Genomic DNA, 71,904 nt, shown 5'->3' on the forward strand with positions numbered 1-71,904 from the left:
GTGAATTTGTATTGGCAGGATTATTCTTGCAGATACATTCAATTTTGCTCAAAGAGCACGTAAACTGCAGGCAGGCAATCCATGTAATATTTTATACATTCCTACTTTGGAAATAGAACCAGTCTGATTCAAGATTGGGATACTGATAGACTCGAACCTCACACCTTTAAAGCATTGTCTGAACTGAGATGTCACCTATTTTTTATAACACCTTAAGTCATCTCGAGAATGTGGTTTAAAAGATTTATATTAATGAACCAAAACCTGCAACCCATTCTAAAAGATGGAAGAGGTAACAGCAATCTAGGCTTGTTCGAATATCTCCTATCAGTTGCATGACACTGTGATCTTTTGCTATGAAATCTGTGCCTCATTACCCTGCTCCACAGCTACCCGATGAAGGAGCTGCACTCCAAAAGTGAGTGCTTCCAAATAAACCTGTTGGACTATAACCTGGTGATGTGAGATCTTTAACTCTATCCACCCCACTCCAATACCGGCTCCTCCATATTGTAACTCGTGAACACAGCCCACACCTCCCGGTGCTGCCATTGCACTTTACAATGTCAATGAAATGACTCAGTCTGCACTCCTGAAAAATTCCCAATTTCTCAAGATACTAGTTACTCATTCACTGCTCCATTTCATACGCAACATTGGAAACTTAGTGCAGCAGGCTGAAAGAAATGAGCAGCTTTAAAACTAAAAACTCTTGGAGCTCAAAGCTTTCGATGAGAATCTGAGACCGGTAGTAAGTTCAGGTAACCTTTATTGTGACCCAGCTTTGTTACACCTTCAGAACCCCGCCCCCAGCAAAAAAGCATAGAAAAAGGAACTGCTTTTTAAACAGTTCAAAGCACACACACTCTCCACCCATCCCACCTCACCTTCTTTACTGTTTGTCACCACCAAGTTGTCCTTTTGTAACTGGATCCTTGGTACAGCGTAACCTGAAGGAAGTATTGCCTCACTCAGCAAAAAAGATTTGTCAATTCAGGGTGTAATGCAGCTTCTTGATGAACAACCTGGTTAACATCCCCAGGAAGGTGGGAGCAAAATGGAACATCAAGACATTAACACCAACACACTTCAGTCAAACATTTCTGCTCCCAGGAAGGGCAAAACATCCTGAAACTCCAGTCTTCACCATCAGATTTCTGCTTTCACAGAAGACGATTAAAGTCATACAGCACGGAAACAGACCCTTCGGTCCAACTTGTCTGTGCCAAACACGTATCCTAAATTAATCTAGTCCAATTTTCCTGCATGTGGCCCATATCCCTCTAAATCCTTTCTATTCATGCACCCAACCAGAAGAATTTTAAAATTCCCCTCTCACTTCAAACATATGCCGCACTAGTTTTGGACTCACCCTATCCATGCCCCTTATGAATGTCGACATGGTCACCCCTCAGCCTCCAATGCTCCAGGGAAAATATCCTCAGTGTATTCAGCTTCTCCCTCCAACTCTGGGGTTACACTAAACGTTACACTATTCGCAGCAGAGAGTAACTGTGCATGTTTCCTGAGTGTGATCACAGTTTCACTTGCTCATCAGAAACAAAGATCCAAAAGGACACCACAACTGCGGAGAAGTCATGGAAATGTGGGGACTGGAGAAAGGGATACCATTTTCTGTTGGCACCGGAGACTCATTAGCTCAGTCGCATTGGGAAGAGGCAGTTCTTCAAAACATTATTACAACATTATTTCCAATTGACAAAAATACATTCACACTGCCTGATTACCTTGAACTTGTACAAGTGCCCTGTCATAACATCTTTAATTATAGTTTTCGACATTTTCCCTATGACATATGTTAAGGTTCAAAGTTTGTGCGAAGATTTGTAGCTCGGGTGCTTGTTGTAGTGGTTCTGTTCGCCGAGCTGGAAGTTTTTGTTGCAAATGTTTCGTCCCCTGGCTAGGAGACATCATCAGTGCTGTGGAGCCTCCTGCGAAGCGCTTCTTTGATGTTTCTTCCGGCATTTATAGTGGTACCACTATAAATGCCGGAAGAAACATCAAAGAAGCGCTTCGCAGGAGGCTCCACAGCACTGATGATGTCTCCTAGCCAGGGGACGAAACGTTTGCAACAAAAACTTCCAGCTCGGCGAACAGAACCACTACAATATGTTAAGGTAAATGGTCTGCAGTTTCCCATTCTCTGTCTCCCTTTTTGAAAAAAAAGAGTTTCCACAATTTAAAGAAATCTTCCCTGAAACTAATGACGTTGTGGAAAATTAAAACCAATGCATTAACTATTTCACTGGTTAGTGTTTCTTTAAGAGTCTTAGATGAAATCCTTCAGGTACCCGGAAGTTGTCAAACCGTAGTTCCAACAGCTTACTCAGTACTACTTCCCTGGTAATTGTAATTTTCTTCAGTTCCTTCCTCCCTTTCAATTCCTGATTTACAGCTAGTTCCAGGGTGTTACTTGTATCCTTTCTAGTGAAAACAGATTCAAGCTCTTTTTTAATTCATCTGCCATCTCTTTATCCTCCATTATTGAATCCCCAGACTCATTTTCTATTGAACCAACACTTATTTTGTTAACTTTTTAAAAGAAAGCTGAAGAAACTTTCCTCCCTGTTTTTGTATTTTTGGCTAACTTTCTAACCCTAATTGCTGTGCTACTGCCTGCATTATTTCAGCTGTTTTGCCCCAGCTCTCAACTTGAGCATCAATCTGTCTGCTTCTTTTATTGAACTGACCTTGATTAGGTGTTGCAAAACACACAAGGACAAGTCTTTCCTCTCCAGAATGTCTTGGTACTTAAAATGATAAAATTCACTTTGAAATATTGTTCATTCAAACTTTACTAAGCACATCCTACAGATTCAAAATTCAACAATGAGATGCAGTTTTGTTACAATCATTCAGTTTGAAGAAAAAAACTATTAACTTTGAAGAGAAGTTGAAAACCCAGTCATTAATTGGAAGAACAGCTCTTTTTTTTTGTTTAAAAATGTGAAAACCTAATCAACAGGAATAACATCGCAGAATAGTGTGTATGGCATTAAATTGTAAATCTAGTTTTCTTTCCTTCCCTGCCATAGTTCCCACAAATCTTTATAGAATCTTGATAGTTCATTCACTTTTTGGGAATAGTCCAAGACATGCAATATCTTTCTAGGATTCACTTGAATTCTTCTCAGGATTCCAAGAATATCTGGTAATTTTATGAGGATGCCTCCATTAGCTTTTGACTAAGTGAACTTCTAGATTTCGTTTGAGACTTCAAGGTTGAGACTGATCAGTTTGAATGTCGGTTGGAAAAACCTCTGGTTCCTCATGGCTGTTTGTACTTTTAATCTCACAGCACCTAGTGTGTGAGTGACTAAGCTGCTGCTGAACACAAACTGCTTTCTGTCAGCAATGCAAACTCCACGGTGTGTTGTTTGAGTGTTCTCACCATCTGGAAAAATGATGGGGTAATCTCAGTCAGGATAGCACAACAACACTCCTTCCTCAGGAGGCTTATGAAATTTGGCATATCAATAATGACCCTCACCAACTTTTACAGATGCACTATAGAAAGTGTTCTATCTGGATGTGTAATGACCTAGTCCAGCTACTGCTTTGCTCAGAATGGTAAGATACTACAGAAGGTTTTATGCACATCGCAGACCATCATGGAAGACAACCTACCATCCATGGTCTCCACCTACACTTCTCTTTGCTGCAGAAATGCTGCCAAAATCATCAAATTCTCCTCCAACCCCCTAATGCTCTCTCACAACCTCTTTGGTCAGGCAGAAGATACAGAATCTGGAAACACATGCACCAACAGGTTCAGAAAGAGTTTCTTCCCTGCCATTGTTAGACCGATGAATGGACTCTCTTTGTACGTATGGAATGATCTGCAGAGAAAGTGGTGGAGACTGCTACAATTACAATATTTAAAAGGCATCTGGATGGGTGAATGAATTAAGAAAGGTTTACAGGGATATAGGCCAAGTTTTGGTAAATGGAACGAGATTTATCCAGATTAACTGGTCAGCATGAACGAGTTAGACTGAGGGGTCTGTTCCCATGCTGGACATCTGTATCACTCTGTCCAATGCTCACTTACCTTCCCCTTCAATAACAGCATAATTGGAAATATATGACATAGCTACAACACATAATTACAACAATTAATTATAATCAAATGTGAGAAAACCACGAAAAGCACGTTGAATATTTAACAATTTAATAACACTGGACAAATCTCTGACCCTTTTCACGTTCCAGTTCTGATAAATGCCATGAGGATCTGAGAGAGCGAATCCGAAACCCCTTCGCTTGCATTCTACACTCTCCGCCGCCAATTGGTATAAGTGTACAGTGCTTTCCCTCTTCTCTCTCCCTCCCAGGATGAGGAATAGAAAGGGGGAGATATTGCTTTGCTCCCAGATGTTGCTCAGAGTTGGGGGTATCAGTCTGAAACTGATCGGGCTACTTCCGCATTGTGACGTCCATATACGGGGCGGGACGTCCGGAAGGAGCCGGCCGATGACAATCTCGTATTCCAAGACGGTTCTCTCCTATTGGCCACATGTCATGACATCACACAGGTCAATTGTGAGCCAATTGGAATGCCTGGGTAGCTGAAAGGCGATTGTTCCGCCGGCCAATCAGAGCCGCCGTATTGACTGACTGCGGAAGTTTGACCATGAGCTTCTGAAGCTGATGCGACTCCTCTCTTCACCCCCCCCTCCCCCCGATTGAAGGTTGAGCTTCACCTCGGACTGCAACTTCCTTTCTCTGTCCACCATCTGTGAGTACGGCACTTCCTTTTTTCACCCCCCCCTTTCCATTCTGGGGTTAAACTGCTCCGTTTCTGACTCTTTATTCCATCCAGTCCATGCTGAACATGATTCTAAACTAACTAGTCTCCACCTGCCTGGAAGTGGTCTCCCATTTCAGGGAGAAATTAGGAATGTATTCCTTTCTTGTTAGTCTGTGGAATGCTCCCTCACAGATAGTAATGGAGACTGGCTCATGGAATATATTCAAGGCTTAATTGAAGAGAATTTTAAATGACAGGGATATGAAAGGTTACGGAGAACAGCAGGAAATGGAGTGAAGGCCAAAGTAGCACAGACCTGATTTTATGGAACAGCAGAGCAAATCCCAGGAGCTGAATGGCTCACTCATAGTTCAATCTGTGACAAGCTGTGTCCAGGGCAGGAAGAGGCGAGCATAGATCCATCAGTCAACATTTTTCAGCATTTATGGAGAATTTGGAACATGGGGCAATAATACCTAGTGAGGATGGAGGGAGACTGTGGTATTTAGATTCAAATTCTGGGGGGAGGGAGAGCAGAAAGAATGTTCCACAGGAACCAAAACTGTCTGTTTGGAGTTTCTATCCTGTGTAGACAGTGATGTCTTCTGTAATCTCCATTTTGCAGGATATGAGAACGGATGGAATTGCAGCCAGTAATCTCAAAACAAGATCTGATCGAGCCAATCGATTCACTGGCACAGGAATGTTATCAGCCTTTTGAATCTCACTGGATATTTTATTTGTCTTCTGTCCTGCCTGCTTTGAAAGGTTTCAAACTTCAGTGAGACCGAAGTACACAGACCTCAGTGAGCGTGTACCAGTGAACTGACTGTAGGAAGAGCTTTAAGCGGGTACAAAGACTGAAATAGCAACACCTCATTCGCAGCAGCAAGACATAGAACACGTTCTATTTGTGAGTGGTCCTTCAACTGGTTGTTGACACTAGAGGGCGGTGGGGATTCCCACGTGATGGAGAAACAGTGGAAATGTGGGGACTGCGGGAAGGAATTCAACTTCCAGAGTTTGCGAAAGCCATCGCCACCATCACACTGGGGAGAGGCCATTCACCTGCTCAGTGTGTGGGAAGGGGTTCACCCATTCATCTGCCCTGGTGACCCCCCAGCGGGTCCAGACGGGAGGACAAGGCCTTTCACATGCAACGTGTGTAGGAAGGCGTTCGTTCAGTTATCCACTCTGCATAGTCACCAGCGGGTCCACTCTAGGGAGAGGCCTTTCACCTGCTGTGTATGTGGGAAAGCATTCAACCGGTCTTCCAACTTCCAGAGTCACCAGTGGGTCCACACAAGGGAGAGGCCGTACACCTGCTCTGTCTGATGGAAGGCGTTCGTTCAGTTATGCACCCTGGTTACCCACCAGCGGGTCCACACCAGGGAGAGGCCGTTCACCTCTGTGTGTGGTAAGCACTTTCAGCGCTTCATCCACCCTGCAGTGTCACCGGGGAGAGACTATTCACCTGCTCCATGTGCGGGGAGGGCTTCAATGATTCATCTTCTCTGCAGAGACACCACGGGTCCACACCGGGGAGAGGCCGTTTACATGCTCCATTGGCGGGAAGGCATTCATTCAGTCCTCCAACCTGCAGAGTCACCAACAGGTCCACACCGGGGAGAGACCATTCGCCTGCTCAGTGTGTGGGAAGGGGTTCATTGATTGGTCTTCCCTGCGGAGACACCAGCCTATCTACAAGTGCGGGAAGGGATTCAGTCAGTCATACCATCTGGTCAGACACCAATCCAGTCACACTGAGTAGCAAACGTTTGGATGCTTTGTGGGTGTTACTTGTATTAATATTCAAGAGGGCATACATTGCCTGGTGAGTTGAGCAACTGTTAAGACACACTTACTGATATGGAACATGGACTGAAGTCAGGAGGTGTATATCTGTCATGTTTGACGCTGAAGAAACCTGCCCTGTGTAAAGATTGGCTCCGGTTTCTCCGACCCCACAAGGCTGGCAGGACGATGACGTGGTGTGAGATATTGTATTGTAGGTCTCTTTACTAACCCACTCTCAAACTCTTTCTATTAAGTCATTCATAAGTCTTTTCTAACTTGCTCACAGGAGCCCTGTATCTAATAATATTGCATTCCCATTTCATTCACCCATAACTCTTTCCTGTAACATAGCTTGCTTCATTCATTCATTCACTCACTCACTCACTCACAGTTTTGTAGTATATTTTACTATTACAAAATAGAATAAGCTAAAACACTCATTACTGCTTTTTCACACCTTCATCCCTTACCAGCTCTTGCTACAAGCAGTGTTTAGGCCTATTTCTGCATCAAATGCTACCTCTCAATAACTGTCAACATGTTTTCAGAACAATACCTCCCTGCCATCTTATCACCATGAAAGAATACGATATTAATCAGCCCTTGCCAACCATCTATCAGGACCTGAATAAATACATCAATACATAAATACATCAGTTTCCCTGACTCGCAGCCACTGTCCCCTTTAAGAAGCTGACTATCGAGACTGCGCTTCCATGAAATTGCAGGAATGAATGAAACTCTCACTGGCAAATACTAAACAAGTCTCCCAACCCAGCTGCAGTAAACAGTTTAATTCCGTTTATTCTTTTATTCAGTGCAGGTACAATGGCTAACTTATTTAGAGCACACAGGCCGAGTAATTTTACTAACATTTGCTGACTTAAAAGACAAAAGGACTGTCACCTCTTAGTTCTGCAAGCAGATCACACAGACAATCTCAATCCCATCGGGAGTAGCAGCCAGCGTTTGTGTACAATAGATAAAACAATGGGACACCATAGTGATGGAGTGTTAATCTCTATAAGAACTGTGTGTAAAGAGGCTGCTGTAAGGATGGTATTTCGGGTTTCCATCACCACCTCAAACTTGTACAACTTGTGGTTGCTGAATAAAGAGGCTGTTTTCACCAGTTGCTGATTTTGGTCGCTATTTGAACACGATCCCACAACGGGAACAGAGAATTCTTGCCCAGTGCTGAAGGATGGATAAAAAGGAAAACTAAAGTTTCTGACGGCGGCTGACAATCCGAGTGGTGTTTGTGAGAAATGCCCAGAGCTATGTGGAAATTGTCAGGGTCTGGGTGACCCAACGATATTCCCAGGCTCTGAGCCTCACAACGAGTGGCAAGGTAGAGGACAGAATGTGGACACGGGTTATGACCCCACTATAGAGCTGGACAGCACAGAAACTGACCTTTCCATCCAACGTGGCCATGATGGCCAGATATCTGAAATTAATCTCATCCCATTTGCGTGCAATTGACCCATATCTCTCTGAACTCACCTCTCCATCCAGATGCCTTTGAAATGTTGTAATTGTACCAGTCCCACCACTCCCTCTGGTAACTCATTCTGTACGTGCACCACCTTCTGTGTGAAAAGGTTGCCACTTAGATCCCCTTCTCTCTCTTTTCCCTCCTTCCCCCCCACCTTAAACCTATGTCCTCTAGTTTTAAACACCAATGAGTCTGATTCCTTGCTGTACAGCTCTATGACTCTTGTGTAAGTGATAATATATTGGTGGTACACACTTGATGGGCCACAGGGCCTTTTCTGTACTGTATGATTCTGTGATCAGAAAACTCCCGTTGGGTTCCACAAAAGCATGTCTCTCTGTGCCTTTCTGAAACAGACACCATTTATAACAGATTAATGCAATAATAACCTTAACATGGAATTTAAGAACAGACATTCCATTTGAGCACGTTCCTTCTGTGCTGAAACCATTCTGTTGTTTGTGGGAGATCAGGCTGAGGAGCTTTAACTATTTAGGTTTAGATGTTACGCATATAAGTCTGGAATAACAGTAGATTAGGAATCGTGTTCAGAGAGAATAGTACTCCAAGCCTTTCTAATCCTGTTGTGTTAACGAGAGAGAGAGGATGTCGCGTCTACAGATCCGACAGAAGAGTTGTGCAGCTTGTTCGGTCAGTTGAGTTGGTTCTGCTCTCAGACAAGACTGGATGTTAATTTTGATGGATTCCTATTAAACACTACATCAGAACACTCCAAATCCAAGGAATGTGTCATGAGCAGATCAAAGATAACATTTGGAGAAATAGGTCCTGACATTTCTATCTTTGTGTGGGCTGGGTGGGGGGAGAAGTCTTCACATCAGGAAACATGCATGGAATGAGAAACAGTTCATGTCCAAAGTCTGATTTCACTCTTGTTCAGAACTGAATGGTGCTGGAAAATGCTCGTTTTTATGTCCTTGCCAGAGGGGAGAGTAAGAGCGAGGGTAACATGGTGAGAGTACCTAGAGCCAAAGGCAGAGATTGGTAATGATGGTGAAGAAGCGATTGAGGTATCATACAGGTGTTAATGGAAGGGAGAAAGCATCCACACTGCTCAGAACAAAGTCAACAAGACCCACCTGTGTGGGCAAATGGAACAAAATTGGAGAAGACTAAGCAGGGCAGATTGATACAGTGAATGTATCAGCTGCTAAACAAATAGTCCCAGGAATGCAGCACATAATTCCTTGAAAGTGGAGTTGGAGGAAGACAGGATTGTGAAGAAAATGCTTGCTTTCGTTGATCACAGCATTGAGGAGAGGCGTTGGGACGTCCTGTTGTGGCTGTACAGGACATTGGGATGATTACTTTTAGGACACGGCATGGCAGTCTGGTCACCATTCATTTGGAACGACCCTGTTAAACTTGAGAGGCTGCAGAAAAGATTTACAGGGATGTTGCCAGGACTGGAGGTTTTGACTTATAGGAAGATGCTGGGGCATTTTTACCCTGAGCATCGGAGTTGGAGGGGTGACCTTATAGAGGTTTATAAAATCATGAGGGGCAAGGATATGGCAAATTGCCAAGGTCCTTTTCCCAGGGATGGGGAGTCCAGAGCTAGAGGGTATAAGTTGAAGGTGAGAGGGGGAAAAATTTACAAAGGTGCAACTTTTTCCTGCACAGGGTGGTGTGTGTGTGAAACAATCTGCCAGAGAAAGTAGTGCAGGTGGGTACAATTACAACATTTAAAACCAAAATATTCCTCCAGTCACCTTTTAAAGGGATATGGACCAAATCCTGGAACTTGGGACTGGCTCAGATTGGGATATCTGGTCAGCATGGATGAGTTGAACCGAAGGGTCTGTTTCCGTGCAGAGTGACTCTATAAGTCTATAACTCTATTACCAAAACCAGACCTTTTTACTGATGATCTTCCTGCTGGGTTTTTAGTGTACCCAATTTCAGGAGATTTGTGGTGGGTAAAAGTGGCACATATCCCTGATCCTGGGAATCCTGGAAAATATTAAGGGGCTGTTAAATGTACTCCAACTTTGGGAACACTGGGTCTTGTGGAAGCTGTGCATTTGTCAAATATTTTCAGAAATTCTCTTCAACTGGCAGACTACAAACAATTTTCCCATGGAATGTTACACAGATATTAAGAATGTTACCTTGTAAAACGTTTTCCTGAAAATGAAGAATTCAACTTGCTGACATGAAACAAATGTTGGAGAGAAAGGAAACTGCCAAGATCAAAAAAGTTGATGAAAGTCAACACTTGGATCTAGAAACACCCAGAAGAGGGGTGTCTCATACCTATTCCTTCAATTAGTTTTGAAATATTGTTTGTGTGACTTAATAATTAAGTCATACCCAGCACATAGAAAGATGGCTATGGGTATTGGAGGTCAGTCATCTCAGCTCCAGGACGTCTCTGCAGGAGTTCAGAGGGTAGTGTCCTTGGCCCAACCATCTTCATCAATGACCTTCCTCCATCATCAGAAGTGAAGATGTTTGCCAATAATTGCACAATGTTCAGCACGATTTACAACTCCTCCCAAATTGAAGGAGTTCAGTTTGAAATGTGACAAGATCTTAATAATATCCAATGGGTTGGTGAGTGGCAAGTAACATGTGCCATGCAAATGCCGAGCAATGACTCATCCACAAAAGAGAGTTTGACCACTGCCCCGTGATATTCAACAGTATTACAGTCACTAAGTACCCCACTATCAACATCCTTGGGGTTTACTATTTACCAGAAACGCAACTCGACTAGCCACATATATATAGTGGCTAGAAGAGCAGGTCAGAGGTCAGGAATACTGCAGTGAGTAAGTCCACTCCTGACTCCCAAAACCTGTTTATCTTCGACAAGGCACAAGTCAGCAGTGTAATGGAATACTCTCCCACCAGTTTGGATGGGTGCAGCTTCAACAACATTCAAAAAACTTGATACCATCCAGGATTACATCAATGCACATTGCTGACTATAAACTGAGAGTTTAAAACAATTCATTTTAACAAGATTACTATAGATGTATGCTGGAGATATGGTGAATTATAAATGGAGTCTCTGCCGAGCAATCTGCCTCTTGTTAATTATTGGTTAGTTGTTTTCTGTGTAAATAGCAATTTCAATTATCCATTGATTTGATTTAAGGGATGAAAACAGCATAGGATTTTATTACTTTTAAAAATAATATCTAATAATTAGAAAGATGTGACGTTGAATTTCTCAATGCTGGATTCTAATGGAAATGGGTCTCACTGAACTGGGAAAAAAAACAACTCTGCAATCCACTTAGAATAAATGAAGATTAGAAACTTCATAGATCAAGTGAAGATTTTTTTGAACTATTTTAGAAAAGTTGAATTAGCAATTTATGAAAGATGTTCCAGAGCTACTAGTAGCAGCTCAAGGCATTGGACATTGAGTTTTAATCTGTAAACCGGACATTCAATTGATGAAATTCAGTTTTGAAACCTGTACTGAGTATCTCACACTTTAATTGCTTACACAGCCCCTAGTGGTCACAATCTATCATTCCATGTTAAGGTTTGAACCCAGCAAAAGCATTTACTTTTGCTTTTATTGGGTGTAAGACTACCCTAGCTCCATGGGAAATCAAACTAAGAATTTGGTTCAAAAATAAGAAAAAGTGCAATTGGGAAGAATTGGGTTGAGACTGAGGGAATGGTGTTGAGTGGAATGCTAAGGCCATTAGATGTTTGTTGCTTCTGATCTTTAAATAACCTAGGAATCAAACCAATTGCAGCTTTTATCAAATTTCCATAAAACTACAATAGACAGCATTACGTACTCTACGTGCTAAAGATATACAGGCAATTTAAATGAGTTATGGGAAAGAAAACGAGTGAAAACTAAAATTTAAACTGAGATTAAAAGTTATTCGCATGAGTCAAATGATAGTACGCTGTTTGTACTGTTTAATAAGAGACATAGTTTTGAAGTATTGAAATATAACCAGAACACTGGGACAAGAGCATTTTTGCCTTGTTTAAATATTGCTGCTTATCTGGGACAGTATGTTCAGTTTAGTTACAATGCCACAAAAATGGATAAATATTTTTTGGGAAATTTGGAAATAAGAGCAGCAAATGTGAAGGGGAAGGATATGCTATGGGGAATTTTGGACAAGTATAACTTTTATAGCAGTAAAAAGGAGCCAGCGATACACCAGTTTAGATTGCTAAGGAAGGTCGATCAGTTGAACTGCAGCTTGCATTTGACAAATAGGAAGCAAATATGCCAATACACAAATCTAGGAAACTGAAGTATGTGTTAGCTGAAGCCAAGTTTTTTAATACTGTTAGGTTGGTTGAACACGTCACTGTTTAGGCCGCTTTTGGAATATTGCGTGCAGTTCTGGTCTCCTTCCTATCGGAAGGATGTTGTGAAACTTGAAAGGGTTCAGAAAAGGTTGACAAGGATATTGCCAGGGTTGGAGGATTTGAGCTATAGGGAGAGGTTGAATAGACTCTGAGTGTATTCCTGGGGCATTTGAGGCTGAGGGGTGAACATTATAGAGCTTGATAAAATCATGAGGGGCATGGATAGGGCGAATAGACAAGATCTTTTCCCTGGGATGGGCAAGTTCAGAATGAGGGCAGAGGTTTACGGTAAGAGGGAAAAGATATAAAAGAGACCTAAAGGGCAACTTTTTCACTCGCAGGGTAATGCGTGGTTGGAATGTGCTACCATTGGAAGTGTTGGAAGCTAGTACAATTGCAACATTTTAAAAGTCATCTGGAAGGGTATATGAATAGGAAAGATTTGGAGGGATTTGGGCTGGTGCAGGCAGGTGGGATGAGATTAGGTTGGGATATCTGGTCAGCATGAACGAGTTGGACCGAAGGGTCTGTTTTCATGCTGTACATCTCTATGACTCCATGAGAAAGTAGCCTGCTTGATTGGCACCATATCCACATACATCCACTCCCTCTGCCCCACTGTTCAGAAGCAATAGTATCCACTATCTACAAGATGCACCACAGAAATTCACCAAAGATCCTTGGAAAATGTCTTCCAAATCAACAACCATCTCTATCTAGAAGTGATTTGGAGATGCCGGTGTTGGACTGAGGTGTACAAAGTTGAAAATCTCACAACACCAGTTTATAGTCCAACAGGTTTATTTGGAAGCACTAGCTTTATGTGTGCTTCTCCTTCATACTCCACAACCACCTGATGAAGGAGCAGCGCTCCAAAAGCTAGTGCTTCAACATATACCTGTTGGACTCTAATCTGGTATTGTGTAATGTTTAACCCCATCTAGAAGGACCAGAACAACACATACTTGGGAACACAACCTTTTGCAAATAACTTCCTAGCCACTCACCATCTTGACTTGGAAACCTATTGCTGTTCCTTCAGTGTTGCTGGGTCCATGTCCTGGAATTTACCTCCCTAAAGGCATTGTGGGTCACTGTACAGTGTGTGGACCACAGCAGTTGAAGAAGGTAGGCCACCACCATCTTTTCAAGGGGAACTAAATGCTGGCTAGCCAGTGATGCCCATGTACCACGAGTAATGTTTAATAAATGATCGAAACAGAGGGTTTGAATCTGCAACCTAAAGAAAACACTAGAAAAGAGAGATAGATGGAGGGCACTGTTTCGGTCCTTACTTGAGGACAGAGAAAGTGATATACTGACACTGAATTGGAAACAGAGTTTAGAATTAAACACTTGTAGTGTTTAACTCAGTGCATAAATCGAAACTCGATTAAAGATTGGCTCTTGACATATACTTCACCAACACATCAATAGGACGTTAAGAAAGCATAAGGAACACTGGATTTCACCACGTTAATGGCGGCTGTAGCTCCCACAATCCTATGCGGTCCAGAAATTACTATCTGCCGGCAGTGCGGATGCATGCAGTAATGGAGGTGCTGGTGCGCATGTGTGAGATCGACATAAGGCCCCGCCTCTCATTGTTTTGATGGACGGGGATTCGACCTTTGGTCAACCCTGGAGGACCGGAAGGAGATTGGTCCTCCTGCCAATCAGAGCCCCGCCCCCCATGCTGCTCTTTTTCTGAATGAAGAATAAGCTTTATCCCAGCCTTCTTCTGTCCAACATCTGTGAGCACAATGCTCTGTTTTCTCACCCTCCCCTTCCTTTTCCATTTTTTTCTCTCCCTGGGGTTTAACTGTTGGTTTGCAGGAGCTGGAGGGAAAGCAAGTCAATCCGGATAAGCGGATAGACGCTGGAAAATGTTGGTCCAGATCTGTGTGACAGGCTGTGTTTCCTCAACTTGACACATTTAATTGTCTCTTGATCTGCCATAAGGACAGATGCAAGTATACTGAATCTATATGAGAAATAAAGTGCTGGCCAGGAGTCAGATTCCCACTGAGGGCTGTTTGTGAGAGCATTTTGATTTGATTTAATTTGATTTATTGCCACGTGTACCACGTTCAGTTGGTAGAGTTGTGGATTGTGTGCAGGGCTGTTGTAGGTTGCAATGAGACATTGACAAGATGCATAACTGGGCTGATAAGTGGCAGATGGAGATCAACCTGGAAAAGTGTGAAGTCATTCACTGTGAAAGGTCAAATTTGAATGCAGAATACAGAGTTAAAGGCAGAATTCTTGGCAGTATGGAGGAACAGAGGGATGTATGGACCCATGTCCACAAATCCCTCAAAATTGCCACCCAAGTTGATAGGGTTGTTAAGAAGGTGTATGTTGTGTTTGCTTTCATTAGCGAGATATTGAGTTTAAGAGGTGCAAGGTTATGTTGCAGCTCCATAGAATCCTGGTGAGACCACACTTGGAATAATGTGTTCCATTCTGGTCGCCTCATTATTGGAAAGATGTGGAAACTCAGAAAAGGTGCAGAGGAGACTGACTTGCATGCTGCCTGGGCTGGAGGGTTGAGGCAGCCAAGGCTTTTCTCACTGGAGTGAAGAAGAATGAGACATGACTTGATAGAGGTGTGCAAGATATTGGGGATGGGGGGTGTGTGGCGGTGCAGTGCCATCAGGTAGAGGGCTACTTCAAGGGCAGCAAGGGCTTATCTGCTGCATGTCATGGGCTTTAGGAAGGGAGGGGACTGGGAGTGATAGATGAATGATACCGCCTACCTGACATAGCAGCTCCCAGTCCAGGATAACAGCAACCAGGGGTAGGCTTTGTGGGCACAGTTAAAATAGGTGCCATTGTAAGTTCGGAGATGGAGTGTCTGGGTCCCTGTCCAGCTGGTGAGGAAGGTGGTATTCTGGGTGATCCTGTCAGTTTAAAATGCTGCCATCTGCAGCAGATCAGCGTGTGTGGGAGTTAGGAGCAGGGAGTCAATGCACTAGCTGCAGCCAGCCTCCCATCTGGGTGGCTGTGTGTGTTTCAAACAGATGGATCCCGCAGGTGGCCCGTGTGGGCTGGTGTCAGCAATGGTCAGGGCTGGGGGCTCATGGGAGGGGTTGTAGGCCGGGTAAAACCACTCTTTCAATTTGTCCAGGTGGTAACCAGCAGACCTCCAGCAGGCTGGGCTCTTGTCTCCATATTTGGTCGTTGCAGTGCTGTTTAGAGTGTGGTAACCTCCAGGGACCTGTCTGATTCCAGCCACCATTCCGCCTTGTCAGAGATGTTGAAAGGGATTGGGGCTAAGGGAATGCCCCCATGAGAGTGGACAGGGACCCTAGTGCAGACCCAACAGTGGGTCTGGTTGAATCTCTGGGCATACTGATGGGCCATTCTCAGGAAGGTGTTAGCCCACAAGTCACGCCGGATTATTAAATATCTCGCGCTTTGTCCCTGTTTACCAGCAAGTCACAGTGTGATGGTCAGGCCGAGGGTGCTGATGCTGAGGCGAGCAGCTGGATCCATCCTCGGTGGGTGGAGTAGTGTCTTCTTCTCTCTCTGGTCCGTGTTCATTGGGTTGTGGAGCCCTCTTGCAGCGGGTGGCATATGTCCATTTGAGCCGTCCTTCCAGTTTCACAGCTGTCCAGGTTGTCAGCAGGATGAGGTACGGGCCTTTCCAACTCGGGAAGAGGGAGTCCTTTTCGAGTGATGTTATCATGATGTAGTCCCTGAGTTGGAACGGATGAATGGGCACTGATTGGGATGTGGGCAATGCAGCCCTGACCTGATCATGCGTAACACTAATGCTCCTGCTAAGGGCCTGGACACACTGCAGGGTCTCTTGTGTCAGTATCTGTGGAGAGTTTAGGAGGCCTGGTATTGGTGGGCATAGGTCACCCCATAAGCATCTCAAAACGGGTGAGCCCAGTCATGTGGTTTGCCTGCACAGGTATAGTATACAGGGCAAGTGGCAAGGCGTCTGGCCTGGTCAGTCCTGTGTCCTGGGTGATCTTGGTCAGTGTGGTTTTAAGGGTGCTATTCATCCGCTCGACCATTCCTGATGACTGAGGTTGGTAGGGGGTGTAGTGTCGCCATGGTATCCCTAGTGCCTCGCTAATGCTAGTCGTGAGCCTAGCAGTGAAGTTAGTCCCCCTGTCAATCTCTATGCTACCAGGAACTCCAAATCTGGGAATGACATCCTTTAGGAGGCATTGTACTACCGTGTGTGCATTGTCCTTTTCTTGTGGGAAATGCTTCCACCCATTAGGAGAACAAGTCTATGATGACCAGGATGTACTTGTAACCCTGTTTTTGGGGCATGTGTGTGAAGTTAACCTGTAAGAGGCTGAACGGTCCTTCAGGAACTGGCAGATGGTCATACTTGGCAACTGGCTTCCTGCATTGTTCTGCAGGCAGATGAGGCACTGTGATAGCAGGGCTTGGGCAGCAGCAGTGAATCCTGGTGCATACCAGGACTGAATCAGTATGCATCATGCCTTCTTGCCAGTGTGGTCAATGCCGTGGGCTGCTAGGGCCAGTGTGTGCTCTTGGACAAATGATGTGGCCATCAGGGTGTATTAGCAGGTTAAGCGAAGGAGATTGTGTGGCCCCACTGTGGGCCCAACTGTCCTTTCCCTGCTGTGGAGAAGTTTCTTGAGTAGCTCGCACTGCCTCCATGGGCTCAGGGAATACTGGGGTCTTCGCTATTCTGGGATCCTGCAGGATGTAGATGGTGGGGTGCAGTGCGACTTCCGGGCTGCTGTGTCAGCTGAGGCATTCCGGAGGGTGACCGGGTCAGTGGCAGAGGTATGGGCACGGCATTTGATAATTACTAGGGCTGAGGGTAACAGGACTGCTACCAGGAGGTTAGATATCAATGCAGAGTGTTGTAGTGGCCTCCCTGCTGAAATGATGAAGTCTGCCTGTTTCCAGAATGTGCCGAAATCGTGAATGACTCCGAAGGCATATCTGGAGTCAGGATCAATGTTTGCTGTGTGTCCTTTAGCAATGACACAAGCCCGAATGAGCACAAACAGCACCACAGCTTGTGCAGATGTGCCCCATCTGGCAGTGCAGCTAACTCTAGGACTGAGAAAGGAGTGCAGATGGCATACCCTGCCGGTGTGCAGTGGTCTGAGGGCCTGAAGGAGGAGCCATCTGTATCGAGTATGAGGTCAGGGTTGTCTAGAGGTGTTTCAGAGCGGTCAAGGTGCGGGGTGACGACCTGCTGGACAAGGTCTAAACAGTCGTGGTCATCCGTAATGGTGGTCAGAGTTAGTGGGAGTAGGGTGGCGGGGTTCGGGGCAGGGGCACATTGTAGGGACAGGTTGGCTTTAGGTAGTAAAGTGACCCCACAGCCAGTTCTCTGTATGGCAATGGAATGTTGCTGCTGGAAATCGAGTAATATGGTTACAATGATGTTAATTGGAAAACAGTTATCAGAGGAATGTCCTAATTCTCTACACAAAGCAACATTCTGACAGTATCGATGGATCATTTCTCTTTGCAGGGAGGTGCTAATGTCTCCTCTGAAGTGGTGAGTTGCTTCCATTATCCTGTCCTGGGAGTAGTGCTCTTGCTGGTGCCTCTCTGTCTGACCTGTCCTTTGTGTGGCTTTGGTGTTGCTGGGTTGTGAAGCTGCCCTCGGGGCTTTGGGATAGCGGTGGTGCTCTGTCATTGTTAGTGGGTGCTTGAAGTGTACAGGTATTCCCTTGTCTGCGAGTCCTGCCTAGTTTCACTTGTCAGCCTGCTTGGTCCCTGCTGAGGCATTCTGGGTGTTTTGGTACAGTTTGGCCAATTGTGGGCCTATTGTGGGTTGCCAGGGTGGCAGAACTTTCCTCACATACAATTACCAGGAATATTTGGAATCCTAGAGAGATGTTGCATGCCTTGGACTATTCCCAGAAAGTGAATGAACTATCAAGATTCATGTAGATATTCGTGGGAACTCTTGCAGGGATGTAAAGAAACATAGATTTACAATTAAGGCTATACATCCCATTCTGCTAACTTAATCCAGTTAATTGGTAATTTTTATTTGTTTCAAAATGTGAAAAATTAACGAAGAGTTCTCTCAGTTAATCACTGGGTATTCAAATGTCTCTTCAGAATTAAAGATCATAACAAAACTGGGTGTCATTGTGGGATGTTGAATCTGTAGTATGTGTTTGGTAAAATTTGGATGAACAATATTTCAAAGTGAATTTTATCATGTTAAGCACTAACACTTTCTGGAGAGGACAGATTTGCCCTTGTGTGTTTTGCAACACTTATCCAAGCTTAGTTCTCTCGACTAAGCAGACAGGTTGATGCTAGAGTTGAGAGCTGTGGCAAAACGTCAGAAATAATGTAGGCAGGAACACAACAATTATGGTTAGAAAGTTAGCCAAAACAATAAAAACAGGTAGGAAAGTTTTGTCAGCTTTTCTTAAAAAACGTTAACAAGTAAGTGTTGGTTCTGCAGAAAATGAGTCTGGGGATTCAGTAACGGAGGATAAAGAGATGGCAGATGAATTGGAAAGAGCTAGAATTTGACTTCACTCGAGAGGATAAAAGTAACACCCTGGAACTAGCTGTAAATCAGGAATTGAAAGGAGGGAGGAACTGAAAAAATTACAATTACTAGGGAAGTAGTACTGAGTAAATTGTTGGAACTACGAGCTGACAAGTCTGATTTCATCCTCGACACTGAAAGACAAACTAGCCAGTGAAATATTTAATGTATTGGTTTTAATTTTCCAAATCTCATTAGTTTCAGGGTCGTTTCTTTAGATTAGAAAAGTCCTTTCGTGAGACCGAGAACAGGAAACTGCAGACCGTTTAACTTAACATATGTCGTAGGGAAAATGTTCAAAGCTATTATTAAAGATATTATGATAGGGCACTTGTATAAGTTCAAGGTAATCAGGCAACGTAAATGTGTTTTTGTCAATGAGAAATAATGTTGTAATAATTTTTTTGAAGAACGGCCTCTCCGCACTGCGACTGAGCTGATGAACCTCCAGTGCCGACAGGGAATGGAATCCCTTCCCTCAGTGTCGACATTTCCACAACTTCTCCGCAGTTCTGGTGACTTTTTGACTCTGTGTTTCAAATGAACAACTGAAAGTGTGATCACACTCAGGAAACGTGTACAGTCACTCCCTCCTGCGAATAGTGTAATGTTTCTTCAGTCTGTGTAACTGGTTAAAGCTCCTTCCCACAGTCAGCTCACGGGGAGACCCTCTCAGTCAGTGTAACTGGTTAAAGCTCTGCCCAGTCAGCTCACGGGGAGACTGTCTCAACAAGGAGAAAAGACATGCAAAAGTTGAGCAGCGAGACAAAATGCAAAAGCAATAAAATGTCGAACCACAGGGGAAAAAATATTGTGACTCTACTCCTTTTCTTCTTTTTGGCATTTGGACACTTAAAATCTGTCAGTAACACCCGCATCTTAAAAGAACATACTGCGCATGTTTTCTGGTGTCAGCAAAACACCGGGTATGCTCATCACAGTCCGCCAAAATAGGCACGCGATCTTCTTTTGATTGACCAATAGGAAGTACTGGAGGACCGGAAGGAGTCTAGTCCTCCCGCCAATCAGAGTCACCCCATTGTCTGAATGCGGAAGTTTGACCATGAGCTTCTGAAGCTGCTGCTGTTTCTCTGAAAGAAGATCGAGCTTCACCCCAGAACCCCACTTCCTTCCTCTGTCCAATATCTGTGAGTACAGGTCACTGTTTTCTCGCCGCCTTTTCCATTTTTTAAAAAATTCAGGGTTTCAATTGACTTGCAGCAACTTAAAGGAAAGGGAATGAATCGGGGTGGGAACAGACTCTGGAAACGTTGCTGCACGTCTGTGTCGCAATTGACGAAATAGACAGGCAGGAGGCTGGAAGAACAGAACAAGCCAGGTAACATCAGGAGGTGGAGAAGTCACGTGTAACCCTTCTTCAGGATTGGGGATGGGTGTAGCGGTGTCCTGGGGGCTGGGTGGTGAAGTGGGGATAGGTGAAGACAGGTGGAGGGTCCGACTTGGTGGGTCAATGGGAGGAATAAATCTGGTTGATGACAGGGAGGAGTAGAAATGAGGGGGAGGGGCTGAGAAGGGATTCGAGGGGGATGGGAAGTGAGATTATTTGAGACTGGAGAACTCAATGTTGAGTCCTCTGGGCTGGAGGCTGCCCAGACGGAGGATGAGGTGTTGTTACTTCAATTTGCTGTTTGGTTCATTGTGGCAATGGAGGAGGCCTAAGATAGTCTTTTCAGAAAGGGAGTGGGAAGGGGAATTAAAATGTGTGGTGACTGGGAGGTCCCGTCAACCTCTGTGAACCTGTCTGCGAAGCTTGGCAAACCGTTCCCAACTTTATGCTCGGTCTCCCCAACATAGAGAAGATCACAATTGGAAAATACGTGAGAAGTAGAATACAACAATGTGAAGTTGTAGCCTTTGCTGTGGTGGGGGGTGGGGGGGGGGGGGGGGGGGGGGGGAAGCAGAAAGGAATTGTATTATTTAAATGGTGATATACTGAGATGTGGAGAAAGTGAGATCTGCAGATGCTGGAGATTAAAGTCAGTAAGTGTGGCGCTGGAAAAGCACAGCAGGCCAGACAGCATCCGAGAGGCAGGATAGTCGATGTTTTGGGCCCAAGGGAATAGGGAATGATATGTGGATGTAGAAAGGGGGCTCAGTGTCTTTCTACACCAGTCACTGCCAGTTGTCAGACAGGTGCAGCAAGCAATCAGCAAAGCAAGTGGTATATTAACAAGAGGAATTGAGTTCAGAAGTGGGGATGTCTTCCTGCAGTTAGGGGGTCATTGAATATATTCAAGGCTGAGTTCATCTGATTTTTTGAGCAACAATGAAGTGGATGTTTATGGGGGAAAGCAAGAAAATGTTTTTAAGACCAGTAGAGAACAGTTACAGTCACACAGCACATGAACAGACCTTTCAGTCCAACTAGTCCATGCTGACTGTATTCACAAACTAATCTAGTCCTACTTGCCAGTGTTTGGCCCATATCCCTCCAAACCTTTCCTATTCATGTACTTAACCAAATGTCTTTTAAAAGTAACTATACCGGCATCCACCTTCCTCTGGACATTCATCCCACACGTGAACCACGTGTTTTTTTTAAAAAGTTGCCCCTCAAGTCTTTTCAAAACCTTTCTCCTCTCACTTTTCACAATTTGCTGCGTAATCCTGAAACTCCCACCTGAGGGAAATGACACCTGCCATTCACCTCATGTATACCTCTCATGATTTTATAAACCTCTGTACGGTCACCTCTCAACTTCCTGTGCTCCAGTGAAGAAAGTCCCAGCTTATCCACCTAGATTTTGGTAGATTCATATCCAGTTATGGTCTGTTCAATGCTGGTCCAGGTTCGAAAGACCAATTGGCCAACTCCTGCTCCCAATTCTCACGCTCTGTGTCCAAAGTTAAAAATCATACAATACAGGGTCATAGTCCGACAGGTTTATTTGGGAGCACTAGCTTTTAGAGCGCTGCTCCTTCATCAAATGGTTGTGAAGAATAAGATTGTAAGACACAGAATTTATAGCAAAGGTTTACAGTGTGATGTAACTGAAATTATATATTAAAAAAGACCTGGATTGTTTGTTAAGTCTCTCATCTTTGAGAACTGAAACCAACATGGTCATTCTTTCATATGTGAATAGCAAAATTTTTTTAAAAAAGTTACATTCCCAATTGGTGTCACATCGTCCCAGATAATGTATTGAAGGTGTGAGTTTCCCTGTGTGAGGCTGTCTGAACCACAATGGTCAGACTGATTCTAATTTTAAAAAATGGATTAACAGAATCTTACCTGGATTCATGCAGTTTTGTGTCCAGGACAGCAAGAGACCATCAGATATAGGAGCAGAAATTAGGCCTTTCGGCCCATTGGGTCTGCTCATACCATTCGATCGTGGCTATTAAGTTTCTTATCTGTGTTCTCCTGCTTTTTCCCCATAAGTCTCGATCCCCTTGATACTCAAGGACCTATCTATCTCGTCTTAAATATCCTCAGTGATCTGGCCTCCACAGCCTTCTGTGGCAGTTAATTCTATAGATTCATTACTCTCTGGCTGAAGACATTTCTCCTTATCTCCAATGTGAAGGGTCTTCCCTTTACTCTAAGACTGTGCCTTGAGCCTTAGTCTCTCCTCCCAATGGAAAGATCTTCCCAACGTCCACTCTGTCCAGGCCGTTCAGTATTCCGTATGTTTCAATTAGATCTCCCCTGAGTATAGGCCTGTTAATCAGCATCACCTAGACCCTTCAGGATGAGATACAACAGGGATTAGGCTCAACAAAGTGAGAAGGGAAGGAGAGTGTGTGGGATGGAGACTTTTAGCTTTGAGGGAATAAGAGAGGAAGCAGAATTGACTATAAATTAGAATTGATTGGATGGACCAGTGGGCTGAGGAGTGGCAGATGGAGTTTAATTTAGAGAAATGTGAGGTTTTGCATTTTGGTCAAACAATCCAAACAGGACTGGTACAGTGAAGGAGAGTGTTGCAGAACAAAGAGACCTAGGAGTGCAGGTTTATAGTTCCTTGAAAGTGGAGTCGCAGGTAGACAGGATAGTGAAGAAGGTGTTTGGTATGCTTTCCTTTATTGGTCAGAGCATTGAGTATAGGCGTTGGGAAGTCATGTTGTGGCTGTACGTTGGTTAGGCCTCTTTTGGAATAGTACGTCCAGTTCTGGTCTCCCTGCTTGAGGAAAGAACTTTCAAACTTTGAGAGGGGTCGGAAAAGATTTACAAGGCTGTTGTGAGGCTTGGAGGGTTTGAACTACAGGGAAAGGCTGATTAGGTATGGGATATTTTTCCCGGAGCATCAGAGGCTGAGGGCAGCCTTATTGAGGTTTATAACAGGCATGGATAGGGTGCATATCCAAGGTCTTTTCCCCAGGGTCAGGGAGGCCAAAACTAGAGGGCATATGTTTGAGGTGAGAGGGGAATGATTTGAATGGGACCTGAGGAGCAATTGTTTTCACGCAGAGGGTGGTGCATGTATGGAATGAACTGCTAGAGGAAGTGGTGAGGCTGATATAATTATATTTAAAATGCACCTAGTTGGATACATGAACAGGAACCATAAGAGCCACATGCTGGCAAATGGGACTAGATTAATTTTGGATATCTGTTTGGCACAGACGAGTTTGACCAAAGGGTCTGTTTCCGTTCTGTATGACTCTAATTGTCTTGGTGAAAGCAGAAGTGTGATTGTGAAGACTGAACTTTCAAAGCAGCTTTCGTGATTAGACTAGATTACTTACAGTGTGGAAACAGGCCCTTTGGCCCAACAAGTCCGCATCGACCCACCGAAGTGCACGCAACCAGACCCGTTCCCTTGCACCTAGCACTATGGGCAATTTAGCATTTTGAATTCACCTAACCTGCACATTTTTGGACTGTGGGAGGAAACCGGAGCACCTGGAGGAAACCCACGCAGACATGGGGAGAATATGCAAACTCCACACAGTCAGTCGCCTGAGGCGAGAATTGAATCTGGGTCTCTGGCGCTGTGAGGCAGCAGTGCTGCCCACTGTGCCACTGTGCTGCCCACTGTGCCACCATGCCACCCATAGATGTTTCATAGATGTTTTGCTCTTCCTAGGAGCAGAAGAAATCTTGCATTTGTGAGAGAGCAACTGAGTGAGTGTGCACATTTGGGATTTTGGTGGAAAGTGGGAATTCATTGCACTGTGGGGATCAAGCCCTCCCTATCCAGTCATTTCAGCTGGTGGATGAGACTCAGCAGTTCATGCAGGCAGTCAATCCAGGTAATATTTTTTAAATTCCTGCTTTGGAAATAGAACCAGTCTGACTCCAGATTGGGATACTGACAAACTCTAGCCTCATCCCTTTAATGCATTGTCTGAGCTGAGATGTCACCTTTTGTTATAAAGCCTTATGTTAGCTTGAGAGGGTGCCTTACAGGAAGTTCTGTGATTTACATATTTATGATACCTGTAATCCATTGTAAAAGATGAAAGACTTAACAATCCAGGTTTGTTCAATATATCATTTCAGTGGCAGGACACAAATGTCTTTCCATAAATTCTGTGCCTTATGGTCTTATTCTCCACAACCACCTGATGAAGGAGCAGTGGGATGATGCTTTCAATTTTGTGAACTAACAAAAGAAAAGGGTGTTCCACAGAAAGTAGAATAGCTTGTTCTGAATTTCTACCCTGCACTGACAGTGATGACTTTTGTAATCTCTTTTTACAGAGTATTTGAAGATCTGAAGATGCAAGTCTCAATGAACAGATGAAGGCCTGATGCCTGAAATGTTGACTCTCCTGCTTCTCATGCTGCCTGACCCACTGTGCTTTTACAGCGCAACACTTTTTGACACTGACTCTCCCGCGTCTACAGTCCTTATTTTCACGTCAATATCTGACAGTCACTCAATTGATCAGGACAGCCACGATTTTTGACTATAATTCTGTGAGAAGGAGCAAACCTTTTTGGTTCCTGTTTGAGTAAGTTTTCATTATCAGTGGGCCTGGATGAGAGACCCAACTGTTGCTGCCCACTGAATGTGGAGCCTGAAACTGTTATACGGCCTGGAAAGAGGAATTCCCAGCAGTGAGGGGAAGTACATGCGTTTGATTGTAGCTGAAGCTTCGGACATGGAGAAACCGTGGAAGTGTGATAACTGTGGGAAAGGCTTCCGTACTCCGTCTGACCTGGAGATTCATCAGCGCGTCCACACGGGGGAGAGGCCGTTCTCCTGTCCTAAGTGCGGGAAGGGCTTTACCCAGGTCTCTGCCCTGCTTAGGCACCAGCGGATCCACACGGGGGAGAGGCCTTTCAGTTGCCCCGAGTGTGGGAAGGCCTTCAGCAATTCCTCCACCTTGCAGACCCACCGACGAGTCCATACGGGAGAAGGGCCCTTCAGCTGTCCCGAGTGTGGGAAGGCCTTCAGCTATTCCTACCACCTGCTGAGGCACCAGCGGGTCCACACGGGGGAGAGGCCTTTCAGCTGCCCCGAGTGTGGGAAGGCCTTCAGCAATTCCTCCACCTTGCTGACCCACCGGCGAATCCATACGGGAGAGAGGCCCTTCAGTTGTCCTGAGTGCGGGAAGGCCTTCAGCAATTCCTCCACCTTGCTGACCCACCGGCGAGTCCATACGGGAGAAGAGCCCTTCAACTGTCCCGAGTGTGGGAAGGCCTTCAGCTATTCCTCCCACCTGCTGAGGCACCAGCGGATCCACACGGGGGAGAGGCCTTTCACTTGCCCCGAGTGTGGGAAGGCCTTCAGCAATTCCTTCACCTTGCTGACCCACCGGCGAGTCCATACGGGAGAGCGGCCCTTCAGTTGTCCTGAGTGCGGGAAGGCCTTCAGTTATTCCTCCGCCCTGCTGAGGCACCAGCGGGTCCACACAGGGGAGAAGCCCTTCAGCTGTCCTGAGTGTGGGAAGGCCTTCACCCGCTCCTCCAACCTCCGGAACCACCAGCGACTTCATATGCCATCGCAGGGAGACTGACAGCGACTGCCGAGTGCCATTATCGACTGGACTATCCACCCAGTTCTGGGATCTGTTGGGTTTGAATCTCATCGCGGCAGATGGTGGAATTGGAATTCGGTCAGAATCTAATGATGAAACCATTTTCTGGTGTTGGGTGGGGGAGAAAACCCCAATCTGATTCACTCACGCCCTTTTTAGGGAAGGAAACTGCTGTTGTGGGAAAGGATTCACTCAGTCGTCCCAGCTGCATCCTTTACCCGGTCTGGCCTACACATGACTCCAGACCCACAGCAGTCTGTTTCACTCCACACTGCCCCCGTTCCCGGCCCCACGGGTTAAGGCTGTACCAAGGATCCAATTACCAGGAATAAAGAGTGCTGACCAAGAGTAAAGAAAATGGGGTGGGGTGGAGGGAGGGGGAGTTTGTGCGCTTTGACCTTGAGTTGTTTAAAAAGCAGCTGCTTTCTCTCCCCCTTTTTGCTGGGGGAGATCTGAAGCTGTAACAAAATTGGGTCACAATAAAGATTACCTGAACTTACTGTCAGGCTCAGACTATCATTGAAAGCTTTGAGCTCCAGATGGTCTTTGATTTAAAGCTGCTCATTTCTTCCAGCCTCCTGCACTAAGTTTCTAATGTCGTGTAGCAGATGGAGCAGTGAATGATTTGCTCATATCGTTAGAACTTGTAAATTTTTAAGGAGTACCGGTACTGCATCGTTTCATCAACATTGTAAAGGTTACTGGCAGCACTGGGCGGTTTGCGCTCTGTTCACTAGTAACTCTTATCTTTAAAATTTGAGAATAGCTAAAATTATATATTCCAAAACATCATTGAAGTCTCAACGCATTTCAATTTTTAAAAAGAGCTGCTGAAATCTTTCTGAAACTTGCACTGGAATATGTGCAGTTAGGCCACAGCTCAGGACAGGCTGGAAGGGGTGAATGACCTATTCCTCATTTTGTGAAATTGGTTTCGACTAAGTAGACGTAGAGTCCTAGAGTTGTAGAGCCGGAAACAAACCCCTCAGTCCATATCTTAAATGAATCTAGTGACCCATTTGCCTGCATTTGGCCTATGTTCATCTGTACCCTTCCTATTCATATCCCCTTCCAGATGCCTTTTAAATGTTGTAATTGTACCAGTCTCCACCACTTCTGCTGGCAGTACATTCCATACACGCACCACCCCCTGCGTGAAAATATTGCCCCTCAGGTCCCTTTCCCCACTCACCTTCAACCTATGCCCCTTCAGTGCTGGACTCCCCTACCTGGGGAAAGACCTTGGACGTTCACCCTATCCATGCCCCTTACAAATGTCTATAATTTTGAGGAGGAGAAAATGAGGACTGCATATACTAGACATCATTTTCCACCCCCCACCCCACTTTATCCAAGTCCCATGCCTTCAACTCAGCACCACCCTCCTGACCTGTCCATCAACTTTTCAATCTATCAGCTCCACCCACTTCTCCAACCTATCCATCGCCAAACCGTTACTACCCGATGCCTGGAGGAGGAACGCCTCATATTCTGCCTTGCGACCCTGCAACCACACAGGATAAATTGTGGATTTCAACAGTTTCCTCACCTCCCCCACTTTATCCCAGTCCCAAGCCTCCAACTCTGCACTGCCCTTCTGACATGTCCATCATTTTTCCTATCTATCTGCACCATAACCCCCTCCGAACTATCATCTTGCCCCCCCTCCTCCCCCCCACCACCATCTCTCACATACACACACCTTCATGTACCTATGGCATTCTCAGCTACCTTCTCCCCCAACCCCACCCACTTCCCATTTATCTCTCAGCACCCCCGCCCACAAACTTCGTTCCTGATGAAGGGCTGATGCCAAAACGTCAATTCGTCTGCTCCATGGCTGCTGCCTGACCTGATATGGTTTTCCAGCACCCCACACTCTCGGCATAATTTTAAGGTAATTGGAGGAAGGTTTCGGGGAGATGTCAGAATAGGTTCTTACTCAGATAGTGGTGGCTATGTGAAATGCACTGTCAACAGTGGTAGTAGAGTCAGATATATTAGGGACATTTAATCGACTCTTGGATAGGTACATGAAAGTTAGTACAATAAGTGGTATGTAGGTCAGTCTGATTTTAGACTAGGATAAAGGGCCGGTACTGTGCTATGTACCTAAGTGGAGTCAAAAGTTTTGTTTTATCAGCAGTACAGTCAGATCCGAGCAAACGAGGACATGCAGGTCATACTGCGCTTAGACAGAGTGAGGCGTACAGGGTTACAGCTGCACAGGAGGTGCACAGAAGCACGGTCAACATTAGATTTCAAATTGGAGAGCTCCATTCAGCAGGCTAATAATGGCAGGGAAGAAGCTATTCTTGAACCTGTTGGTACATGTGTTCAAGCTTCTGTATCTTCTGCCTGACAGAGGATGGTGTGGGAGATCATTCCCAGGGTGGGAGGGGTCTTTGAGGTTGGCAGCCTTTCCACGACAACGAGAAGTGTAGATGGATTCCATGGATGGTAGGTTGGCTTCTGTGATGGACCGTGCTGTGCACACAACCTTCTGTAGTTTCTTCTGGTCCTGGGCAGAGCAGTTGCCGTAGCAGGGCGAGATGCAACCAGATACATGGCTTTCTATGGTGTATCTGTAAATGTTGGTGAGTGTCATCATGGACGTGCCGAATTTCTTAAGCATCTTGAAGAAGAAAAGGCGTTGTTGTGCCTTCTTGACCATTGCATGGGTGGGTTTAGATATTTAGCTGCTCATTTCTCATTCTTACTAATTCCTTTACTTGATGCAGTCACACAGTCAGTTTCATACCTTGTGCTAATCTTTTCTGAAGGTCTTCTTCAGAAGGATAAAATATTACGAGGGGCAAAGGTAGTGTACATACATAATATGAAATCTTTAAACTTGAATTCATTTTTAAGAGCAGAACAATGCATTTATGGTAAAAATGGGTAAATTTAACAGGGTTTTAGGAAGGGTGAGAGTGGGAAGTATGTGGAGGTGCATGTTAAAACAGGACCGAGTCTGCATGGCTTTGACAAGAGAAGGTCATGTCTGACAAATCTATTAGGATTCTTTAAGCAGGTAATGAGTAAGTTAGACAAAGGGAGAGCCAATGGACGTGAGCGATTTGGATTTCCAGAAGGCCTTTGACAAGGTGCCGTGCGGGAGGTTGCTAAGTAAGGTAAGAGTCCCTGGTGTAGGAGCAAGGTGCTGGCACGGATCGAGGATTGACTGACTGGCAGAAGGTAGAGAGTTGGCATAAAGGGGTCTTTGGAGTTCCAAAGGGGTCCATGCTGAGAATGCTTGGACAGGCCAGGAGAATGGTCAGAGAAGGGGCAGATCGAATACAATGTGGTAAAGTCTGAGGTTATGCACTTTGGTGGGAAGACCAGAAACAGAGACTGTTTTCAAAATGGGAAAGGCTTCGGAAATGTGAAACAGAAAGGGATTGGGGAATCCCAGCTCAGGGGGAGAATTGTACCATTCATTCGGGGTGGTGTGGAAAGGATCGTACCATTGAGACTTGGGAGAATTGTACCCTTAATGTCTGTGGGGGAGTAAAGGATTATACCATTCAGAGGGGGACGATTGTATTATTCGAAGGTGGAGGGGCAAAAGGAAAGGGGAGGATTGTACCATTCACATCACGGGGTGTGGATTGTACCATTCACAGGGAGAATTATTTATTTTTATATTTCAGAATTTCCAGGATACAGGACATATGCCAATTTTACCCACCAGAAATCGACTGAAACTGGGTGCACTAAAAAAATCCAGCAGGAACATTATCAGTAAAAAGGTCCAGTTTCGGTCATAGCAGTTATAGCCTTCTAGAGTCACACCGCACAGAAACAGACACTTCAGTTCAACTCATCCATGCCGACCAGATGTTCCAATCTGGCCCAGTCCCAAGTTCCAGCATTTGCTCCTTATTCCTCTAAATCCGAACTATTCATCTAGACACCTTTTAAATGTTGTAATTGTACCCACCTCCACCACTACCTCTGGCTGCACATTCCATACACGCTCTACCTTCTGCGTTAAAACGTTGCCCCTTAGTTCCTTTTTAAATCGTTCCCCCTCTCATCTTAAACTTATGCCTTCTAGTTTTGGACTCCTCCACCTTGGGGGAACATACCTTGGCTATTCGCCCTATCCGTGATTCTCATGATTTTATAAACCCCTCAGGTCACCCCTCAGCCACCTCCACTCCAGAGAGAACAGCCCCAGCCTAGTCAACCTCTCTCTGTAGCTCAAATCCTCCAACCCTGGCAACATCTTTGTAAATCTTTTCTGAAGCCTTTCAAGTTTCACAACATCCTTCCAAGAGGAAGGATGCCGGAATTGTACACTTCTTCCAAAAGTGGCCGAAACATTCTCCTGTACAGCCACAACATGACCTCTCAAATCCTATACTCAATACTCTGACCAATAAAAAAAAGTATATCAAACACCTTCTTCACTATCCTATCTACCTGCAACTCCACTTTCAAAGAGCTGTGAACCTGCACTCCAAGGTCTCTTTTGTTCAACAACACTCCCTGAACCTTACCATTAAGTGTAGATGTGCTGCTCTGATTTGTTTTTCCAAAATGCAGCACCTCGCATTCATCAAAATTAAACTCCATCTACCACTCCTCAGCCCATTGGTACATCTGATCAAGATCCCATTGTAATCTGAGGTAACCTTCCTCATTGTTCACTGCACCTCCAATTTTGGTGTCATCAGCAAACCTACTAACTACACATCCTATGTTCACATCCAAGTCATTTGCATAAAAAATACAAAAAGTAGTGGACCTAGCACCGATCGTTGTGGCACTCCACTGGTCATAAGCCTCCAGTTTCAAAAATAAACCTCCACTACCTTCTTCTAACTTTGAGCCAATTCTGTATCCAAATGTCTAGTTCTCTCTGTATTCCATAAGATCTAACCTTGCTAACATGTCTCCCTCGGGGAACCTTGTCAAACACCTTACTGAAGTCCATATAGATCACGTCCATTGCTGCCCTCATCAATCTTCTTTGTTACTTCTTCAAAGCACTCAATCAAGTTTGTGAGACATGATTTCCCATGCACAAAGCCATGCCGCCTATCCCTAATCAGTCCTTGCCTTTCCGAATATGTGTAAATCCTGTCTCTCAGGTTTCACTCCAACAACCTGCCCACCACCGATGTCAGGTTCCCTGGCTTTTCCTTATCAACGTTCTTAAATAGTGGTACCACGTTAACCAACCTCCAGTTTTCCGTCACCTCTCCTGTGACTATCAATGATGCAAATATTTCAGCAAGGGGCCCAACAATCACTTCCCGTAGCCTCCCACAGAGTTCTCAGGTACATCTGATCAGGTCCTTGAGATTTACCCATCTTCATGTTTCAAGATATCCAGCACCACTTCCTCTGTAATATGGACATTTTTCAAGATGTTATAATCTATTTCCCTACATTTTATATTTTTCATGTCCTTCTTCAGAGTAAACATTGATGCAAAATACTCGCTTTGTATCTCTCCATCTCCTGTAGTTCCACACATTGACTGCCTTGCTCATCTTTGGTGTGCCCTATTCTCTCCCTAGTGGCCCTTTTGTCCTTAATGTATTTGTAAAAACCCTTTGGGTTCTCCTTAACCCTATTTGTCAAAGTTATCTCATATCCAGTTTTTGTCCTCCTGACTTCCCTTTTAAGTATACTCATACTACCTTTATACTCTTCTAAGGATTCACACAATGTATCCTGTCTATACCTGACATATGCTTCCTTCTTTTTCTTCACCAAATACTCAATTTCTCCAGTCATCCAACATTCCCTACACCTACCAGACATTCCTTTCACCCTAACAGGAATATACTGTCTCTGGACTCTCTTTATCTCATTTCTGAAGGCTTCCCATTTTCCAGCCGTCTCTTTACCTGCAAACATCTGCCACCAAACAGCTTTGGAAAATTCTTGCCTATTACGTTAAAACGAGACATTCGCCAATTTAGAATTTCAACTTTTAGATCTGGTCTATCCTTTTCCATCACTATTTTAAAATTAATGTAATTATGGTCGCTGGCCCCAAAGTGCACCCCCACTGACACCTCAGTCAGCTGTCCTGCCTTATTTCCCAAGAGTAGGTCAAGTTTTGCACCTTCTCCATAGGTATATCCACATACTAAATCAGAAATCTTTATTGAACACGCTTAACAAATTCGTCTCCATCTAAACCCTTAAACCTAGGGCAGTCCTGTTGGAAAGTTAAATCCCCTACCATAACCATATAAGGGGAAATGAGTTTAAAACTGGGCACAATCCTCCAGGTGCAGTTTCAGGAATGCTATGTTTGGTTGCAGCAACACTTCCTTCCCTTTATGTTCTATTTCTTTAGCAATAAAAGTGAATGCTGCATTCACTTACTTTCTTATCTACTGTACCTGCATGCTAGTTTTCTGTGACTCATTAATGAGGATACCCAGATCTCTCTGCACCAGATCATCCCAAACCCTCTATTAGAAAAAAGGTTGCTTTGCTGTGTTTTTTTGACCAAAATGCATGACCTCACACTTATCCACCTTAAACTCCATATGCCACATTTTGACCCACTCTCCTAACCTATCTAGATCCATTTGAAAGGTTTGTATTTCCTCATTGCAACTTACCATCCTGTCTATTTATGTGTCATCCACAAATTTGGCAAATGAGCCTTTTATCCCTGTATCCATGTCACTAATGTAGATTGTAAATAGCTGGGGTCCAAGGACCCAACCCTGTGCACCTCACTAGTTACATCTTGCCATCCAGAAAAAAAGTCATCAATTCAGACTGTCTGTCTTCTGCCCATCAGCCAGTCACCTATCCAAGCTGATAAATCGCCCCATGTCCCACATGATCTAACCTTGCAAATTAATGCTTTGAGTGGCACTTTAGCAAATGCCTTCTGAAAAGCCAGATATATTACATCTACATGATCCCTATTATCCACTTGTTACATCTATGAAGAACTTAGTCAAATCTGATTTGCCCATCATAAAACCATGCTGACTCTGATAGATAGAGTTTTGACTTTTCAAACGTCCTGATATTGCTTCCTTGATAATTGACGCTAACACCTTCCCAACAACAGATGTTAAACTAACTGGTCTGCAACTTTTCACATATTGCCTGTCTCCCTTTCTGAATACAGGCATTACATTAGCATTTTTCCAATCCACTGGAACCATAATATCCTAAGATATAGGAGCAGAAATGAAGCCATTCAATCATGGCTGAAACGTTTCTAACTCCATTCTCCCGCTTTCTCCCCGTGTCCTTTGATCACCTTGACAATCAAGAACCTGCCTATCTCTGTATTAAATAAACTTAATGAATCTTTCTCATGTCCAGGGAATTTTGGAATATTGTAACTAATGAATCCACAATCTCCACCGTCACTTCCTTTAGTACCCTAGGAGGGTAGGCCATCAGGCCCAGGGGATTTGTTTGCACTCAATCCTAATAGTGTACCTATCGACGTTGATTGTTTAAGTTCTACCTTTTGTCTAGCCTTTGACTTGCTCATTCCAATACGAACGGTCCTGCTGTCCTCCAACGTGAAAACTGAGGAAAAGTATTGATTTAGCAGCTCTGTCATTTCAGTGTTCCCCTTATTAACTCACCTGGTTCATCTTCCAAGGAACCAACATTTACTTTAGCGACTCTGTTCCCTTTGGCATACCCTTTTGATATTTTATACTAGGCTTCTTTCGTAATTTACCTTACCTATTTCTATTCATTTTTAAAAATCCCTTTGTTTGTGTCTGGAAGTTTCCCGATGTTTCAGCTTTCCAAAGGTCTGGAGTAACATTCCTGAACAGGCTGAAAATTAAAAAGTAACTCACCTTTCAGGAGGCTGGGGGCGGGGAAAACCAACCCCCATTGTCCCCTATTGGTTGGAGGGCTCCCCAACCACGCCCCCTCTGATGGTGATGACGTTGTCTGGACCACGCCCCCTGCGTGTTGGCGCATGTGCAGTGTAGGTCCCGCGGCCGGACCGAGACAGTGTGACTGAGTGTGGGAGAGGAATGGCGCCGGCGGCTGAAGGAACAAGAACAGAAACCGCTGGAAAAGCTGAGCAGGTCCGGCAGCTCGTGTTGAGAGAAATGTGAGGACGTGTTTCGGGTCCGGGGACCCTTCTTCAGAACAGGACCAGGTTTCAGAAACATCCCGGGGAGGTCGCCAGGTCCGAGCGCCAAGACCTGGCTCCTGCCCCCGGGGAGAGGAGACAGTGAGACAGGGTAGGATTGGGAACCGCGGGAGGAGGGAGACTGGGGAGTTTATAAACTCCTAGGGGGAGGCCGCAGGCCGCGAATAAAAGCCCCACAGGCCCAGTGTTTACTTCACCGGGGAAGGAGCTCTCGGGTTGCCCGGGCAACCAGCCGCCATCTTTGTGAGGGTCAGGCACATGTTGTCTTGGGGCGGGGAGCGCGGGCGGCCATCTTGGTGAGGGCACCATCAACTGTCATTTCCGGGAGAGAATTCCAACCTCGTGGCAGCCCCGGCCTTGGCTGAGCTTCATTCCCCACACAGTGTAGTGATGTGCAGGTTAGGGGGGCTCAGCCATGCTAAATTACTGATTAATGCCCATGGTCTGGTTAGTGTATGTTGACCATGCTAATTTACCCGCAGTGTCCAGAGATGTGCAGGTTAGAGTGGACTGGCCGAGGTAAGTGTATCCATAGTGTTCGGGGTTCTGCAGGTTAGGGTGAAGGTCTGGACCCCCGAGATCGGTCAAAAGAATCACTGGGAGCTGAATGAAATAAGGCAGCCTAGCACAGATTTGTCCAGCAACACAGGTTAAAAACTTTATGTTCCGTGGCAAAATTACACAATTACATTTGAAAATTACTCATTATTTTTGAGACAGCACAGCCTTAATGACAAGAAAAGACCAATAAAATGTGATAAGGTGACATGATTGACAGCAGGTTAGTCCAATGATATTTCCTGGGAAACAGATTGTTTTACGTGCAAAATCATCCCATGTTTGCTAGTTCAAGAATAGTTCGAATACCAAATTACTTATGATTCACATTATACAAACTCCATTGTTCTCTTTTATTTCTAAATCCAACCAACTCAGCAAAGCAACAATTCAAGTTCAATGTCAAATCATAACCTGAAGCCATTTTGTTATATTATTTTAAAATATTATTTAAAATTGAAATGCCATTTTGTGGTTAATAAAAACCTACATACACCTGTTGCTCCTAACAACAGCCTAAATTCAAATTTTAAATCCTGATCTCAATAAAGCAGCAGTTGTCTCATTACCCAAAAGGGTGAGACCACAAATGATATAATTACGGTTTTGATGGCTAATAACTCCTGAAAATCCTTCTACAAAAAAAGGTCACTGAGAGCTGCATATTCCAAAGTGTGCTATTCCTGTTTTGTAGAGCTTTTGGATTCTTCCATTCTGTGCAAAACTCAGGGAGGACTATGTTCCTACAGTTACAGCACGAGGAGTACTTACTTTATTCAAAATAATAACCAAGTTTAGTGTAGGTAAGGGAGGGACCTTGCAAATAAGAGGCATGCCTATCTTTGTGACTTCCTTGAGGCTGTTCAATAGATGGGTCTTTCGGTAAGAGATGCGGTTATTGTCCCAGAACAGTTCCACCAATCCCATAATTGGGAAGACATTGGTGCCATGTTGGGTCAAAAAGTCTTTTGCTGAAGTCAGCACATAACAGACCACTTCATCCCTGCCAAATATTCTGTTGTGTCTTTGAAGAAACAAATTGTAACCGAAAGATAACATTTCCCTATTTTCTCTTTTGCAGTGTGACCTATTTGGATAGGGCAAGGCTTACCAGGGTTGCCCACAGCACAACTGGTATCAAACTGGCACACAACACCTTTACAGGGTAAAGACCGTTTAGACTTGTTCTGTAAATGAACTGTTCAAGCTCTGACCACTGCAATAGTCATTCTTGGTAATGTTCAATCTCCCAGCATTTGGATGGGTATATGAATAGGAAGGGTTTGGAGGGATATGGGCCGAGTGCTGGCAGGTGGGACTAGATTGGGTTGGGTTATCTGGTCAGCATGGCCGGGTTGGACCGAAGGATCTGTTTCTATGTTGTACATCTCTGTGACTCTATAAATGGGTGATCTAATTGTTCGTTCACAACAGTAAGTAAACATCCTTCAACATCCATCTTTTGAAGACCATTCAGGCTCATAGAAACTTCAATCAAATCACCCCTTGCTATTCCAAACTCTGGTTGAAAGTCAGACCTGCCTGACTAATGATTTCCCATAAGACAGTCTGTTCATTGTGGGTGTCAATCCAGTTTACCTTCTGTGAATTGCCTTTTATGCATTTTCATTCTTCCTTAGGTAAGGATATCAAAACTGAGCACCGTGTTCAAGATGTAGTCCCACCAATGCTCTGTAACTGAGGCATAATCTCCTTACATTTATGTCATTGGCCTTTCTAATCACTTGCTGCGCTTGCATTCTAACTTGTGACTTATTTGCAAGGCCCCTGGATCCCTCTGCATCTCAGAATTATGCGGTTGTTCTCCAAATAGGTAATAAATTGCATTTTACCATATTGTACACCACTTGCAAGAGTTTTGCTTATTTATTTAACCAATCTAACAATCTGCATCCTTGATATGTCATCCCCACAATGTACTTCTCAATCTATTTTTGTGTTTCCTGCAAATGTAACCACATACCTTTGATCCCCTCCTGTAAGTCATCTATATAATTGTAAAAAGTTGAGGAGCCAGCAGAGATGCCTGTTGGAACCCCACCATACTTTCAAATATGCAACCAATTTGACAAAAGAACCATTCTTGCATATCCTGTTTTCTGCCAGTCAGTTGATGTTCTATAATATACTTTACACCATGAGCTCCTCTGTGCAATTTGCTTTTCTTGAAAACATGTCAAACACCTTTAGGATATTCAAGTTCAGTATATCCACAGGCTTCAATTTCCATACTCTTCCAAAGAATTCCTTTAGGACGGCATGGTAGCACAGTGGCTCCCTCTCACGGCCAGAGACACCTGTTTGATTTCAGCCTTGAGTCGACTATCTGTTTGGAGTTTGTATGTTGTGTCTATGTCTTTGTGAGTTTCCACTGGGGGCTCCACAGTCCAAAGATGTGTAGGTTGGGTGAATTAGCCATGCTGGATTGTGTAATGTCCTTGGATGTACAAGCTAGGTGAGTTAGCCATGCTAAATGCAGGGTTACCGGAGTAGGGTGGCAGTCTGGATCTGGGTGGGATGCACTTGAGGGTTGGTGCAGGACTTGATCGACCAAATGGTCTCTTTCCGCACTCTCGGAATTCTATGAATAAATTGGTGAAACAGCATTTTGTTTTCATATTAGCATGCTGATTCTTTTCAATTACCACGAGTTTTTTGACATGGTGGTTATAATCTCCTTAATTGATTCAAAAACAAACGTTTAATTGCCATTGACTCAAGGGATTCATTTTCCATGATGTATCTTTCCCTTCTAGAACAGAAGTATTAAATATGTTACTCTCCAGTCTGAGGAAAATTTGCCTGATCTAATAAATCTTGGAAGATTAACATTAATGCAAATATGAACTCATTAGCCACCTTTTAAAATTCTATGATGAAGTCCACCTGTACCCAGAGATTTGCCAGCCCATAGCACTATCAGTTCGCTCAATAGCATTTATCTAATGATTCTCATTTCACCGAACTCCTTTGTTTGTTCAACCTATGGGGTTAAAGGCAGGATTCTTGACAGTGTGGTGGAACAGAGGGATCTTGGAGTCCAAGTCCATAGATCGCTCAAAGTTGCCACCCAGGTTGATAAGGTTGTTACAGAGGTGTACAGTATGTTGGCTTTCATTAGCAGGGAGATTGAGCTTAAGAGCTGCAAGGTTATGTTGCAGCTGTATGGAGTACTGGTTAGATCACACTTGGAATATTGTGTTCACTTTTAGTCACCTAATTTTAGGGAAGATGTGTAGGGAAAATTTCCAGAGGAAATATCACAGAAGCGCTTCACAGGAGGCTCCCAAGCACTGAGGATGTCACCTAGACAGGGGACGAAACGTCTGCAACACCCATTCCCAGCTCGGCGAACAGAACCACAACAGGAAGATGTGTAAGCTGAGAGAGGGCACAGAGGAGATTTACCTCGATGCTGCCTGGAATGGAGGATATGTCTTAGGTTGAGGGAGCTAGGGCCTTTCTCATTGGAACAAAGAAGGATGAGAGGTGACTTTATAGAGGTATACAAGATGTTGAGAGGCATAGATAGAATGAATAGCTAGAGACTTTTTCCCCAGGTCAGAAATGTCTGTCATGACGGGGCATAATTTTAAGGTAATTGGAAGAAGGTTTAGGGGAGATGTCAGAGGGAGGTTTTTTACTCAGAATGATGAGTGCATGGAATGCACTTCCAGGGTTGGAATGAGAGTCAGATACATTTAAGGACATTTAAGCGACTACTGAACAAGCACATGGACAGCAGTAAATTGAGGGGTGTGCAGGCTCTTCTCATCTTCAAGTTGGATAAAAGGCTGGTACAACAGCGAGGGCTGAAGGGTCTGAACTGTGCTGTATTGTTCTATGTTCTCGCTCCAGAACGATGCAGCAGCAGTATTGGAAGAACAAAATTGCATCAAACCCCTTGACACTTCCAGAGATGGGCACTGTCGATGGAAACTCAGTTAAATTCTGCAGGCAATCAGGTGATAGCCAGGGTGGCGGCGGTGCGGGGGAGCGGGGGAGGCAACAATCGGGGAAAAGGGTTTGAAACATTTTTTTATAAAACGCATGGACAATGAAAGGACGGGTCTCCTTTTTGTTAACCCTGATTTGGTTTGAGTTTTAGCGAGCAGTCTGTCTGAAGCTACTGGGGCAAGAAAGGTTCCCTGATTCAACAAATGTTTCTGGCTGACTGTTTCTCACTTACAATTCCTGAAGAAGGGCTTATGCCCGAAACGTCGAATCTCCTGTTCCTTGGATGCTGCCTGACCTGCTCCGCTTTTCCAGCAACACATTTTCAGCTCTCTCACTAATGTCTCTCCTGTAAGAACCTGTGTTTGAACTGACCGTTCTTTTTTGCTGTAGGGGTGTGTTTATGAGAATGCTTCAGGAAATCTGAACAGCTCCTTTTTAAGTTGCGGGGAGGTTGTGACGGTCGGGTTTATAAATGGATGCTATTCTAAATTCTGTTTTCTTTTGCTTGTGTTTTCATGCAGAGGGTGGTGTATGGATGTAGTGAGCTGCCAAAAGAAGTAGTGGATGCTGGGACAGTGGCAATATGCAAAACCCTTGGGCGGCATGGTGGCTCAGTGGTTAGCACTGCTGCCTCACAGCACTAGGGTTCCCACGTTCGATTCCAGCCTCTGGCAACTGTGTGTGGAGTTTGCACATTCTCCCCATGTCTGCACGGGTTTCCTCCGACAGTCCAAAGATGTGCAGGTTCGGAGAAATTGGCCATGTTAAGTTGCCTGTAGTGTTAGGGTGGGTTACTCTTCGGAGGGTCGGTGAGAACTTGTTGGGCCGCAGGGCCTGTTTCCACGCTGTAGGGAATCTCATCAATAGGCACCTGGATGGGTGTATGAACAGGAAGGGTTTAGAGGGGTACAAGCCAAGTGCTGGCAAACGGGACGCGATTAATTTCGGATATCTGGTCAGCATGAATGAGTTGGACCAAAGGGTCAGTTTCCAGCACTTGGCCTATATCCCCCTCAACCATTCCTATTCATGTCCCCATCCAGATGCCAATTAAAAGCTGTCATTGTACCAGCCTCCACCACTTCTGGCAGCTCATTCCATACATGCATCACCCTCTGTATGAAAAGGTTGCCCTTTAGGTCCCATTTAAATCTTTCCCCTCTCACCATAAACCCTCTGGTTCTGGACTGTGCAACCTCCAGGGAGATTATTTACCCTATCCATACCCCTCATGATTTTATAAGCCCATATAAGGTCACCCCTCAACCTCTGACACTCCAGGGAAAACAGCCCCAGTCTACTCAACCTCTCGGCAACATCCTCGTAAATCATTTCTGGTAGAGAAGTCAATGATTTGGGTTAATACCTGAAACACTGACTTCACTGCTGGTGCTGCCTGGCTTGCTGTGTTCTCCCAGCCTCCTGCTTGCCTACTCTGGATTCCAGCATCTGCAGTTTATTTTTGTCTCTAACGAACGGCAGAGCAGACTCGATGGGCTGAATGGCCTAACTTCTGCTCCAATGGCCTTGCAGGCTTAGGTTTGTGCAGATTGTTTCAGTGGGAACGTGCAGTCCTGGGCTCAACGAGCAGCAGCGCCCAATGGATCAAAGTTCATGGAATCACAGAATCCCTACAGTGTGGACACAGGCCCTTCAGCCCAACAAGTTCAAACTGACACTCTGAAGAGTAACCCACCCAAACCCATTTCCCTACCCTATTACTTGACATTTCCCCTGACTAATACACCACACCTACACATCCCTGAACACTGGGAAAATTTAGCATCGCCAATCCATCCTACCTGCACACCTTTGGACTGTGGGAGGAAACCGGAACACCCAGAGAAAACCCACACAGGCACAGGAGGAGAATGTGCAAACTCCACACAGATAGTTGCCCCAATAGTGGAATCAAAGCTGAGTCCCTGGCACTGGGAGGCAATGCTACTCACCACTGAGCCACTGTGGGAGTGGGTGCAGTCCAACAGAAAACAAAACAAGCCCACCAACTCTCCCACTATCAGACTGGGCAGGAGGTTCAGTCCTGGGGGTGACCCACAGCAGCCTCACTGGCAGAATCCGATTGTTGGGAGCACTGGTGCCCCCGCTGGTGCCTCTGCAAGTTGCAGGACTGGGTGAAGGCCTTCCCACACACAGGGCAGCTGAAGGGCCGCTCGCCGGTGTGAACCCGCTGGTGCTTCAGTAAGTCAGAGGAATTGCTGAAGGCCTTTGCGCACTCAGGACAAGTGAATGGCCTCTCCCCGGAGTGGACCCGCCGGTGGATCACCACGTGGGAGAAATTGCTGAAGGCCTTACCACACTCGGGGCAACTGAAGGGCCTCTCCCTGGTGTGGACCCACCGGTGGGTCAGCAGGTTGGAGGCATGGGTGAAGGCCTTCCCACACTCAGGGCAGCTGAAAGGCCTCTCCCCAGTGTGGACCCGCCGGTGGGTCAGCAGGGCAGAGGAATCGCTGAACCCCTTCCCGCACTCTGGGCAAGTGAATGGCCTCTCCCCTGTGTGGACACTCTGGTGCCTCAGCAGGGAAAAGGCCTGGGTGAAGGCCTTCCCACACTTGGGGCAGCTGAAGGGCTTCTCCCCTGTGTGGACCCTCTGGTGGGTCAGCAAGGCGGAGGAACTGCTGAACCCCTTCCCACACTCTGGGCAGGCGAACGGTCTCTCCCTGGTGTGGACACGCTGGTGCTTCAGTAGGTCAGAGGAATTGCTGAAGGCCTTCCCGCACTCGGAGCAGCTGAAGGGCCTCTCCCCTGTGTGGACCCGTTGGTGCCTCAGCAGGGTGTAGGAACTGCTGAATCCCTTCCCACACTCAGGGCAGGAGAATGGCCTGACCCCAGTGTGACTGCGCCGATGAGCATCCAGGACAGACAGGACATGGAAGCCTTTCCCACAGTCGCCACACTTCCAAGATTTCTCCACGGAGCGGGATTCCTCGGGTTTCTCCATGGCTGAAGCTTCAGCGGTACACAAACACATGTACAGTCCCTCCCCACCGTGAATTCCTCTTTCCAGGCTGGATAACTGTTTTAGGTTCCACACTCAGTGCGCTGTAACAGTAGGATCTCTCATTCCGTCCCACCGATGCTGAAAACGTACTGAAACAGGGACCAAAAAACTTTGCTCCTTCTCACAGAATCTTAGTCAAAACTCGTTACAGGCCCAAAGGACTGAACGACTGTCAGACATTGACGTGAAATTGAGGACAGCAGACGCTGGAGAGTCAGAGTCAAAAAGCGTGGAAAAGCACAGCAGGTCAGGCAGCATCTGAGGAGCAGGAGAGTCGGTGTTTTGGGCATAAGCCCTTCATCTGTTGATTTTTAAACTTCAGTTTTCAGATCAAATACTCTGTAAAAAGAGATTACAAAAGTCATCATTGTCACTGAGACGGTCTATAGCCTTAAAACTTGTCTTTAAACATTTAGACTAAATGTAATGCTGAATTATAGAACACATTTATTGCACTAGAAAATAGACAGACAGCAAGGCTCAGAAAAGGGGGAATCTTAAAGAATGCAAAAGACAGGGACACCTGGACTTACCAAGTGCTGTAAGACAATTAAGAATGTTTGCCTTAGCATTGGTGAATCTGTATGAACAGGACACCAAGTGATAACATTCACAGCCGTCCCCTTGTGAAATTAATGAGAGTGTTTGATTCTGACCCTGAAACGAAACTTGGTACTATCAAAAGCTTTGTAATTAACGGTCAGTTGCTGTCAGTTATAATGGATTCTTATACCCCTTGCAAACAGGGCAGTCACAGAGAAAATAAATCTTTGCTGTTACAAAACCCTGACCTGAGAGTTCAAAAGGACACCAGTTTTGTGCTGAGGCTGTTGAATCCAGTAGAAAATTAACTCTTAGTGCTTAGCTGCTATGGATTGAATTTAATTGCGCTTCGAGACTTTTTGGTGCTTTTGAGTAGCCAATTCTGGTTCTGAAATGCAAACTCTGTAAAAGGAAATATTGATAAAGCTTTAACTTACTTGCTGTTTTTCCAGACCTTACAGACTGCCTCACTGTCAATTCTAACTAATCAGATCTTATGTCTTACTTGAATTTCAATCACAAACTTGAAAAGAAGGCATGTTTCATTCGAAGACGAATGAATCAGTTTAAATGAAACCTCACGGTAACATCTCAGCCTCAGGGACAGAATGATTTAGGGCTTAAAAAGCAGGAGTCTGCTCCCAGCTTAGAAATTTATTCTAGGTTGAATATTGAAGAGATTCTTGCACAATGTGTCGGGAAGCCATTTTATGATTGAACATTTGCCCTCCTTACTAAGAAGCTGTTTTATAAAACAACTGTATCTGACATGTGAGCTGTGCGAGGTTACCTTGTGAACTCTCCAATTAGCTGAGACTGGTACCTCTTCATGAGAGGAGTTTATCTCGCTCGCAGGCGCCTAACTCAGCTGTTTTTCCCACCTGACGAATGGCTTCGGGCCTGTAGGAGTGATTAGTCAAGCTTCACAGATCTGTCAATGAGCTTTTCTTCCTTATGAATTATTGTCTTTCACTGTTATCTGTCTAATTAAGAACATGCAATTCCTTTTTCAAATTTTTGTAGAAAGGAAGCCACTTTGTATCAATACATTGGAGTCGCCTGCTGGGCATCTGGACAGCTGGTAACCTACTCTCTTAGATTATTAGAACCTAGTTAGTGTAGTTTATAGGTATCAATGTTATGTTGTCACAGTGATGCTATTAGTGAATAAAGGGGATAACTAAAATTATACTAAACTGTCCATAACAGGTTTTTATTCCAGACTTCCAAACAGTATGATTTCCGGGACGAACCAAGAGAGAGGCTTTACAGATCTGAGTCCACAAGGGATTCCGTGGGCGGTCTCAAATCTTCACTTTGACATCAGTCCAGGGTAGAAATTCACAACAAGCAATTCTTTTTCTGCAGAACAAATCTTTTCTTTTGTTATTCCACAAAATTGAAAGCACCATCCCACTCTCTTCCCCCCCCCCCCCCCCCCATCCATTCTCACTCCACTCTAATTCTCCTGAAGGGTGCTAATTCAGGATCTTACAGGGCCAAAAAAGTAAAAACATCTCTTTAGAATAACTCTACCTGAAAGTTAACATCTTTCACAACATTGGGATACTGCTCAGTGTGAGCAGATCTGATTTTGGGAAGCAAAGAAAAACTATAAATTCAGGATAAACCTGCAATACAGCGTCTTTAGAAACGACCAGGCACGGGGTCAAGGCATTGACACCAACACCAGAGAGAAACTAAACATACAGACATGGCAAACCATCAGTCTTTAATCTTTCAGAATGGGTTGTAAGTATCATTAATATGTAAATCTCAGAACTTCTTACAAATCACCTTCTCGAGATAACTTAAGGTTTGTAACGAAAGGTGACATCTCAGCTCAGACAATGCATTAAAGGTATGAGGTCACAGTCAGTCTGTATCCCAATTTTGAATCTGACAGGTTCTGTTTCCAAAGTGAAATTTACAAAATATTATATGCATGTACTGCCTGCATTGACTGCCAGCAGATTGCGCATTTTTTGAACAAAATCAAATTTTTGGATCAGAAATTGGCTAGCTGAAAGAAGACAGAGGGTGGTGGTTGATGGGAAATATTCATCCTGGAGTTCAGTTCCTAGTGAGGTACCACAAGGATCTGTTTTGGGTCCACTGCTCTTCGTCACTTTATAAATGACCTGGATGAGGGCATAGAAGGTGGGTTCGTAAATTCGCGGATGATACTAAAGTCAGTAGAGTTGTGGATACTGACTAACGATGTTGCCAGTTACAGAGGGACATAGATAAGCTGCAGAGCTGGGCTGAGAGTTGGAGTTTAATGTGGAAAAGTGTGAGGTGATTCACTTTGGAAAGAGCAACAGGAATGCAGAGTACTGGGCTAATGGTCAGATTCTTGGTAGTGTAGATGAGCAGAGAGATCTCTGTTTCCAAGTACGTAGATCCTTGAAAGTTACCCAGGTTGATAGGGCTGTTAAGAAGGCATACGGTGTGTTAGCTTTTGTTGGTAGAGGGATTGAGTTTAGAAACCATGAGATCATGCTGCAGCTGTCCAAAACTCTGGTGCGGCCAGATTTGGAGTATTGCGTACAGTTCTGGTCACCGCATTATAGAAAGGATGTGGAAGCTTTGGGAAAGGTTCAGAGGAGATTTACTAGGATGTTACCTGGTATGGAGGGAAGGTATTAGGAGGAAAGGCTGAGGGGCGTGCGGCTGTTTTCTTTAGGGAGCAGGTTGAAAGATGACTTAAGTGAGACAGAAGATAATCAGAGAGTTAGATAGGCTGGACAGTGAATGCCTTTTTCCTTGGGTGGCAATGGCTAGCAGGAGGGGATATAACTTTAAATTGAGGGGTGATAGATATCGGACAGATGATCAGAGGTAGTTTCTTTACTCAGAGTAATAGAGGTGTGGAACGTACTGCCTGCAATAGTAGTAGACTCGCCAACTTTAAGGGCATTTAAATGGTCATTGGATAGGCATATGAACGAGAATGGAATAGTGTCGGTTAGATGAGCTTCAGATTGGTCCCACAGGTCGATGCAATATTGAAGGCCAAAGGGTCTGCACTGTGCTGTAATGTTCTATGTATCTCTAAATATAATTCTGCAAATACAAATTCACCCTATACACTTGTATGCATGTGTGCGTGCATGAGAGAAAGCAAATGTCGATGTCTATGCTGTTTGTCTCTGTCTATTTTGATAACAAATGCTTTATTTCTGTAAATGTTGTTATAAATCAGCGTTGGGTACTAATAGTTAGATGTAAGGGAGAGAGAATTCCTCAAGTTAGGTACCATAAGAATCCAATCCATCTGAAACTGCAGATGTTTGGACTGTGGGAGGAAACCGGAGCACCCAGAGGTAACCCGCGCAGACAGAAGGGGGAGAACATACCAAAATTCACACAGACAGTCACGAGAAGATGGAATCAAATCGCTTCTAACAATTCTCCCACACCTGCAAAACCCTGAACACTGTGGGTAATTTAGCAGGGCCAATTCACCCTAACCTGGGCAAAGATAAAAATCACATGACACCAGTCCAACAGGTTTATTTGGAAGCACTAGCTTTTGGAGCGCTGCTCCTTCATCAGGCGGTTGTGGAGTATAAGATCATAAGACACTGAGTTTACAGCAAAACACTACAGAGTCATGCCACTGAAATTATACATTGAAGCACCCTGGATTGTAAAGTCTTTCATCCTTTAGAATGAGTTGCTGGTGTCATTAATATGTAAATCCCAGAACTTCTGATAAGACACCTACTCGAGATAACTTAAGGTTTTATTAGAAAAGATGACAACTCAACTCAGACAATGCATTAAAGGTGTGAGGCCAGAGTCTGTCTGTATCCCAGTTTTTGAGTCAGACTGATTCTATTTCCAAAGTGGAATTTATAAAATATTCTATGTATTGTCTGCCTGCAGATTGTGCATTTTGCTCAAAAAATGCACAATGTATCTGCAAATACAAATTCACCCCATAGACCTGGGTGTGTGTGTGTGTGTGTGTGTGTGTGTGTGTCGCGCACATGAGAGAGAGAAAAAGTCTCGTTCCATACTGTATTGCACAACAGATGCTTTATTTCTGTTGATGTAAATATTGTTATAAATCACAGCTGGGTACAAATACTTAGATGTAAGGGAGAGAGAATTCCTCAATTAGGGCACTATAAGAATCCTGGCAGACCCCTATTTCTAGTTTACTTGCCAATGAACAGACACAAGCACCTATTTAATTCTAATTTTTCGCCTTTTCTGTTATATTTTCTGGTATGATGATATTCTGTGTGTGGATGATCTACAGGCTGGGAGATTGTAGGTTGGACTTTGATTGAGTGAATGATTTATTGTTCCAGAAGGTGTCAAAGGAGGTTAAAGCTTCAGCAGAAATGAAGCACAGCTGAGAACAGACAACTGTGTGGGAACAGGAAGATCAACCAAGGACAAAGAAACCAGGACCTGAAATCCGAGCTGACACAAGACTGCCCTGTGGTCAGTGCTTTGATTAGCAGTGTCACCACTCTACCTTTACCTAGCTTCCCATTCGACTTGAATGCCACATCTCCCCTCAATATTTAGGATCCACTCCTTGTCACCCTGAAGCTATGTCTCTGTAAGGAGTCTCAGATCATAATTATTCTCTTCAATGTGAGTAGTCAATTCATTCATTTTTGTTACGTTGCAGCGCTATTACGACACGGGTAACCCCCTCTGCTAAATTAAACCAGCAGTATAGAGATAATTCACCCCATGCAGTAATATGTTAACGTTCGAGAGGCAAAGAACTATCCCAAAGGTAAATATTTAAAGTGAAAATTTAACAACTTTACTCTTTACGTCCAACAGAGAATTTTAAAACTCACAAAAATGCCCGGTTTTATAGTCCAAACATCGGATCATTTTATTGGTGTTAATATTATCAAAATACTTAATTCAAACTTGATTGGACTTTGGTATTTTGGGGCAAAATTTAAACAGATTGGCCAAATTTAAATTTGTTTGTGCCTCATGGCAACCCAGTTGCTCTATTTGTGTTGACCAAATATTACATTCCCATCTTGTTTAGAACACTTTGTTCTGCTCGATTTGTTAACTCTCTTCAAGGTACAGTACCTCTACCCCTTCATAACAAGCACACAGTCAGATACTGACCTTTTAGTTTTATTGTTTGTAATGTTTTGAATCCAGTTTTAATTGCTGGTACGTTTATTCTCCTTGTTCCTTTCTATTGTTCTCTGATGTCCATTTTCCACATCACTACAATGCTTATCCACCTTGATTTGGATTGGCCTTACTAAATTGCCCATAGTGCCCAGGGATGTACAGGTTAGGTGGCTTAGCCAATGGGAAAGGCAGGGTTATAGTTTTGTCATAATAGAAGCAGGAGTAGGCCATTTGGCCTGTTGAGCTGCTTCACCATTTATTAAAATCGTGGCTGATCTATCCATCATCTCAGCTCTTCTTACTTGCATTATCCCGACTACCCTTGATTCCCTGATGGGTGGGGGCAGGAGCAGGATGCTCTCTGGAGGGGTCAGAATGGACTTGATGGGCTGATTGGCCTGCTTCCACACTGTAGGACTTCTATGATTTACCGCAGTTGTGTTTGCCTCAGATCACAGCTCCCAGAATCTCCCACCTTCTGCAAATCAAAAGACAAGTCCCCCCCGCCCTCTTGTATGTATGTTATCTAAACATACGCTTAATCATTTCTAGTGAACACAGCCCACGCCTCCCGCTGCTGCCAGTAACCTTTACAATGCTGATGTAACAATGCCATTCCTGCAGTACTGTAAACTGTAAGGCTTCTAACAATACCAGTTACTCATTCACCGCTCCTGATGGACAGCATTGGAAACAAAACATCGAAGGCTGACAGAAATGAGCAGTTTAACTCAAAATTCCACCTAGCCCTTCACTGGGCACCCCAATCAGCACACTGTCCTTACTGCTGGTCAGCCTTAAAGCTCTTCACCCCCACAGTGCAATGAATTCCCACATTCCACCAAAATCCTAGAAGTACTCACGTACTCAGTTGCTGTCTCACCAATGAAATATTTCATTGTAACTTCTTCTGCTTCCAGTAAAGGCAAAACATCTTTGAAAGCTGCTCTGAAAGTCCACTCTTCACAACAACACTTCTGCTTTCACGCAAGATGATTAAAGTCATACAGCACAGAAACACAGCCTTCGGTCCAACTCATCCTTGCTGACCAGATATCCTAAACTCATCTAATCCCATTTGCCAGCATTTGGCCTGTATCCCTCTAAATCCTTCTTATTCACATACAACGTTTAAAAGGCATCTGGATGGGTAATTGTAGCAGCCTCCCCACTTCCTCTGGCAGCTCATTCCAAACATGCACTACTCCCTGTGTGAAAAAGTTGCCCCTCAGGTCCGTTTTAGATCTTTCCCCTTTCACGTGAAACCTATGCCCTCTAGGTTTGGAGTCACCTACCATGGGGAAAAGAGTTTGGTTGTCCAATCTATCCATACCCCTTATAAACTTCTTTAAGGCCACCCATCAGCCTCCAATGCTCCAGGGAAATTATCCCTGGCATATTCAGCATCTTCGTATCGCTCAAACCCTCCAACTCTGCCTACATCTTTGTAAAGCTTTTCTGAATCCTTTTAAGTTTCGCAACATTCTTCCAGAGGGCGGCAACTGGAATTGCACACAGTTTTCTAAAAGTGGCCTAACATGACCTCCCAACCCCTGTACTCAATGCTCTGACCAATAAAGGAAAGTGTACCAAATGCCTTCTTCACTATCCTGTCTCCCTGCAATTCCACTTTCAAGGAATTATGAACCTGCAAGGACACTTTGTTTAGCAACACTCCCCTTTAACTATGTAGGTCGTGCCCTGATTTGCCTTACAAAATGAAACACCTCACATTTATCTAAATTAAACTCATTCTGCCACTCCTTGGCCCATCAGCCCATCGATCAATTCTAATTTATATTGAACTTCGTTTCCTCTCTCATCCCCTAAAAGCTGAGAATCTCCATCCCACACACACTTCCTCCATTCTGACTTTGCTGAACCTAATTCCTGCTGTAACTCATCCTGAAGGGTGTGGTTCATCCTGATTAACAGACTCTCACTCGGGGAAGGTGGAGATCAAATTGAAACAGACAGAATTCTGACTGGCCTGGACAGAGTTCAGGGGAAGATGTTCCTATTGGTAGGAGAGTCTAGGACCTGAGGGCACAGCATCCGAGTAAAAGGAATATCTTTTAGAACAAAGATAAGGTGAAACATTTTCAGCCGGTGAGTGTTGAATATGTGGAATTCATTGCGACAGAAGGCTGTGGAGGCCAGGTCACGGAGTAGATTTCAGATGGAGATAGATGGTTCTTGAGTATCAAGGGGATCGAGGGTTACAGAGAGAAAGTGGGAGAATGGGATTGAGAAACTGATCAGCCAGAACCTAATAGTGGAGCAGCCCTGATGGGCTGAGAGGCCTAATTTCTGCTCCTGTGTTTTATGGTCTCTTGCTGTCCTGGACTAGGAGTGTGCAAATTGGGAGCAGGAATAGGCCATTTAGCCTGTCGGGTTTGCACCAGCATTGAACAGATCATAAGTAGATATGATCTAAAGGGTATAAACAAGGACTGCAGATGCTGGAAACCAGAGTCTAGATTAGAGTGGTGCTGGAAAAGCACAGCAGGTCAGGCAGCTCCTTGGATGCTGCCTGACCTGCCATGAATATACCTACATTCAGGTTAATAGGCTGGAATTTTTTCCACTGGAGCAGAGGAGGATTATAAAATCGTGGGGGGTATAGATGAGGTGAATGTCCAAAATCCTTTCTCTAGGCTGGGAGTTCAAGACTACGGAGCTAATTTTGAAAGAAAGAGAGGAGAAAGATTATAAAAGGACATGACGGTCTCCATTTATTCCGCCCCCAAGAGAGTGGTTTGTGTGTGGAATGAATTTCCAGACAAAGGGGTGGATGCAGATACAGTTAGAACATTTAAAAGACATTTGGATTAGTACATGAATGATGAAGTTGATTTTAAATAAATGTGAAGCACTGGATTTTGGAAAAGCAAATCAGAGCAGGACATATACACTTTATGGTAAGGTCCTGGGGCGTGTTGCTGAACAAAGAGACCTTGGAGTGCAGGTTCATAGTTCCTTGAAGGTATGCTTTCCTTTATCGGTTACAGCACTGAGTAAAGGAGTTGGGAGGTAGGTGAACCTCTAAGGGGAGCCTTTTCACACAGTAGTGTATATATGAAATGACCAGCCAGAGGAAGTGGTGGAGACTGGTATAATTACAGAATTTAAAAAGGCATTTGGATTGGTCTATAATAGAAGGGATATGGGCCCGGGGCTGGCAAATAGACTACATTAGAATAACTGGTAGGCATGGACAAATTGAACCAAAGGGTCTGTTTCTGTGCTGTACATCTCTATGATTCCAATATAAAAGATTCAGAGGGATATAGGTTTAACACAGGCAGGTGGGTCCAGTTTAGTTTGAGAACATAGTCAGCGTGGATTAGTTGGACTGAAGGGTCTGTTTCTGTAACTGATTTGTACTGGTCTTGCCTCCCCCATAACCATCACTTCTTTGTTGTTCGAAAATCAGATGAACTCAGCCTTGGATATATTCAGTTACTCCCAAACTGCAGGAAGGCGTCCCCACTTCTCAACTCAATTCCTCTTGCTAATATCCCACTTGCCTTGCTCACTACTTCCTGCACTTGTCTGACAACTTGCACTGACTGGATTAGAAGGACGCAGAGACTCCTTTGTACATCCACACATCATTTCTGATGCAAGGCTCGAGCCTGAAATGTCAATTCTCCTGTATTTTCCATTGAAAAAAGACCTGGACTAACTTTCCCAGAGTCTCTCCCCTCCCTGGATTCACTTCGTTTCCCTTCAGTTCCTGAATGGAAAAGGGGTTGAGAAAAGAGCGTGCTGTACTCACAGATGTTGGAGAGAGGAAGGAAGTTGCAGTCTGGGGTGAAGCTCAATCTTCATTCAGAGAGAGAGGAGCAGCAGCAGCAACTTCAGAAGTTCATGGTCCTACTTCCGCATCCAGACAATGGGTTTGCCGTGATTGGCAGGAGGACCAGTCGCCATCCGGTCCTCCAGAGCTTCTCATTGGTCAATCAAAACAAGATCACGGAGTGTTTCCGCCTTTTGCGTGAGTATGCGTAATGTTTTGCTGACACCGTGGAACATGCGCACTGGGTTGCTGACACCGAGTAGCATGCGCAGTACGGAGATGTTGGCATTACTGACAGATTTTCAAAGTTAAAATTCACACAATGCCAGGTTTTAGTCCAACAGGTTTATTTGGAATCACTAGTTTTCTAAGCGCTGCATCTTCATCGGTTGGTTGTGGAGCAGAATCATAACACACAGACTTTATAGCAACAGGATTGCAGTGTCATGGGATGTAATATTAAACAACTTCAGCTGACCTCTATCATCTTTTAGAATGACCATGTTAGTTTTGATTCCTACGTATGTAAATCCCAGAACTTTTCAAAAGTTACGTTCTCAAGATAGCTTTTAACAATAGGTGTCATCTCAATCAGATAATGCATTGAAGGTGTTAAGTTAAAGTCTGTCTGTGTCCCAATGTTAGGTCAGACGGATTCTATTTCTATCGTAGTATTACAGAATCTTACGTTTATGCGTTTTTGTGCAAAATAAAATGCGATTCTGCAAGTACAAATTCAACCCACAAACTTGTGTGTGTGTGTGTGCAGGAGAAACTGAGTGATCATGTGTGTGTGAGAGAGTATAATGGGGTATAAGTCTGTGAGAGGGTGTGTGTGTGTGAGTGAGAGAGAGAGAGAGTGTAGTGGCGTCACCTGTAGTGTGACATGAACCCACAGTCCTGGTTGAGGCCACCTCCATGGGTATTGAACTTGGCTATCAGTCTCTGCTCAGCCACTTTCCTTTTTTGCCTATCCTGAAGTCTACCTTGAAGGATGGTCACCCGAAGGTCCAAGGTTCAACTGGGAGGGAACACTCCTGGCTGGTGATTGTTGTGCAGTGTCCATTCATTTGTTGCTGTAGCCTCTGCTCGGTCTCACCAATATACCAAGACTCAGTGCATCGTTGCCTGCAACGTATGAGGTAAACAATGCTGGCTGAGTCACATGAGTACCTGCTGCACTCATGGTGGGTGGTGTCCCCATGTGTAATGGTGGTAAGCGTGTCAACACTCTGATACGTCTTTCATCATCTGCCGTGACAGAGTTGTGTCGTGTTGTCCTGAAGGCTAGGTGGTTTTCTGCGAACAATTATCTGTTTAAAGTTTGGTGGTTGTTTGAAGGCGAGAAGTGGAGGCATGGGGAAGGTCTTGGCGAGGTGCTCAACCTCATCAATAATGTGTTGCAGGCTGCGAAGAACGTGGCGTAGTGTTTCGGCTCCTGAGAAGTACAGGACAACAAAGGGTACCATTTTGGTTGCAGCTCACGTCTGTCTCCTAAAGGAAGTCATTACAGTTTCTTGCTGTGACACAATGGAACTGGCAGTTGATGAGTTGAGCATTGTACCCCGTTCTAATGAGAGCACGTTTGTGTAAAGTGTCTGTCACGTTCCTCCTCACCTGAACAGATCCTGTGTATGTGAAGGGCTTGTCCAGAGGGGATGGCTGTTTTAATATGTTTCACTAGAGAAGTGTAGCACTGTCAGGTTATCCGTGGGTTTGCGGTGTAGAGAAGTGCTGAGATATCCATCCTTGATAGAGCTGCACGTGTTCAAAAATGAGACAGATACTAAATAGTGTGACGAGTGTGATGGTGGGATGAAACTTGTTAATACCACAGTATTGTTGTTTCAGTGACTCCTCACCATGGGTCCAGAGGAAGAAATGTCATTCATATATCTAGTGTATAGTGTTGGTTGGAGGTCCTGTGCAGAAAAGAAGCCTTGTTCGAACCTGTGCATGAAAGCGTTGGCATACTGGAGTGCAAATTTGGTCCCCATGGCTGTTCCATGTGTCTGGATGAAGAACTGGTTGTTAAAGGTGAAAATGTTGTGGTTGAGAATGAAGCGGATGAGTTGTAGGACAGTGCTCAGAGATTGGCAGTTGTTGGTATTGAGTACTGAGGCTGTTACCGTGATGCCATGATCGTGAGGAATGCTGGTGTAGAATACTGACATGTTCACGGATTCAACTCGTCTGTGGATGCTGAGCTTCTGGAAGGATTGGATCAGAAGTCTTGATGAATGCTGTCAGTTCACGGTTGTGCTCTTTGGTCAGATCTTCTGGTAGATGCCTGTCGTGTTCCTGTTCAGTTGTTTGTACACTTCCTTGCAGAACTGAAAATGTGTTGCTGGAAAAGCGCAGCAGGTCAGGCAGCATCCAAAGAGCAGGGGAATCGACATTTCTGGCATGAGCCCTTCTTCAGGAATGAGGAAAGTGTGTCCAGCAGGTTAAGATAAAAGGTAGGGAGGAGGGACTTGGGGGAGGGGCATTGGAAATGCGATAGGTGGAAGGAGGTCAAGGTGAGGGTGATAGGCCGGAGAGGGGGTGGGGACGGAGATGTCAGGAAGAAGATTGCAGGTTAGGAAGGCGGTGCCGAGTTTGAGGGATTTGACTGAGACAAGGTGGGGGGAGGGGAATTGAGGAAACTGGAGAAATCTAGGTTCATCCCTTGTGGTTGGAGGGTTCCTAGGCGAAAGATGAGGTGCTCTTCCTCCAGCCGTCGTGTTGCTATGGTCTGACGATGGAGTCCCAGGACCTGCATGTCCTTGGTGGAGTGGGAGGAGGAGTTGAAGTGTTGAGCCACGGGTGGTCGGGTTGGTTAGTCCGGGTGTAGGTTGGTGGGGTGGTAGGTGAGGACCAGTGGGGTTCTGTCCTGGTGGTGATTGGAGGGGCGGGGCTCAAGGGCAGAGGAGCAGGAAGTGGAGGAGATGCAGTGGAGGGCATCATCGATCATGTCTGGGGGGAAATTGCGGTCTTTGAAGAAGGAGGCCATTTGGGTTTTACTGTATTGGAACTGGTCCTCCTGGGAGCAGATGCGGCGGAGACGAAGAAATTAGGAGTATGGGATGGCGTTTTAAAAAGACATGAGGGGCACCTTTTTTATTTTAAGACAGAGAATAGTTCTCATGTGGTACCAATGTCCAGGGGAGGTGGTGGATGCAGGTACAGTTACAGTGTTTAAAAGACATTTGGATAAGTACATAGAGTCATAGAGATGTACAGCATGGAAACAGACCCTTCCGTCCAACCCGTGCCTGCTGAGCAGATATCCCAACCCAATCTAGTCCCACCTGCCAGCACCCGGCCGATATCCCTCCAAACCCTTCCTATTCATATACCCATCCAAATGCCTCTTAAATGTTGCAATTGTAATAGGAAAGGTTCAGAGAGTCTGGGCCAAACACTGGCAGGTGGGACTAGTTTAGTTTCAGAACACAGTCAGCATGGACTAGTTGGACTTAATGGTCTGTTTCTGTGCTGTATGACTCTGTAACTGTTCTATACTGGTCTTAAAACCAGTTTCTTACCTTCCCCAATACCCATCCACTTCTTTGTTCTTCAAAGTCAAATGAACTCAGCGTTGAATACATTCAATGACGGACCTAACTGCAGGAAGACATCGCCACTTGTGAACCCAACTTCTCTTGCTAATATATCACTTGCCTTGCTGATTGCTTGCTGCTCCTGTCTGACAACAGACAGTGACTGGTGTAGAAGGACGCTGAGGCCCCTCTGTCCATCCACACATCATTCCTGATGAAGGGCTCATGCCCAAAACATTGACTCTCCTCCTCCTCAGTTGCTGACTGACCTCCTGTGCTTTTCCAGCGCCACACTTTTCAACTCTGATCTCCATCATCTCACTTTCGCCACATCTCAACAAATCACCATTTAAACAATGCGCCTCTTCTCTGCGTTTTTTAATATCAAAAGCTTTAGATTGTGTCAATTCATTTGCCATGTGTTTGCAAATTGAGACACAGACCTGGATCAACTTTTCCAGAGTCTGTCCCCTCCCCCACGCCTCAATTCACTCTTTCCTTTCAGTTGCTGCATGTAAACAATTGAACCCCAGAATGAAACAAAAAATGGAAAAAGTGGTCATAAACAGACTGTTGTACTTACAAAAGTTAGACAGAGGAAGGAAGTTACAGTCTGGGGTAAAGTTCACAGAGGAAGGAGCAGCAGCAGCTTCAGAGCTCACGGTCCAATCTCCACATTTCGACAATGGCCGGCTCTGATTGGCAGGAGGACCAGTCTCTTTCCGGTCCTCCAAGGTTCTTCATTGGTGAATGGAAAGGAGCTGACGCACAGTTTCTGCAGGCACCAAGGAATATGCGCAGTGTTTTGCTGACACCGGCGGTCATGCGCAGTGCTTGCTGACACCGCGGAGCATGCTCAGTATGCAGGAAGTTGTTACAAATTTTAAAGTTAAAAATCACAAAACACCTGGTTATAGTCCAACAGACTGATTTGGAAGCACTAGCTTTCAGAGCGCTGCCCCTTCACCGGGTGATTGTGGAGTGTAAGATCGTAAGACACAGAATTTATGATCTTATACTCCATCACCGCCTGATGAAGGAGCGGCGCTCCGAAAGCTAGTGCTTCCAAACAAGCCGATTGGACTGTAACTTGCTGTTGTGTGATTTTTAACCTCGTACACCCCAGTCCATCACGGGCACCTCCACATCATGACAAATTTTAAGTGTCCAACTGCGAATATGAGAGAAAAATACCAAAGCAATTTTTTGTCGAAATGTTTTTTTCCCTGCGCCTTGACATGTTATTCCTTTTGCATTTTGTCTGGCTGCTCAATGTTTCTGTCCTTTCCCCAGGGTAGTGGTATTCCAAAACTACAGGGTATAGGTTTAGGGTGAGGGGAAAAGATTTAAAAGACTAAGAATATAACATACATCCCTTACAGTGCGAAGGTGAGGACTGCAGATGCTGGAGATTAGGGTCGAGACTGTGTGCTGGAAAAGCACAGCAGGTCAGGCAGCATCTGAGGAGCAGGATATTCGATGTTTTGGGCAAAACCCTTCATCAGAAAATAGCCATGGGGAACTGGCTTAATCGAGTGGTCTGGGTGGGATGCTGTTGGGAAGGTCGATGTGATGGCCTGCAGGGATGATATGCCTTAGCCATGCTTATATTGAAAAAGGATTGCCTTAAATCTGCTATGGGACGAGTGGGTTCCAGTTCGTGGGACACTGACACCAGTCCTGGGAAAGGTGGGATTTGTGCTGTCTCTCGCTTCACATTCTGCCCCTTGTCCATTTTCTCCCCACCCACTGCCCCCTGCCCTTTCTCCCCTTTTCACACTGCACCCCGATTCTCTCCCCAACCCTCTGAACCCCAGTCATTCTCTACTCCCCAACCTCTGCCCCTCTCCATTTCTCTCCCTTCTCCACCACCACCAGTGCCCCCGCCTGTCCTTTCTCGTGCCTCAGCCCTCTTTGATCTAGTGGCCGAGCAGAGGCTGATAGCCAAGTTTAGAACACATGAGGATGGCCTCAGCCGAGACGCTGGGTACATGTCACACTACAGGAGACCCACCTACACAATATACTCTCACACACACAAGCACACTCTCTTACATACGCACACGCTCGTGCAGACCCTCACTGATAGACATGCTCTCTCTCTCAGACACACAGTAACATAACCCCACACTCAAACCCACGCACACACCATCTCACATGCTTATACTCCATCACACACACATACGCACACTGTACCGAGCATGCACACGCAAACTCAACCACTCTCTCTCATGCATGTACTCGCATAGAGAAGTATTTGGGGTGAATCTGCGTTTTCAGGATTATATATTTGGAAATAGAACCAGTCTCACTCAAGATTAGGATACAGAAAGACCGTACCCTCACAGCTTTCATGCATTGTCTGACCTGAGGTGTCACCTCCTTTTATAAACCTTAAGTTACCTGGAGAATGTGACTTTTAAAACGTTCTGGGATTTACAGATGAATGAATCGAAATCTACAACCCGTTTTAAGAGGTGAAAGACTCTACAGCAATCTAGGTTTCTTCAATATATCATTTATGTTACATGACACTATAATCTTTTATTCTATATTCTGTGTCTTATGATCCTCCTCCACAGAACCAGAGGTCCAAGGAGATCTGTCCCAACTTTCCAATCTACCTTCATTGCTGACACTCCTCAGGCACGGCACCATTCACGTCAACCTGTTCATACCCTGAGACCAACGAGCCACATGCCATGGGCGCAGCCAGCTCCAGAAGCAGCTGAGACTTGCTCAGCACGAAATACATTGTATATTGCTCCCAGAATTTCAAGCAGCAACGAGTTTCAAGAACATCTGCTTCTCAATCTGTCTCCCTGTTCCCAGAACACTGCTGTTAGTCCCGTCCCCAGGGGCCGGGCTCTCTCCACTAGCGGATAATTGAACCATTTTGTTTCTACTTACAAGCTGTGCTGGTGGAAGGCAGAGCCCATTCGCTCTTCTGCTCCCTCTCACTATCACATGGGGTAGAAGACGAATGCATCAAAGGACAACTTTGAACTTGCTCCAAAGGTCTGTTATGGGAGAAATGGCAAGGTGATGTGCTATCGGGACAGACAGAAATGGAGACCGGAGAGTCCTCCCTCAGGTAAATTGAGACGAGTGCCTTCTTGTGCAGCCTGTTTGGTGTTCAGAATTTGCCTTGACACAGCAATCCTGCAGAAAGTATTTTGTTACACAGGCGTCTGTTTCTTTACCGCAGGAAATGGACAAAAAACAGCAAGTCACGTGTTTCAGCTTCACCAGTTCATTACCATCTGAGTGAAGAGGTTTCACACTTGAGGTCAGAACACACCGACAGAAGAGGACAAGACAACTCAGAGCTCCACAAGGGAGCCAGCGCAACTGTGTAAATCTGACCCGAACCACTCTCTGCACGAAAACGTTCTTCATAATGTCATTTTTCCTTCCTTTCCTCAAGACTCTGCCTAATTGTCAGCGATCCTTTCAGGCGTGGTACCATTTTCGCGATATTATTTTCTCTGTCTAGACCCCTCATGTCTTGGAAAACGTCAACTGGGACAGATTTGAAACTTCTGTTCTCCAAGGAGAACTGTCCCAACTTACCAATCTGCCTTTATTATTGACATTCCTCATACACGAGGAAAAAATGAGGTCTGCAGATGCTGGAGATCAGAGCTGAAAATGTGTTGCTGGAAAAGCGCAGCAGGTCAGGCAGCATCCAAGGAACAAGAAATTCGACGTTTTGGGCATAAGCCATTCCTGCTGCCACGCCTGGACCACTGTCCACAGGACACTTCAGGTGTTCATTTGGCACGCGTCAACTTCTTCAACACTATCTCCAACCATTTCACTTCCCTGTTTTCTGCTTCGTTCGGACTCCAGACAGCCCAACCTCGATTCACCAAGGTGCTTTTTGAGAAACTTATTGAGGCAATTTTGCACAAGTCAAGTTAAAATACGTGGGCTCGTCCGGGATTTTAAACCGGGACCTCTTGCAAGTCGGCACGGTAGATGACCCAAAGCGAGAATCATACGCCGAGACAAACGAGCCAGAAAGCATGCCAGTGACCAACGCCCCACACCACTTGACTGTGTGGGAATGCTTCATGCGGCCCACCTTCGCTCTGCTGGTTCTATACTTCAGTCAACGTGTGTCTATTCGTTTCATTCTCTCGCATTCTCAGCGTAAATCTGCACATCTGAACGTGACCACCGAATTCCCTTTTGTGTTCATTGAATCTTCCTCTTTGTCAATGTCCGACAGGGACTTACTGACACTAACCACTCCCTGTACGAAAACGTTCTTCCTCCTGTCATTTTTACTTGTTTTCCTGGTGACCTTAAAATTCGGCCGAATCGTTGTGGACCTTTCAGGTGTGGGAACATTTTCACAACATTATTTCCTGTTTCTAGGTCCCTCATGACTTGGAGAACTTCGGTTCTCCGAGGAGAGCTGTCCCAATTTTCCAATCTACCTTCATTGCTGACATTCCCCGAACACCGCACAGCTCACGTCAACCTGTTCGACACGACATCCAACCATTTCACTTCCCTGTTTTCTGCCTTGTCCGTACTCCAGACAGCCCAACCTCGTTTCACCAAGGTGCTTTTTGAGAAAATTAATCAGGCAGTTTTGCACAAGTCAAGTTTTAGAAAAACCTCGGGCTCGTCCGGGATTTGAACCCGGGACCTCTCGCAACTCATCACAGTGAAGCACCCAAAGCGAGAATCATACGCCTAGACCAACGAGCCAGAGAGCCGGCCCACGACCGATGCCCCACACCGCTTGAGTGACCTGAGACGTGCTCACTATGAAATACATTTGAGATTGCTCTAAGAATTGCTAGCGGCAAAGGGTTTCCCGAACAGCTGCTTCTCATTCAGTCTCCCTGCTGCTGTTTGTCACGTCCCCAGGAACCGGGCTCTCTCCACTGGCAGACAATTCAAACATTTTGTTTTGAAATTTTTCTATGACACCCGAGCGGCCAGTGACAAGCATTACCCTCCTCACCATGGGATACAGAGAACAGGAGAAGACCACGCAGATCTCCACGAGTGTATCAACTCGACTGTGCACATTGGGCCAGTATATCACTGTGAAATATTTATGTCCAAGCCTTTTTTCGGAAGCAGATGAGAAGGCGAGGTGCAGAACAGAGCGCAGTTATAAGGGAAAGCTGCTAAAGACGACATTGAGTGAATAGGAGAGAGTGGGTTATGGTCCCAACACGCACCCGTTGTGCCAGGGGTTACACTTCGGGTCCACTCTTCCTTCACTCGCAACACCCCACACCCACCTCCCATAGTGCCAAGTCGCTTTCGCCTGAAACTGCCGAATGTGCAACACCTGCCCATTTACCGGCTCCCTCCTGAATATCCAAGGGCTCAATCATACCTGCCAGGTAAAGCAGCACTTTTGCCACAACCTAGTCCACTGCATTCGCTGCTCACAGTGTCGTTTCCCCAATGTAGCATGAAGCATAAACTGGGTGACTGCTTCGCAGAACATCCCGGTTCTGCCCGCAGGAAAAAGGCCCTGACCTGGCGGTTGTCTGCCACTTTAACACATCACCCTGTTCCCTGACCAACATCTCTGTCTCAGGCTTGCAGCAGTGTTCTAGCTCCAGATGAAAGAACAACAACTCATTTTCCACTTGGAGACCTTACAGCCCTCCGGTCTTCAATATCGAGTTCCATAACTTTAGGGCCTGAACTCCCCCATGTCCTTGACCCCTACCACACCAACGACTCCTTGTTATCACCTCGTCCGCTATGACAGACTACGTATTGTTAGCCACTAACAGTCTCCATGAGCAGCTATTCGCCCTCTCACGCGGATCGTTATTCACTCCTACGTCCTTCCTATTGTTCTCTCTCTCTGAGCTGGCGGCAAACACAGCAATGTACATTGGAGACTCTGAGCCAGCTGAAAGTTGCTCAGTGTGAAGTACATTCCACATTGCTCCAAGAATTGCAAGCAGCAAAGCGTTTCCAGAACTTCTGCTTGTCATTCTGTCCCCGGGGCGCTGATGTTTGTCTCATCCCCAGGAACTGGACTATCTCCACTGCTCGATAATTAAACCAATTTATTTCTACTTGCACGTTGTTCTGGGGTGGGGTGGGGCGTGGTGTAGGGTGGGGGCGGGTAGAGTCTCTCTCTCTCTCTCTCTCTCTCACTCTCTGAAACCGTTGGGGTGAGAGGTGTCAGTTGCATTAATGCGGGGAACATGAACAACTTTGATTGTGAACTTTCTCCAAAGGTCTGTTATCTGAGAGATGGAAAGATGCTGTGCTGGAAGGACAGAAAGAAATGGACACCGAGGACTCTTCGCCCAGGTAAATTCACATTGTTGTGCAGCCTTCTTGGTGTTCAGAAATCGTCTTCACGCAGCAATCTTACGGAAAGTCTATAGCAAAGTGGGCATCGCTTTCTTTGTTGCTACCGCGCAGCAGTTAACATCTGAGCCCCAAGTGTCCCAGATGAAGAGAATCCGAGTGAAACCTTCACTCACTGAGAGTCCTCCCCACGGCCCTGAGCTGAGGGACTGCAGGCAGTCCAACACGGAAGGGACGGTTAAAAATGAACCAGTTTTGCTCCCTCAGCCTCTCTGTCCCAGAGACAGGCAGTGGGATGGCATAAACACGTAGCACCATTCTCGAGTAGACACAAGCCGTTCAACCCATCGAATCCACGCCGTTTGCCTGTCTCTCTCTCTCTCTGAGGTTATTCACAATCGGTGGGATCCGTCCTAATCGTGGGGGAACTGTGTCTGAGTCGTGATGAGGTTTTTGACATGCTTGTCATTCACGTCTGAACCAGGGTAGCGAATTACTGCAGGGAATGGACGAAACCGCAAGACATTTGTTTCAACTTGACTAACTGATTGGCATCGCAGAGAACTGGTTTTGCGATCCAGTTCAGAATAAAAACCGCCGAACAACAGAATGCCACTGAGACCTCTAAAACCACGCACCTTGCATGGAGTGGATTTGCCATTCGGGTATGCAGCTGGCAGAAGAGAGCACCGATCCAAAGGAAATCAGCTCGAGGTGACATTGAATAATAGCAGAGGATGGTTTCGATCCATCGACCTCTGGGTTATGGGCCCAGCACGCTCCCGCTGCGCCACTCTGCTGCCACGCTCCGGGCCCTGTCCACAGAGCGATTCAGCTTTTCATCTGGCACGCGGCTCGCACGTTCGAGACTGATGTCAAAGACCTCCGCTGCTGTCGTGTGATATGCTGTTTCGCAGACGTACGGAGGCTGTGTAAATAGAAACGTTTTTACTAAATTCCCACATTCTGTCGGTCGAACTGTGATTTCACACTGAATCACAACATGTGTCGCAGCGCAGACGGAGGCCATGCGGCCCACCTTCGCTCTGCTGGTTCTATACTTCAGTCAACGTGTGTCTATTCGTTTCATTCTCTCGCATTCTCAGCGTAAATCTGCACATCTGAACGTGACCACCGAATTCCCTTTTGTGTTCATTGAATCTTCCTCTTTGTCAATGTCCGACAGGGACTTACTGACACTAACCACTCCCTGTACGAAAACGTTCTTCCTCCTGTCATTTTTACTTGTTTTCCTGGTGACCTTAAAATTCGGCCGAATCGTTGTGGACCTTTCAGGTGTGGGAACATTTTCACAACATTATTTCCTGTTTCTAGGTCCCTCATGACTTGGAAAACTTCGGTTCTCCGAGGAGAGCTGTCCCAATTTTCCAATCTACCTTCATTGCTGACATTCCCCGAACACCGCACAGCTCACGTCAACCTGTTCGACACGACATCCAACCATTTCACTTCCCTGTTTTCTGCCTTGTCCGTACTCCAGACAGCCCAACCTCGTTTCACCAAGGTGCTTTTTGAGAAAATTAATCAGGCAGTTTTGCACAAGTCAAGTTTTAGAAAAACCTCGGGCTCGTCCGGGATTTGAACCCGGGACCTCTCGCAACTCATCACAGTGAAGCACCCAAAGCGAGAATCATACGCCTAGACCAACGAGCCAGAGAGCCGGCCCACGACCGATGCCCCACACCGCTTGAGTGACCTGAGACGTGCTCACTATGAAATACATTTGAGATTGCTCTAAGAATTGCTAGCGGCAAAGGGTTTCCCGAACAGCTGCTTCTCATTCAGTCTCCCTGCTGCTGTTTGTCACGTCCCCAGGAACCGGGCTCTCTCCACTGGCAGACAATTCAAACATTTTGTTTTGAAATTTTTCTATGACACCCGAGCGGCCAGTGACAAGCATTACCCTCCTCACCATGGGATACAGAGAACAGGAGAAGACCACGCAGATCTCCACGAGTGTATCAACTCGACTGTGCACATTGGGCCAGTATATCACTGTGAAATATTTATGTCCAAGCCTTTTTTCGGAAGCAGATGAGAAGGCGAGGTGCAGAACAGAGCGCAGTTATAAGGGAAAGCTGCTAAAGACGACATTGAGTGAATAGGAGAGAGTGGGTTATGGTCCCAACACGCACCCGTTGTGCCAGGGGTTACACTTCGGGTCCACTCTTCCTTCACTCGCAACACCCCACACCCACCTCCCATAGTGCCAAGTCGCTTTCGCCTGAAACTGCCGAATGTGCAACACCTGCCCATTTACCGGCTCCCTCCTGAATATCCAAGGGCTCAAACATACCTGCCAGGTAAAGCAGCACTTTTGCCACAACCTAGTCCACTGCATTCGCTGCTCACAGTGTCGTTTCCCCAATGTAGCATGAAGCATAAACTGGGTGACTGCTTCGCAGAACATCCCGGTTCTGCCCGCAGGAAAAAGGCCCTGACCTGGCGGTTGTCTGCCACTTTAACACATCACCCTGTTCCCTGACCAACATCTCTGTCTCAGGCTTGCAGCAGTGTTCTAGCTCCAGATGAAAGAACAACAACTCATTTTCCACTTGGAGACCTTACAGCCCTCCGGTCTTCAATATCGAGTTCCATAACTTTAGGGCCTGAACTCCCCCATGTCCTTGACCCCTACCACACCAACGACTCCTTGTTATCACCTCGTCGGCTATGACAGACTACGTATTGTTAGCCACTAACAGTCTCCATGAGCAGCTATTCGCCCTCTCACGCGGATCGTTATTCACTCCTACGTCCTTCCTATTGTTCTCTCTCTCTGAGCTGGCGGCAAACACAGCAATGTACATTGGAGACTCTGAGCCAGCTGAAAGTTGCTCAGTGTGAAGTACATTCCACATTGCTCCAAGAATTGCAAGCAGCAAAGCGTTTCCAGAACTTCTGCTTGTCATTCTGTCCCCGGGGCGCTGATGTTTGTCTCATCCCCAGGAACTGGACTATCTCCACTGCTCGATAATTAAACCAATTTATTTCTACTTGCACGTTGTTCTGGGGTGGGGTGGGGCGTGGTGTAGGGTGGGGGCGGGTAGAGTCTCTCTCTCTCTCTCTCTCTCTCACTCTCTGAAACCGTTGGGGTGAGAGGTGTCAGTTGCATTAATGCGGGGAACATGAACAACTTTGATTGTGAACTTTCTCCAAAGGTCTGTTATCTGAGAGATGGAAAGATGCTGTGCTGGAAGGACAGAAAGAAATGGACACCGAGGACTCTTCGCCCAGGTAAATTCACATTGTTGTGCAGCCTTCTTGGTGTTCAGAAATCGTCTTCACGCAGCAATCTTACGGAAAGTCTATAGCAAAGTGGGCATCGCTTTCTTTGTTGCTACCGCGCAGCAGTTAACATCTGAGCCCCAAGTGTCCCAGATGAAGAGAATCCGAGTGAAACCTTCACTCACTGAGAGTCCTCCCCACGGCCCTGAGCTGAGGGACTGCAGGCAGTCCAACACGGAAGGGACGGTTAAAAATGAACCAGTTTTGCTCCCTCAGCCTCTCTGTCCCAGAGACAGGCAGTGGGATGGCATAAACACGTAGCACCATTCTCGAGTAGACACAAGCCGTTCAACCCATCGAATCCACGCCGTTTGCCTGTCTCTCTCTCTCTCTGAGGTTATTCACAATCGGTGGGATCCGTCCTAATCGTGGGGGAACTGTGTCTGAGTCGTGATGAGGTTTTTGACATGCTTGTCATTCACGTCTGAACCAGGGTAGCGAATTACTGCAGGGAATGGACGAAACCGCAAGACATTTGTTTCAACTTGACTAACTGATTGGCATCGCAGAGAACTGGTTTTGCGATCCAGTTCAGAATAAAAACCGCCGAACAACAGAATGCCACTGAGACCTCTAAAACCACGCACCTTGCATGGAGTGGATTTGCCATTCGGGTATGCAGCTGGCAGAAGAGAGCACCGATCCAAAGGAAATCAGCTCGAGGTGACATTGAATAATAGCAGAGGATGGTTTCGATCCATCGACCTCTGGGTTATGGGCCCAGCACGCTCCCGCTGCGCCACTCTGCTGCCACGCTCCGGGCCCTGTCCGCAGAGCGATTCAGCTTTTCATCTGGCACGCGGCTCGCACGTTCGAGACTGATGTCAAAGACCTCCGCTGCTGTCGTGTGATATGCTGTTTCGCAGACGTACGGAGGCTGTGTAAATAGAAACGTTTTTACTAAATTCCCACATTCTGTCGGTCGAACTGTGATTTCACACTGAATCACAACATGTGTCGCAGCGCAGACGGAGGCCATGCGGCCCACCTTCGCTCTGCTGGTTCTATACTTCAGTCAACGTGTGTCTATTCGTTTCATTCTCTCGCATTCTCAGCGTAAATCTGCACATCTGAACGTGACCACCGAATTCCCTTTTGTGTTCATTGAATCTTCCTCTTTGTCAATGTCCGACAGGGACTTACTGACACTAACCACTCCCTGTACGAAAACGTTCTTCCTCCTGTCATTTTTACTTGTTTTCCTGGTGACCTTAAAATTCGGCCGAATCGTTGTGGACCTTTCAGGTGTGGGAACATTTTCACAACATTATTTCCTGTTTCTAGGTCCCTCATGACTTGGAAAACTTCGGTTCTCCGAGGAGAGCTGTCCCAATTTTCCAATCTACCTTCATTGCTGACATTCCCCGAACACCGCACAGCTCACGTCAACCTGTTCGACACGACATCCAACCATTTCACTTCCCTGTTTTCTGCCTTGTCCGTACTCCAGACAGCCCAACCTCGTTTCACCAAGGTGCTTTTTGAGAAAATTAATCAGGCAGTTTTGCACAAGTCAAGTTTTAGAAAAACCTCGGGCTCGTCCGGGATTTGAACCCGGGACCTCTCGCAACTCATCACAGTGAAGCACCCAAAGCGAGAATCATACGCCTAGACCAACGAGCCAGAGAGCCGGCCCACGACCGATGCCCCACACCGCTTGAGTGACCTGAGACGTGCTCACTATGAAATACATTTGAGATTGCTCTAAGAATTGCTAGCGGCAAAGGGTTTCCCGAACAGCTGCTTCTCATTCAGTCTCCCTGCTGCTGTTTGTCACGTCCCCAGGAACCGGGCTCTCTCCACTGGCAGACAATTCAAACATTTTGTTTTGAAATTTTTCTATGACACCCGAGCGGCCAGTGACAAGCATTACCCTCCTCACCATGGGATACAGAGAACAGGAGAAGACCACGCAGATCTCCACGAGTGTATCAACTCGACTGTGCACATTGGGCCAGTATATCACTGTGAAATATTTATGTCCAAGCCTTTTTTCGGAAGCAGATGAGAAGGCGAGGTGCAGAACAGAGCGCAGTTATAAGGGAAAGCTGCTAAAGACGACATTGAGTGAATAGGAGAGAGTGGGTTATGGTCCCAACACGCACCCGTTGTGCCAGGGGTTACACTTCGGGTCCACTCTTCCTTCACTCGCAACACCCCACACCCACCTCCCATAGTGCCAAGTCGCTTTCGCCTGAAACTGCCGAATGTGCAACACCTGCCCATTTACCGGCTCCCTCCTGAATATCCAAGGGCTCAAACATACCTGCCAGGTAAAGCAGCACTTTTGCCACAACCTAGTCCACTGCATTCGCTGCTCACAGTGTCGTTTCCCCAATGTAGCATGAAGCATAAACTGGGTGACTGCTTCGCAGAACATCCCGGTTCTGCCCGCAGGAAAAAGGCCCTGACCTGGCGGTTGTCTGCCACTTTAACACATCACCCTGTTCCCTGACCAACATCTCTGTCTCAGGCTTGCAGCAGTGTTCTAGCTCCAGATGAAAGAACAACAACTCATTTTCCACTTGGAGACCTTACAGCCCTCCGGTCTTCAATATCGAGTTCCATAACTTTAGGGCCTGAACTCCCCCATGTCCTTGACCCCTACCACACCAACGACTCCTTGTTATCACCTCGTCGGCTATGACAGACTACGTATTGTTAGCCACTAACAGTCTCCATGAGCAGCTATTCGCCCTCTCACGCGGATCGTTATTCACTCCTACGTCCTTCCTATTGTTCTCTCTCTCTGAGCTGGCGGCAAACACAGCAATGTACATTGGAGACTCTGAGCCAGCTGAAAGTTGCTCAGTGTGAAGTACATTCCACATTGCTCCAAGAATTGCAAGCAGCAAAGCGTTTCCAGAACTTCTGCTTGTCATTCTGTCCCCGGGGCGCTGATGTTTGTCTCATCCCCAGGAACTGGACTATCTCCACTGCTCGATAATTAAACCAATTTATTTCTACTTGCACGTTGTTCTGGGGTGGGGTGGGGCGTGGTGTAGGGTGGGGGCGGGTAGAGTCTCTCTCTCTCTCTCTCTCTCTCACTCTCTGAAACCGTTGGGGTGAGAGGTGTCAGTTGCATTAATGCGGGGAACATGAACAACTTTGATTGTGAACTTTCTCCAAAGGTCTGTTATCTGAGAGATGGAAAGATGCTGTGCTGGAAGGACAGAAAGAAATGGACACCGAGGACTCTTCGCCCAGGTAAATTCACATTGTTGTGCAGCCTTCTTGGTGTTCAGAAATCGTCTTCACGCAGCAATCTTACGGAAAGTCTATAGCAAAGTGGGCATCGCTTTCTTTGTTGCTACCGCGCAGCAGTTAACATCTGAGCCCCAAGTGTCCCAGATGAAGAGAATCCGAGTGAAACCTTCACTCACTGAGAGTCCTCCCCACGGCCCTGAGCTGAGGGACTGCAGGCAGTCCAACACGGAAGGGACGGTTAAAAATGAACCAGTTTTGCTCCCTCAGCCTCTCTGTCCCAGAGACAGGCAGTGGGATGGCATAAACACGTAGCACCATTCTCGAGTAGACACAAGCCGTTCAACCCATCGAATCCACGCCGTTTGCCTGTCTCTCTCTCTCTCTGAGGTTATTCACAATCGGTGGGATCCGTCCTAATCGTGGGGGAACTGTGTCTGAGTCGTGATGAGGTTTTTGACATGCTTGTCATTCACGTCTGAACCAGGGTAGCGAATTACTGCAGGGAATGGACGAAACCGCAAGACATTTGTTTCAACTTGACTAACTGATTGGCATCGCAGAGAACTGGTTTTGCGATCCAGTTCAGAATAAAAACCGCCGAACAACAGAATGCCACTGAGACCTCTAAAACCACGCACCTTGCATGGAGTGGATTTGCCATTCGGGTATGCAGCTGGCAGAAGAGAGCACCGATCCAAAGGAAATCAGCTCGAGGTGACATTGAATAATAGCAGAGGATGGTTTCGATCCATCGACCTCTGGGTTATGGGCCCAGCACGCTCCCGCTGCGCCACTCTGCTGCCACGCTCCGGGCCCTGTCCGCAGAGCGATTCAGCTTTTCATCTGGCACGCGGCTCGCACGTTCGAGACTGATGTCAAAGACCTCCGCTGCTGTCGTGTGATATGCTGTTTCGCAGACGTACGGAGGCTGTGTAAATAGAAACGTTTTTACTAAATTCCCACATTCTGTCGGTCGAACTGTGATTTCACACTGAATCACAACATGTGTCGCAGCGCAGACGGAGGCCATGCGGCCCACCTTCGCTCTGCTGGTTCTATACTTCAGTCAACGTGTGTCTATTCGTTTCATTCTCTCGCATTCTCAGCGTAAATCTGCACATCTGAACGTGACCACCGAATTCCCTTTTGTGTTCATTGAATCTTCCTCTTTGTCAATGTCCGACAGGGACTTACTGACACTAACCACTCCCTGTACGAAAACGTTCTTCCTCCTGTCATTTTTACTTGTTTTCCTGGTGACCTTAAAATTCGGCCGAATCGTTGTGGACCTTTCAGGTGTGGGAACATTTTCACAACATTATTTCCTGTTTCTAGGTCCCTCATGACTTGGAAAACTTCGGTTCTCCGAGGAGAGCTGTCCCAATTTTCCAATCTACCTTCATTGCTGACATTCCCCGAACACCGCACAGCTCACGTCAACCTGTTCGACACGACATCCAACCATTTCACTTCCCTGTTTTCTGCCTTGTCCGTACTCCAGACAGCCCAACCTCGTTTCACCAAGGTGCTTTTTGAGAAAATTAATCAGGCAGTTTTGCACAAGTCAAGTTTTAGAAAAACCTCGGGCTCGTCCGGGATTTGAACCCGGGACCTCTCGCAACTCATCACAGTGAAGCACCCAAAGCGAGAATCATACGCCTAGACCAACGAGCCAGAGAGCCGGCCCACGACCGATGCCCCACACCGCTTGAGTGACCTGAGACGTGCTCACTATGAAATACATTTGAGATTGCTCTAAGAATTGCTAGCGGCAAAGGGTTTCCCGAACAGCTGCTTCTCATTCAGTCTCCCTGCTGCTGTTTGTCACGTCCCCAGGAACCGGGCTCTCTCCACTGGCAGACAATTCAAACATTTTGTTTTGAAATTTTTCTATGACACCCGAGCGGCCAGTGACAAGCATTACCCTCCTCACCATGGGATACAGAGAACAGGAGAAGACCACGCAGATCTCCACGAGTGTATCAACTCGACTGTGCACATTGGGCCAGTATATCACTGTGAAATATTTATGTCCAAGCCTTTTTTCGGAAGCAGATGAGAAGGCGAGGTGCAGAACAGAGCGCAGTTATAAGGGAAAGCTGCTAAAGACGACATTGAGTGAATAGGAGAGAGTGGGTTATGGTCCCAACACGCACCCGTTGTGCCAGGGGTTACACTTCGGGTCCACTCTTCCTTCACTCGCAACACCCCACACCCACCTCCCATAGTGCCAAGTCGCTTTCGCCTGAAACTGCCGAATGTGCAACACCTGCCCATTTACCGGCTCCCTCCTGAATATCCAAGGGCTCAAACATACCTGCCAGGTAAAGCAGCACTTTTGCCACAACCTAGTCCACTGCATTCGCTGCTCACAGTGTCGTTTCCCCAATGTAGCATGAAGCATAAACTGGGTGACTGCTTCGCAGAACATCCCGGTTCTGCCCGCAGGAAAAAGGCCCTGACCTGGCGGTTGTCTGCCACTTTAACACATCACCCTGTTCCCTGACCAACATCTCTGTCTCAGGCTTGCAGCAGTGTTCTAGCTCCAGATGAAAGAACAACAACTCATTTTCCACTTGGAGACCTTACAGCCCTCCGGTCTTCAATATCGAGTTCCATAACTTTAGGGCCTGAACTCCCCCATGTCCTTGACCCCTACCACACCAACGACTCCTTGTTATCACCTCGTCGGCTATGACAGACTACGTATTGTTAGCCACTAACAGTCTCCATGAGCAGCTATTCGCCCTCTCACGCGGATCGTTATTCACTCCTACGTCCTTCCTATTGTTCTCTCTCTCTGAGCTGGCGGCAAACACAGCAATGTACATTGGAGACTCTGAGCCAGCTGAAAGTTGCTCAGTGTGAAGTACATTCCACATTGCTCCAAGAATTGCAAGCAGCAAAGCGTTTCCAGAACTTCTGCTTGTCATTCTGTCCCCGGGGCGCTGATGTTTGTCTCATCCCCAGGAACTGGACTATCTCCACTGCTCGATAATTAAACCAATTTATTTCTACTTGCACGTTGTTCTGGGGTGGGGTGGGGCGTGGTGTAGGGTGGGGGCGGGTAGAGTCTCTCTCTCTCTCTCTCTCTCTCACTCTCTGAAACCGTTGGGGTGAGAGGTGTCAGTTGCATTAATGCGGGGAACATGAACAACTTTGATTGTGAACTTTCTCCAAAGGTCTGTTATCTGAGAGATGGAAAGATGCTGTGCTGGAAGGACAGAAAGAAATGGACACCGAGGACTCTTCGCCCAGGTAAATTCACATTGTTGTGCAGCCTTCTTGGTGTTCAGAAATCGTCTTCACGCAGCAATCTTACGGAAAGTCTATAGCAAAGTGGGCATCGCTTTCTTTGTTGCTACCGCGCAGCAGTTAACATCTGAGCCCCAAGTGTCCCAGATGAAGAGAATCCGAGTGAAACCTTCACTCACTGAGAGTCCTCCCCACGGCCCTGAGCTGAGGGACTGCAGGCAGTCCAACACGGAAGGGACGGTTAAAAATGAACCAGTTTTGCTCCCTCAGCCTCTCTGTCCCAGAGACAGGCAGTGGGATGGCATAAACACGTAGCACCATTCTCGAGTAGACACAAGCCGTTCAACCCATCGAATCCACGCCGTTTGCCTGTCTCTCTCTCTCTCTGAGGTTATTCACAATCGGTGGGATCCGTCCTAATCGTGGGGGAACTGTGTCTGAGTCGTGATGAGGTTTTTGACATGCTTGTCATTCACGTCTGAACCAGGGTAGCGAATTACTGCAGGGAATGGACGAAACCGCAAGACATTTGTTTCAACTTGACTAACTGATTGGCATCGCAGAGAACTGGTTTTGCGATCCAGTTCAGAATAAAAACCGCCGAACAACAGAATGCCACTGAGACCTCTAAAACCACGCACCTTGCATGGAGTGGATTTGCCATTCGGGTATGCAGCTGGCAGAAGAGAGCACCGATCCAAAGGAAATCAGCTCGAGGTGACATTGAATAATAGCAGAGGATGGTTTCGATCCATCGACCTCTGGGTTATGGGCCCAGCACGCTCCCGCTGCGCCACTCTGCTGCCACGCTCCGGGCCCTGTCCGCAGAGCGATTCAGCTTTTCATCTGGCACGCGGCTCGCACGTTCGAGACTGATGTCAAAGACCTCCGCTGCTGTCGTGTGATATGCTGTTTCGCAGACGTACGGAGGCTGTGTAAATAGAAACGTTTTTACTAAATTCCCACATTCTGTCGGTCGAACTGTGATTTCACACTGAATCACAACATGTGTCGCAGCGCAGACGGAGGCCATGCGGCCCACCTTCGCTCTGCTGGTTCTATACTTCAGTCAACGTGTGTCTATTCGTTTCATTCTCTCGCATTCTCAGCGTAAATCTGCACATCTGAACGTGACCACCGAATTCCCTTTTGTGTTCATTGAATCTTCCTCTTTGTCAATGTCCGACAGGGACTTACTGACACTAACCACTCCCTGTACGAAAACGTTCTTCCTCCTGTCATTTTTACTTGTTTTCCTGGTGACCTTAAAATT

The 71,904-nt window shown here is 45.9% G+C and overlaps 2 protein-coding genes and 2 long non-coding RNA genes across 5 annotated transcripts; 3 read left to right on the forward strand and 1 right to left on the reverse strand.

The window, feature by feature from the left end:
• The first annotated feature begins 4,662 nt into the window (after window positions 1–4,662).
• LOC132808229 (uncharacterized) lies at window positions 4,663–7,700 on the forward strand. Its single transcript, XR_009642053.1, has 2 exons — window positions 4,663–4,759; window positions 5,397–7,700. It is a non-coding gene; the product is annotated as an uncharacterized LOC132808229 (long non-coding RNA).
• A 12,220-nt stretch (window positions 7,701–19,920) lies between these two features.
• LOC132808228 (zinc finger protein 239-like) lies at window positions 19,921–26,354 on the forward strand. 2 transcript variants are annotated; one of them, XM_060822054.1, is made up of 3 exons: window positions 19,921–20,057; window positions 23,964–24,129; window positions 24,581–26,354. In XM_060822054.1, the coding sequence occupies exon 3, from the start codon at window positions 24,892–24,894 to the stop codon at window positions 25,840–25,842; it is 951 nt and encodes a 316-aa protein (XP_060678037.1). In that variant the 5' UTR covers window positions 19,921–20,057; window positions 23,964–24,129; window positions 24,581–24,891; the 3' UTR covers window positions 25,843–26,354. The 2 variants fall into 2 exon arrangements, with proteins under 2 accessions (XP_060678037.1, XP_060678036.1); XM_060822053.1 differs by lacking the exon at window positions 23,964–24,129.
• A 7,449-nt stretch (window positions 26,355–33,803) lies between these two features.
• Window positions 33,804–36,399, forward strand: LOC132808227 (uncharacterized). Its single transcript, XR_009642052.1, has 3 exons — window positions 33,804–33,937; window positions 35,619–35,702; window positions 36,178–36,399. It is a non-coding gene; the product is annotated as an uncharacterized LOC132808227 (long non-coding RNA).
• A 3,837-nt stretch (window positions 36,400–40,236) lies between these two features.
• Window positions 40,237–51,097, reverse strand: LOC132808226 (gastrula zinc finger protein XlCGF7.1-like). Its single transcript, XM_060822052.1, has 2 exons — window positions 50,992–51,097; window positions 40,237–41,876 (listed from the first exon to the last, which is right to left on the reverse strand). Exon 2 carries the CDS (start codon window positions 41,505–41,507, stop codon window positions 40,554–40,556), a length of 954 nt encoding a protein of 317 aa, XP_060678035.1. The 5' UTR covers window positions 41,508–41,876; window positions 50,992–51,097; the 3' UTR covers window positions 40,237–40,553.
• Between the last annotated feature and the right edge of the window lie 20,807 nt (window positions 51,098–71,904).

This window comes from Hemiscyllium ocellatum (assembly GCF_020745735.1).
Source record: "Hemiscyllium ocellatum isolate sHemOce1 chromosome 27 unlocalized genomic scaffold, sHemOce1.pat.X.cur. SUPER_27_unloc_38, whole genome shotgun sequence".
Taxonomy (NCBI): domain Eukaryota; kingdom Metazoa; phylum Chordata; class Chondrichthyes; order Orectolobiformes; family Hemiscylliidae; genus Hemiscyllium; species Hemiscyllium ocellatum.

Bases quoted from the DNA above. Each gene is read 5' to 3' on its own strand.
- LOC132808228 (XM_060822054.1), top strand. From the start codon at position 24,892: ATGTGGAGCCTGAAACTGTTATACGGCCTGGAAAGAGGAATTCCCAGC.
- LOC132808226 (XM_060822052.1), bottom strand. From the start codon at position 41,507: ATGTGTTTGTGTACCGCTGAAGCTTCAGCCATGGAGAAACCCGAGGAA.